Below are 72,089 nucleotides of genomic sequence, written 5' to 3'. Positions count from 1 at the left end.
TTTCATGTCATCATATAGATCATATTCCATGAGGTCTTTGATTCCTATCATTGTTAATAAAAATAGGAGAGCATACAATGGATTATCCTATCAATTACTATGCATGGACAGTGAAATCACTCCCTCTGTCTTACCAAGCTCTTACAATAATCTTACCAACGCAATGCAAAGGACGATACAACCGGTGGCTAGTTCTTACTTTGAGAGAGTGGTACACGATTGCAAAGCTCCAGAACAGAATTAATATGTGGAGCTTGGGAAGGCAAAAATATATATGTATGTGGCACAAAAATTTAGCAATAGAAAGTAATGCTGAATAAATGTCCAAAGCACCTACCTAGTTGATGGTCTAAACTTATTCCTAGGATGAACTAGTTGTTGCAGAAGTGAAAAAAAAAGAAGGCAACACTGACACTGGCAACAGAACTGATGTGAACCCGCTAGGGTTTGTTCCTGATTTTTTGATGATGAGAGAAGGGAGATAACTCGATTGGTGGATGGAGATGATGTTCACGCCCCAACTACAACCATCCAGGGATGCTGCGACTTAGCAACCGATACACCACCTCCAATGGCTGCCGTGATCTTGTGGAGCGCAACACCCGACTACTAGGGCACTCATCCTGCAAGTAATCGAAGAATAAGCAAGAATTTGTAGAACAAGCAACTCAATTATAAATATGGAGAAAAAACCAATCTGAACTAAAAAAATAGGATTTTGAATCGAGTAGAACGGATGGTCTAGCCGACACCCGTGTCTGTAAGGATGTAGCAATGGCTAATACTTTCAACAAAATAAAACCCAATATGTTTGTGGCGGCTATAGAGGTATATGAGAGGGTAGAGGATGACCAGAATATGATGGATGTCGTCCCTAAACCCTAAGACGCGCTCCTATTGGGCCCCTCTTGATACATGGCCCATCAGGCCAAAATCAGGTGACGTCGCACCGTGGATAGAAAAGGTCTATGTAGTAAATTAACAATTGCGGCCGCCTCGGAGAAGATATGGATATGAGTCCAGATCCATATGAAAGTAGACTTGATAAGTTTTTCATCAAGATTTGAAATTCCAAAACAAACTCCGTACGAAGTCGTGGCAGCTGTCAGAAGTTGACGCTTTCCTGCAGTCCGAATCCAGCTCTTCCAAAACGTGTTAGATTCAATCTCTTTCTTTCTTTGGGCCAAAGTGTCATTGTGGCTTGGTGGAGGACATTGGGAATACATGGAATATGTCCCCAATCAACTTCTTTGGTCCTCCATGCCTTCCATGAGTGTTTAATACTCCTTTTGATCCATGTATGTATTTCTAAAAATGACAATGAACACACATCATGGCGAAACATCAATTCATCAAATGTATCAAATACAATCATGATAAGGAACGGTTTCACCTTAGAATCCAAAGTTTCTAATGTGGTTGTATCGTAGCAGTTATTGTACTCATCATGCTGCCCTTCTTGGCTGCAAGTATCTAAAATGCATTTTGAAATCTTTCCAAGTTTGAAGAACATTGTTATACCTACAAATATGTTTTCATTGTAGCAAAGCATGTTCAGTTAAAACATTAGAGGCAATATAAATCTTTTGTTTCTGAGACGTTTCAACCAAATAAACATTTGAAATAGAGTTGTCATTTGAAAGAGCAATTTTACCCAAATCAATCACATCTCCTTTGCTATTGTCTCCAAAGACAATAGTTTCTTTAGGTATGTCATGTAGCTCTAGGGATGTGAACAGCTCCTTCTCCCCGGTTATATGATTTGAGCATCCACTATCAAGCAACCATGCGGTACTGCCCGAGGAGTAGACCTACAAAATAAGTTAAGTTTTGAATTTAGGTACCCAAAAAGATTTGGATCCTTGAGGGTTAGATGGATACACTTTTGGGACCCACACACTTCTAAGAATTGTCTTATTAGTGTATGCTCCAACATACATGACCACTATTTTACCATTGTGGTCCATCGTCACCGTATAATCCGTGGTGTAACTTGGTGACGGCTCATACTTAGTGACCTTAGCCTTGATGGGAGCTTCATCTTTCTTCTTGGCTTGAGAGGGAATGGTGGTCACACCATGTGCAATGTTCATAAAATCTTCAAGGTTTGATCCCTTGGTAAACATGACACATTCCTTACGTTTGACCACCTTCCGGTCATTTACCTTGCCTCCCTTGTAATGTCCAAGCCCATCCTTTTTGTTTGGATATCTTCCATCCTTGTAGTTTACCTTAGGCTCGGGCTTGGTATTACCTTCATATCTATTCTTTACTAACATATTCAATCTCTCAAGTTTAGCAGCCTTTGTTTGGATCAACTTTTGTAGCTTAGCCATGTTAGTAACACAATCTTGTACATCAACTTTATAACATTTAGAGCACGCTTCACTTGTGGAGATATTGGACTCAAGAGTTGCTGTAGAATTGGTTTTGGTGCTTTCCCAAAGGGCATTATAGCTAACTTCAAGACCTTTGTACTTGGTCGTTAAGTATAAGAAGCTTTCTTAAGTTCACTATGAGTGGCCTTTAGAGAATCTAGATATTCATTTATCAAAGTGGTCTCCTTTGACAGCCTCTCTTTTGAATCATTAGCTAGAGATAAATCAATAGCTAATTTTTCAACCTTCACCTTTTCTTCAGCAAGAGCTTTCTCTAAGGCAAGGTTTCTCTCCTTCTCAACGATGAGCAAGTCCTCTTGCCTATCGAGACACTCCTTTTTCTCCAATTTCTCCATAAGCTTTTTAATTTCTTTAAAACATTTCTTTCCAAATTCTTTTATCATGAAAGCTTTATGTTGCTCTTCCTCATCATCAAAATCAATTTGTGTACTACTAGATGAGGTGGAAGGATGAGAGGAAGAGGTGGATGATTCTTGTACCTTGATGTTTATTGCCATGAGGCAAAAAGAGTGTCATCTTCGTCATCGGAGATGTTGTTGAAGAGCTTCCTTGATGACTTGGATATGGCTAGAGTTGTCATACCTTCATAATCGAAGTCTTCATGACTAGACTCCCATTCTTCACCAATATGAGTATGACCTTGATATTTCTAATCCTTGCTCTTTTCTTTGTACCTCTTCTCCTCCTTTTCCTTATTCTTCAATTGTGGGCAATCGGTAATGTAATAGCCTACTTCTTTGCACTCATAGCATCTTCTTTGTGATGGCTTCTTATTATCATCACCACCTTTGCACTCATAGCATCTTCTTTGTGATGGCTTCTTCTTATCATCACCACCTTTCTTGTAGTACTTCTTCATGAACTTCTTGAAGTTTCTCAACACCAAAGCCATCTCTTCATCGGTGGAGCCTTCATCACTTGAATCTTCCTTCCTTAACTTTAGAGCCTTAGGGTTTGACTCAACCTTGTCACTTGAGCTAGCATTGAGTGCTACATTTTTATTCAGTTTGTGGCTAAGTGACTTAGCTACATCCCTCTCAACCAACTCTTGATGAAGAATTTCACCAAGAAGTTGATTAGGTATCTTGATCTTGAGTTTGAGATCTCTTCTGATCATTGTTGCAAGAGTAGAGTTCCTTGGTGTGAACGTCCTAAGCAACTTCTTTGTCACCTTGTGATCTTCCCACTTCGTGCTTCCAAGAGATCTAATGTCCGATACAAGGACCATTAGCCTATCATACATTTGCCTCACGGTTTCTTCATCATGCATGATAAAGTGCTCTAGCTCTCCTTACAACAAATCCATCTTGCCTTCTCTAACTTTATCGGTCCCTTTATGAGCTACTCCCAATATGTCCCAAATTTTCTTGGCTACTTTAACATTGCAGACCTTGTTGAATTTTTGGGCACAAAGGAAACTTGTGATGAACCTCACGGCTTGTGCATTGCGGAAGTAGTCTTGAGCTTGTTCGGCCGTGGGCACACCGTTCGTAGTAGGAGTCACACCTACAACCACAACTTCCCAAATAGAGGGGTGAAGCCCGTAGAGATGCATTTTCATATCATAAGAACACTTGGAATAATCCGTCCCATCAAAGAAAGGAGGTTTTCCCAAGTGGACCGATTGAAATTGAGAAGTAGGATATTGAGATGATGCATAGTTATGAGGAACTTGATGTAACCCGAAGAAAGGATACTTCTCGCTTTCTTTCTTGATTCACTTTCTCATCAACTTCTCGGCCTTCTTCTCAATTTTGGCTTTCATCTTCTCTTTTCTCCTTCTTCTTGCTTCCGATGTCTCATCCTCGCTTTCAGCACTTGAACTTGAGTCGGCATTATGAATGGAGGGTGGATGGCTTGTTTGCCCAAAGTGATTTCCGGCACCATCAAACTTGGTACTGGTATCGATTTGAGCAACGGTGTTGGCACCATCCCTAACTATAGACATCTTGATATCCCTTAGCGTTTAAGCCTTAATCAAGAGATTAGGCTCTGATATCAATTGAAAGGATCTTGGTGATATTGGGCAACATATCAGGTGCAAACCAGGGTGCCCGTGCAAACTCCGTGCAAACTAACTAACAAAAGTCGCAAAAAATTCTTAAAAAAATTATGTATATACTTCATAGACAACTCTACCACTGTATAAAATTTCAAGTTCAAATTCATCATATGTTAAGATATACCAAAAAGAGAAAATTCTAAGAGATAAATAAAAGAGAAAACTCTTAAAACTTTCTCTTTTTTGTATCTCTTAACATATGATGAATTTGAACTTGAAATTTTATACAGTGGTAGAGTAGTCTATGAAATATATACATAATTTTTTTGAGAATTTTTTGCGACTTTTGTTAGTTGGTTTGCACGGGTTTGCACGGACACTCTGGTTTGCACCTGATCCACCACCTACTTAGAGAGGAGGTGAATAGGCGTATCGGAAAAACCTGAAAAATTCTTCGCAGCAATTAAATCTGTTAGAACTTTCGACACTATGTAGAAAGTTTCGATAGGTCGGAACTTCCGACATTGGACCGAAACTTCCGACAATAGTAAAGTTATTATACAAAATTCAAAATTAAACTTGAAACTACACAACCTAGTTGAATCATAAGTTGCGAAATGATACTCGGAGACTTCTGCAGGTGATCTTTGCAATCACAACAACTCAAGTACGTAGATCGGCACAAAACAAACTCTAGGTCAATAAAAAATAAATAAATGCAATAAGCACAAGACACAAGAGATTTGTTCCCGAAATTCACTCCCACTAAGGAAGCTACATCTCTGTTGAGGAGCTCACAAAGAGCCGGATCTTCCGCTAACCCTTTACCTCACTCAATCAACCACAAAGGAGGATTGAGTCACTTACTATGAAATCCACAAAGGATGGGTAATACAAACTTTCCGGAGCGCACACACCCAAGAGTACCCTCAACCGAGCGACACCAAAACCGTCTACAAGTAAGCTTCAAGAGTAACAAATGTGAATTGATGGATGAAGATGCTTCAAGTGCTCTTGAGATGAATGTGGCTGCCTTCTCACTTAAAAGCTCAAGTAAATAAAGATCTTCTTTTGAGCTCCATCACCGTCTATCAAATAAATTGGCATCTTTTCGCGCAAATATTTTATTTCATTGAATTTTAACCTGTCCATAGCTCGATAAACATATTAGCTCCTTAATTATGCATTTCATCAACAGCAAAACCCACTTAGGGAGCCAAATGCACTTTAGTCATGCTCATCAAATTCATTATCTACTTTTAACTCCCAATCAATGTATGCTTTAGGATCAAACTCACCAGCGTATGAAGGCAAGTGTTAAATGGTATCCTGAATATGAGGGTGTAGTTTCATTAGCTCAAAAATCACCATATCACTTGCCATGATTAGTAGAAATCAAGAAACACAAAAATAATATGTATCCTCCTGTCAACTACTAGGATGTGTCGGTTGTAGTTCTCTCAAATTCAACTTGTTTAAAATAAGCTTTTAGAAGTTCTTACCAAGCCAAAATAGGAGGTGATGGCAACCAACAAGTCTGCAGCCATGGAATGAAGTGTATCGATGCCGCAGCAATAAAAACCTGTCAAGTTGTAGTCGAATATGTGGAGCTGTAGGTGGGCTGAAGCAAGGAAAAAGACTAGCACCACGTTAGTCACAAAAGCAAGTTGAGCAATCGTTCAACAGCGGTACTATTCTGGTCCTAGGCTAAAATATGCTAGAGATGCGAGCCTGGACATAAACGAAGTCACTGAAGTGGAGCAAAGACGGACCAAAAGGAGAGGAATAGCACCAAAAGAAAACTTCTTCTCTTCTACTTTCTCTTTCTTTTCTTTCTTTCCTTTGCTTTCCTTTTCTTTTCTATTTTTTATTTCATGTAGCACAAAGCTGAAGTTTTACAACAAGAGATAACAAGCTACTTACAGCAACTAAAATATTCCCTTGGAAAGGGTGATTCAGCAGAAAAGTCGAAACAAGTGGCTGTTTTGCAAAACCAGCAAATGTGCAAATCTCTAGGGTGATTGTGAAGTGCTCAGAAGGAATTTTGGGATCCGTTGAAAAGCCCATGAAAAATCCTTTCCAGATTGTATTTAAACTGCCAATTTGGATTCCACACCAAGGAAATATGGTTGTTTTCTTTTTAGGTAGAAATTTGACTCTGAATCAAATTCTGTTTGGAACTTGGTTGGTTTTCTTTTTGTAATGGAAGGATGGATGTGGATGAAACATCAAAGGACGTGGTTAGCGTTATGGTGGCAAACAAAATAAAGGGGAAATACTCTGATTCGTGGAGAGAAACCAAGAAACCCTAATCTGCAATGTTGACACAAACATGACTAGAACTCGAAACTCTAAACGACTAGACGCCAAGTCCAGCAACTTGACACAAACCGATGCAACCGAAAATTGAACAAGCCCTAACTAAGTAGTATTAGTAAAAGGATCAAAAGGTTTATAGGATTACAGGCAAACTAATCTACTAATTTTTTCAACTTTTTGGACTATAGGAAATTAAAAACAGCGAAGGATCGGAAGTCTCTCATTGAACAACTTTGCTCTGATTACCAACTGATGTGAACCCACTAGGGTTTGTTCCCGATCTTTCAATGAGAGAAAGAAGATAACTCGGTTGGTGGATGGAGACGATGTTCACGGGCTGACTAAAACCATCCAGTGATGATGTGCCTTAGCAACCGATACAGCTCCTTTAATGGCTGCCACTATCTTGTGGAGCGCAACACCCGGCTACTAACGCACCCATCCTACAAGCAATCGAATAATAAGAAAGAACAAGTAGAACAAGCAACTCAATTGCAAATATGGAGATAAAAACCAATCCGAACTCAAAAAGATGGGGTTTTGAATCGAGTAGAACAGATGGTCTAGCCGACACAAGCGTCTACAAGGATGTAGCAATGGCTAATACTTTCAACAAAATAAAACCCAATCTGTTTGTGGCAGCTATGGAGGTATATAAGAGGGTGGAGGATGACCAGAATATGATGGAGGTCGTCCCTAACCCTAGGACGTGCTCCTATTGGGCCCCACTTGATACACGACCCATCAGGCCAGAATCAGGTGACGCCACACCGTGGACAGAAAAGGTCTCTGTAGTAAATCGATGATTGTGGCCGCCTCGGAGAAGATATGGACATGAGTCCAGATCGATATGAAAGTAGACTTGATAAGTTTTTCATCAAGATTTGAAAGTCCAAAACAAACTCCGTATGAAGTCGTGGCAGCCATCAGAAGTTGACACTTTCCTGCAGATCCAACTCTTCCAAAACGTGTTAGATTCAGTCTCTTTCTTTCTTTGGGCCAAAGTGTCGTGGTGGCTTGGTGGAGGACGTTGGGAATACATGAAATTGGTCCTCAATCAACTTCTTTGGTCCTCCATGCCTTTCATGTATGTTTAATACTTTTTTTTTGATCCAGGTATGTATTGCTGAAAATGACAATGAATACACATCATGGCGCATCATCAATTCATCAAATGTATCAAATACAATCATGATAATGAATGGTTTCACCTTAGAATCAAAAGTTTCTAATGTGGTTGTATCCAAGCAAGTGATGTCCTCATCATTCTTCCCTTCTTGGCTGCAAGTTGTACTTGACTTGCTCCAATGGCATTCAAAGGTGCCTGCTTTGATGTTGGAACACGGAGCGACGACCATGCTATACGGCCACAACCAGCAAAGCTCCCGTTCTTTGGGCTGACCCTGAATGGCATCATGGTATGAATTCGGCTCAGAAAGAACAATACCAGCAAAACCAAGCCGATCTGGAGGCCGAATCAACTGTCGATCACGAAGAGCATGTCATGGAGAACACACATCAGAAGTTGGCTTATCAAGAGGAGAAGGTGCATTATAAGAAGATGGCTCATCAAGAGGAGAAGGCGCATCAGAAGATGGCTCCGCAACCCGCCGAGTGCGTGTGTAGACACGTGTGACAAATGGTTTACTGTCATAAGCATTACCCATAGGAACCTATGAATGGCCTCCAAAATAGAAGGGACCACAGGTGAAGGGGCCATAGAAGAAGGCTCCACGGGTGAAGGGACTACAGGCAACTCAACAGGAGCCTCAGAAAAAGGCACTAGGTGTGGAGAAAACATAGGGGAACTAGGAATATCAGGAAATAGCAGGAAAGAAAGTGGCTCAATGACAGATGCATGAGAAGCATCAGAAGAAGAACGAGGATAGAAAGGACGAGACTCATTAAAAGTAACATCCTATGAAATCCTCATCCAACAGCCAACAGGATCCCAACAACGATATCCCTTATGCTCAGCACTATATCCCAGGAAAACGCACTCAACAGATTGAGCAGTCAGCTTAGTGCGCTCACGAGGTGCAAGAAGCACATAGCACAAACATCCAAAGAGGCGAAGGCTAGAATAGTCAGGTAGCTTGCCACAAAGACGCTCAGACGGAATCCCACCCTGAAGAGAGGATGAGGGCTGAATATTAATCAGATAAGTGGCAGTAGAATAGCTTTAGCCCAAAAATATGATGGAATAGAAGAAGCAATCATAAGAGCACGAGCAGCTTCAAGCAAATGACGATGCTTACGCTCAGCGACACCATTCTGAGCATGAGCACCAGGACAAGAGAGTTGGGCAAGGGTGTCTTGCTCAGTACGGATCATGGTGGAAAAGTTTTTATAGATAGACAAAGATTCACTATGATTTTTCATAAAATAAATCCATGTGTGGCAAGAAAAATTATCTATAAAAATAATATAATATCAATGGCTTCCTTTTGAAACGAAGGGAGCCGGACCCCATACATCAGAATGAACAAGATCAAAAGGATGCTTCGACACCGACTCACTAGAATAATAAGGAAGCTAGAGCTGTTTTCCTAGTCGACAACTCTAACACTGATTTAGAGATACATCACTAGATACTGACCCTAAAAGACCACGATGAACTAGCGTAGACAGGCGTGAGCCACATAGATGCCCACTGAGCAAAAGATGATGTGGATGACGTAGACGCAGCAGAACCCACAAGACTGGTAGAAGCAGCGGAAGGAAGATGAAGCCAGTCAAGCTCCCAAAGACACTGAGAATCAAGTCGACGAGGGCCAGTATCAATCAGAAGACCCGTAATGCGATCCTGGATACAACAAGAGTTAGAATCGAGGATCACACGACAACCATGATCAGCTGAGATAAGCTACATGGTTAGCTTGGGAACATAAGAAACAACATGAACATGAAAAGAGGGAGACAAAAGAGTTCCCTGCCCTGCAACAGAGAGAGATGATCCATCTGCAGTTTGAACAGTGATAGGAATAGGTGGTGGACTAATGGAAGAAAGACTGGTTCGATCAGGAGTCATATGGAAAGAAGCACCAGAATCTAGAATCCATGAAAAAGTACTTGAAGAAGAAGATTGAGAAGCAGCAGCAACACCTGACTATGCAGAGGCCTGAGTCTGGAGGTGTAGAGGCAGCTAGGTGATGAAGCAACATGAGCATCTCCTGTGTCTCAGAACCAGCAGAACTTCGCTGAGAGCCTCCAGTATCAGAACCACCAGCAACACCTATACCCTGTGAAGGACGACCACTGCCACCTCGACGAGACTGAGCCTTCTTCTTCTTGTAGCAATATGCCTCTACATGAGTCTTCTTACCACAATAGTCACAATGAAGATGACCACCCCCTCCTCCCTCAGAAGAAGGCGCTGCTGAAAGAGGTGCCACATGTGGAGGGGTGAGAGCTGCAAACGAAGAAGAATGAGCAGCCAATATGGAAGAAGAAGAAGCAGACTGCAATAGGCCAGCATTATAAAGACATAACTCCTTATTACGAACAGTAGCAAGAGCCTTCATCAGAGAAACACAGGGCTCACAAGAAACTAGCTGAGCTCGAAGCTGCTCAAACTCATCATGAAAATGGGTCAACAAGTCGTGAGTACGCCTAGTCTCCAGAGCAACCTTATGAGCCTTACACGAGTCACAAGTGCTGGGTGATAATGGAGGACCAATGGAATCAATCTGACACCATACTGCAGATATCTCAGCATAGAAATCCTCAACTGTAGAATCACCCTGGCGCAATAACTTTCTGACGTAGAGCGGCAATATAGGTAGACTAACTGGTGGGCTCATAACGCTCACGGAGAAAAGCCCACATCTGATATGCATGGTCAAAATTAACAATATCTGCAGAAAGACGCTCCTCCATACTAGCAATAAGAACAACACCAGCATGAGCATCCTCATCCAACCATGTCCTGTATGCAGCAAACTGATACGCATAGGACTTCATACATACTAGCATCATACTCATCGTCTTCACATCATCAGCAGCTTTATCAGGAATAGTAGGTCTGACCGGAGCAACAGGAGGAGGTGGGTAGGGTATATCACCGGTAACAAATTTCCAAAGACGAAGCCCACGGATGTGCCAGTGTAAATTGAGGAACCCTATTGCGATAGTTAGTGCCATTGAAAGCACCGGACATCGTGTAATCTGCACACCACCGGATGACGGAATAGAAGGAGACGCCATCCCAAACAGCAACAGTCGACGGTGAGAGCGCAAAGGAAAAGCGGCGGTCGACGGCGAGAGCGCAAAAGAAAAGCGGCAGCTGCAACAATATTTTTTTACCCTTGTGTGCTCCTGGTACTCGACAGCCTACCCGACCGCCGCTGCTCTAAGGCAACGAGAGCACAAAGCAGCAGTTTTTTTTACACACGAGGCTTACCTCCTGTGTAGGCTTGATTGAAATCAATCAAGCAAAACAGAGGGCCACGGCCAATGGGAGAGCCGCAGAACCATGCGGACAATGGGGACCGACGGCGGTGTCCCACGGCGGTAGCGCTTTCAGAGGCGACGGCATCCCACGGTGGCAGTGCGTCCAGAGGCGGCGGCTTGAGGTGGGGCCGCGGCTTGAGACGGCGGCGCGGCCCGAGGCGGTGGGCGGCGGGATGACAAAGACCGGCGGCAGGGCAAAAGGAGCACCGTGAATCGAAGATCCATCGATGACCAGGTAAGTTGCTCGATCAAGAGGAAGAATCTGAGATTGGAAAAAAAATTGATAGGCGCAAGTGCAACGCCAGGAACTCGGCTAGAGAGAAAACTAACCCTAAATTTTGACTCTGATACCATATTATGAATAGCACTTGTATTCAATATGAGGGCTCTAGGCCCAAATATGTATATGTACATGTATTAGCAAATATGTACAAAATCTCTTATAAAATGGAGAAACTACAAAAGGTACATATACATCTAACATATATTACCCTTTTTTAGTTACCATGCACTAATAAAGAGACTAATAATTGATTTTCTATTTAGCTTGTGTCGGTATTTTACCGCCACGCCCACCGAGGTATACCCCCGATGTGGTGAGTTTGTAGGTAGGGTGTCGCCGAGATTAGGAACTCGAAGGTGCAAAGGAACGCAAGGTTTTAGACAGGTTCAGACCGCTGAGAGCGTAATACCCTACGTCCTATGTGGTTTGTATTGCCTTTGATGACGATAATTGTCCCTGAGGGGGTCCCTGTCCGGCTTTATATAGTCTGAGGGGACAAGTTTACATGGAAGTTCTGGTCAAGTAGAAGCCCAGGAGTCCAACTCGAGTACTTCTCGGGTAGTTCCCTACCATGTCGGACTAGTTTAACTACTGTACGAGCAATCCTACTGCATTATGAGTAGTTACAACAGATGTAGGAAGTGGACCATGTCCCATCCCGTATCCTATGAGAAGTGTACCACGTGGACAATCCCGTGTGCTCGGGTCTGACAGCTTGCATGCATATCTGCATGCCATAATTAATTTGCATGCAAAGAGGGGTATTTTAGACCTCTAATACAAAAAATCCACTTGGGAACTTAAAAGTAGCTATATTATGAGATAAAATTTGAATGATAGAAGTAGCTATATTATAAGACGGAGGGAGTAAATAACAATTCAAAAGTAGTGTTTTAACAAAAGAGTATAATTTATGCAACACGTACGACTATGTTTAAACAAAAGTGTTGCGTAACTTCACTCTGAACCAAAAGAGCTTAAAGTAGGCTACGCAACAAGTCCAACTCCTACAGTTAGTTTAGAGTAGCATGTTGAATACGCAGAAAGAGAGGCCCTTTCACTCTCAACATCATATATAGAAAGTTACTAACTACACAAGAGGCTATTGTACCTTTCACAAGAAACAAGTCCCCATACAGGTTCCATCTTAACAAGAGGAGATCCCTTTTCACTGTCTACAAAAGGAGATAATAGAACTTGTATTAGTATTATGAAGAATAATCTACTGTCGATTTGATAGCTCAAGCAAAGATATCTGAATTACGAAAGAAACATGGGATTGCACCATTATTTCAACAGACACAAGCATCCAATACATGTTCCAAAATGAAAAGGTCATTGTTCCTAATTGGTATATGCTAACTAGCCCTGTTTATGCTACAGGTCATCCTAAATTCTAAATCCAGAGTTACTGCATAATGCATTCTAGTTAAAAGGTCTAAGTTTCGAGAGCAAAGAAATATACTTCAAGACTAGTCAAATTTCAGATAAGCATATGCTAACTAGTACATGTGTGTAGTCACTTATAAAAAGAAATGACATGCATCTCAACTGCTACTAATTTACCACTTGAGTTTCGCAAAAGTGTTATGTGAACACCACTGATAGAAATCATAAATACGTACCTACAGAACAAATAGTATATGTATGCTAGAGTTTCTGTTAATTGGTTGCTCAGTTTTAGAGATTTGCCAAGTATTTTGTGTATTATCCTAAAGTTTCATGCCTACGCAACATATTGATGGTATTCGATTGAATACCTAAGTTTTTATGGATGCCAAACGCAAAGGACATATACCAGTATAGATTCTATGAATAATTGTAAGAATATAGAATTAACTGGTATTAGGTGAATTATCAAAGAAGCGTACAAAGCAACCTTTAGTATGTAACCAAAGTTTCAAGCTCAACTTCTGCTGCTCTTCGTTCAACCCTTCCAAGTTAGTTCAGCTATCTTTTTTTTCAGTTTCCTAAACAAACTTGTCCTCTCGGGTATTATAAATACAAGCAACTAATCAAGTTCGTTGAGGCAATACTGTACTTTCATAGTTTGCATCAACCAATACTCTGTTATCTAATAGTATCCAGAAAGTTAACCCGGTTAGACTGTGCTTATCCGTTGACCCGGGGGCATCATGGGAAACAGGCGTGTATGCGTGGTGGTTTGCGAGTGGGCGCAAAGCATGTGAAGGCGTATAAATGGCATGTTTTAGGTAGAGCAAAATCGTATGGTAGGGTTCGAAATAGTCGAACATATATATAGATGTCCAAACTTTGGAAATTGTAAGAGCAACTCCATCAAAATTCCTACTAGAATCCCTACTCAATAAATAAGGATTGGGGTTAAAAAAATATACTCCACCAGGATCCCTATAGTAGGGAGGACCCCAAATCCATCCCTCGAGCCCCTTTCCCCACGTGTGGCTATGGACGCCCTATTTTTTCTACTATTTCCCTCCCTCGGGGGCGCCCCAGAGCGCGAGCACCGCCACCGCTCCCTGAGCCGTAGCACCCCCGAGCTCGAGCACCCCCGCTGCCGCTGCCCCTAAGCTCAAGCATCATGCCCTCCCCCAAGCCGCAGCACCCTGGCCGCCGCCACTCCAGAGCGCGAGCACCACCGCTGCCACCTCCTAGCCACGGCAACCCCGCCACCACCGCCGAGCCACGGCACCCTCGCCACCCCCTCCCCCAATATGCAGCACCTGCTGGACTCGAGCTCGCACACCTGCGCTGCCGCCACCTCTGAGCCTCGGCACCCCCGCCACCGCCACCCCCAAGCTGCATCACCCCGCTGCCCTCGAGCTCACGCACCCGCGCCACCACTTTCGAGCTCATGCACACATGCCACCCATAGCTCAGATATGCCCCTCGCAGGGATTCACCGCGGGGAGGTGGGCAGGTGGGCTGAGCTTGGGAGAGAGAGGATTGCAGGGGAGGAAGAGAGAGCACGAGAGAGAGAGAGAGTACGGGAAGTGAGAGAGGAGTGGGAGAGAGAAGAGAGAGAGTACGGGAAGGGAGAGGAGAGTGGGAGAGAGAAGGGTGGGTGAGGGGAATAAAAATAAAAAGTTAAATAAGAAATTAATCCATTGACACGTGGGTCCCACATATTATATGGAAGTAGGGGCTGTGGAGTAAGGCCATTGTTGGAGTTATGGATTAAATTTAGATTCCCATAAAGTTGAGGCAGCCAATACTCAGTAAGTAGGGACCCTAAAGTAGAGGCTATGGCTAGAGTTGCTCTAATGGCACCAATCTAATTAACCGATTAAGTTCTCTCACTGGTAGCTCTAGTTATATGCTCGCATGACTAGGATTAGATTATATTGTTCCTACACTTGCGTCATTCTTATGAGATGCGATATGGATTCTTGTGGCATTCTTTCTACGTGTCTTGGGTATATGGTTGGGATACGGAGGGTGGGAATGAGCAATCAGGGCTTTATCTTCGGATACAGTTGCTAGGGGAGAGGGACCTGGGTGCTCCGTGTTGCTGTACCTGTTGTGGGTACTTCAGAATGGCCGTATGGACTTGTGGAGGAGTACAGTGGTGGACAACTGTGATGGCTATGCTTTTGTACTATGGTACATGGTGCTTCGGCACATTGTTCAATAGATGTTCGCTCTAGCCCATTAACCTTGTCTTTATCAAAGATGCACGCACATGCCTCGTATGAGGCGGGGCTCAACCCAAGACTGGTTTGGGGCTGACAACAAGCTTTGTAGGAGTTATGCCGCCGTTAGAGAGGCATGGGGTTCACGTCCATCCCTTATGGCCCCCACTTCACTGTAAATCACAGGTTTGAGAAACCAGGATGGTACATCACAACCGTAGCATCCGGAGACTATAACATAAGTAAAAAAGAACAATATTGTAGTCCTTCGAGAAATTGTTGTTCGTTTCAAAGTCTAATCCAAACAAGCTTAAAGATGTAGGGACAAGAATAGAAAATCCTTTGGAATATGTGGCCACTTGTTTCCCTCGTTGTCCACTCTAGGATAGGAAGCCAATGCAAGCGATTCAAAAAGATGTGAAATGAGGATATGTCAGAATAGTTATTTTGATCCAGTAGAGACAGAGTTATTTGCACCGTGTTGGGCAAATCAAATAATTTTGACAACTTCACAGAAAATAATACTATGACATTCCATGAACTCGTGAATGCATACAAATCAAAGTATTCTTAAAAACAGAAAAACTTTGGGTTAGTTTCTTACAAGATTTGAAAAAAGATATATTGATATAGTCCAATATCTACTGGAAGTAACCGTTGTTAGTGGCTTACAGATATATAGATTTGTCAGGATCTTGTGATGCTTGCATATCTGGTATGTCTACATTATTTAACCATTTTTATTATTTTATAATTAGTAATTGTTGAATAAGTAAGTCATATCCCACCTAGATATGCAATGTGGCTATTGGCGTATAGCAATATTTCATACACCCTAGGTGTAGCTACACCTAACTAATTACTGGATAAATTTTCAATAACGACTACTACGCACGATTATTGATAGCCTTTTACTGAATGTGATTCACTAATGCGGTAACTCGATTCAGTAATTTCTGGTTGATTTGTTTAGTAATTTGATTGCTGGGTGTAGAATAAACGCTAAACCTAAGATATATCTAAGGATGATTGTTGGGAAATGGGTTTTGAGAATGCGCTGAGTGTGGATACCAAAATAGATTTGATGGGTTTTGAATGTGAGGTAGTTGCTTTATCGGATACCAGTGTCTCTTGTATGGCATCCATGGGTTCTTCTTCTAGAAGTTCGTCATAGGTTTCAGCGTAGGGGGTATTTTTTGGATTTTATCCTGTACTAACCTCCCTTCACCGGGTGTCAAATGAGAAAAAGATTCTCCTGCAGAAGTTTCCAAGAAAATGGCATATTCTGGATTTAGACAAGTTTTTAGAATGATGGTTCTAATAATTTGAGGTCAGATCCAAGGCCAACATACTGTTAAATTGAGCCAAGGATTTCGACTCGGAGATTGACAACCTTAGGTAGTTGGGAAGAATGTCAAACAAAATTTGTTCTTTGCGCTCCCCAACTTCCTTCTACACTTTTTACGGAGAGAGAATACCATTGCTTGGCTGTTCCCATTAGAAAAAAATAGGAAGATGTTCCATTTCAACGTTTGTTAGTTCATACATGCTACGTTCCAATGAACGATTGCTCTCGAACCATGGCTATGAAGCCGGGACACAGCACTATTTGAACGGGCTGCTTATTCAGACCATAATGGCCAGGGGCATGTGGGGGGAGGGGGGGTGTAGGAAAGGACACCGGCTAGAGGGGGGTGAGTAGACGGTTTTAACTAAAAATAAAGCACTTAGAAGAAATTTAATTAGTACAACAAGAGATTTAAATTTCTAGCCTAAGTCGAGCTAAGTTGGGTTTGCAACCTAGGGTGATCAAGCAAAGCTAGAATTTAGGAATGTAAACTTGCACAAGAGTAGATGCGATAAAGAATTGCAAGGTAAGAACCAATTCTCAAGACACAAGAATTTATACCGTGGTGTCGATTACTTGCCGGTCACCCCTAATCCACGTTGAGGTGGATTTAATGAATTCGATTGCTCCTCTACCAAGTCTTCACTTAGTCTTTGAGCCAATCGATCAAAGAACCTCTCCAAACCTCGGTTCCACTAGGATGCTCTTCACCGCTCCGGCGAGGCGAGCTCAACCTCTTACAAACTCGGCCACGGCACCTTCACAATCTCCTTTTAAGTGCTTGGTGGCCCACACGATCTCCAAGCCGTCTAGGAGGCGGTAACCTCCAAGAGTAACAAGCCAACGATGCTTGCTTGGAATCCCACTAGTGCCTCAATGATCAACCTCTTTGATGCAATGCACTAAACACTCTCTAACTCACAAGAATGCAATCACTAAGCAATGGTGAGTGAGAGATGAGTGAATGAGAGCTCAAGGATGTTCTATTATCTTTCTCAAGTGCCAAGAGGGCTCTCATGCAGTCAAGGGGTGAGTATATATAGCCTACCAACACAAACTAGCCATTTGGAGGAGTTGGTGGGTTTTCTGCGACATTTGCGGACAATCCGCCAGCTACTGGCGGACAGTCCGCCAGCTCCCCCAACGGTCAACTGTTGAAAAAAATGGCGTGGTCAGAACTAGCCGTTACAGCCTAACCGAACAGTCCACCATACAGGACTGGACAGTCCGGTTGGACGAAACTCTCTGTCTCAGAAGCTGGAGATAAACCGGACTGTCCGACGTAAGAAACCGGACTGTCCGGGGATGCCGGACTTCCGGACTAACGAACATCGACCCTCTTAATAGTACGGCTATTTAGCCTAAAAACCCGGTCGAGTTCTTCTCTACTCTTCTTTGGACCAGCAAAAATAAAATCCCTATGTTATACCTTTGCCTTGAGCTGTCCATTTTGAGTCTTTTCTTAGATCGTTGCGCCATTTGCTTCTTTTCAACTATTCATATATGGACCATCCTACTCTCATAAATCTCAATGAAGCAGTTAGTCCACTTATAGTTGTCATTAATTACCAAAACATAATTTAGGGGCCTAGATGCTTTCAATCTCCCCTTTTTGGTAATTGATGACAACTAAGCAAAGGAGTGATATATTTGAGTTTTTCAAGCCTATTTCATACACTAGGTATTAGATAGACTTGAGAAAGAATTTTGAAAGACTTACTCATATTCAATTTGAGTATTGTAAGATAGAGTAAGACTTCTTCAAAATTCTAAGAGTAGAAGAAAAACTCCCCCTACATATGTGCATATAATTTTTTATTGAATTCCACACATATGTCTTGATATAAAAATTTTGGCGGAATTTTCCCTACAAAATGGAAGTGAGGCAAGAGAATATACATATCCAATATGCAAAATTTGTTAGCCTCATCAACCACATCCAAAGATAGATAAGTAAATAAATATTAAGCACAACTAGTTCATCACAACCGATTTTAAAGAGGTTCAAGCACACACATAAGTATTACAAGCCCAAATAGCAAATAGTTCATAGTTCATGCATGCAAATGCAAGAGGGGAAAGAGGGTCTTCATCTTCACCAAGAGCAAGATCCCCTAAGACCATCCACTCCTTTCTCTTCTTCTCCCCCTTTGGCATCAAATACCAAAAAGAGAGGCCTTCACCAATGTAGCCAAATCAATCGTCTTGTGGTGGAGGCGGTGGAGGAAAATATGGATGAAAAGGATAGAATGATGGCGGAGGAGTCGGAGCCGGGAATATGGAATAGAAATAATCTGAGAAACCCGTGAGACTTGCATTGATGTTGTGAATGTCTTCTTCGATGCGCTGCTGCCGAGCCTCAATATCGGAGTAACTAGAGGAAGAACCACCATGAGGTCCACTGTGACTGCCACTCACATTTATATCACCAAACCGAGCATCAAGATCCTCAATGTCATTGTGTAACCCAGTGTGCACCTGCTCAAGTCTCGTCATGATTGGGTTATACATAGTGTCGTGAATGTGTTGGCCAAAAGTATTCAGGTGATTGTCTACATAGCCATAGAAGTTTTGCTCCATAGTGTTAAGCCTTTGATTAACTTGTTCCCCATAACTCTCAAAATGAGAAGAGAAACTAGCATTGATATTGTTTTGAAGAGTAGTGAAGTAAGGATCAAAGTACCCTGTAGGAGGCTCCCATAATTGCTGACCAGGTTGAGGAGGAGGAGGCACGTCTGGAGCAGCTTCTTGAGCAGAAGCTTGTTGACCGGCATGAGGATTAAATGGAGCATGGGGATCATCAACCTCATTAATGGGAGTGAGAGCTCTCTGACGAAAATCTCTGTCATTAGAGAATGTCTTGTAGGGTGTGTGCTTTTCTGGCCTTGGACCATCATAATTTGTCTCCTGAATAATGAAAGACATGATATAGGGAGCAAAATAGATGTTGACCTCATGATTTTTCTTCTTATGTTGAATTTGATGCATGAGTGTCCTCACAACATCCATCTTCTCACCCCTGAGCACATGATCTACAAAGTTTCTTGAATATCCAAGAAAGTTTTCTCGATATCCGCTCTTAGGAACTAGTGTGCACCTAGAAATTTTGTTCAAGACTGCAGGCCAATGCTTAAGACTTGTGATGCGCCCATAGATACGGTCAATTCCTGTTCTATTTGGCTCATAGTAGCTTGTAATGTCATCATCTCTCATTTCAGGGTCGTCTTGTAGGCTGATAATGTTAGGACCTGTGGTGAACTGATAGTTGATTTTGATGGCTCTGGCGAAATCAGCAAAAGAAGCTTCATACTTGATCTTTCCAGTCATCCATTCAATTCACTCATTAGCAAAATCAAGTTCAACAGTGGTATAGAACTGTCGGATGATGGTATTGTTCCAATCACACCTGTGAGTAAGAAACTCTCTTAATCCAATGTGTTGAAGCATCGGGATCAAGTCACGCATGACGGGTTGAGAAGACATATAATGAAGATCAATGGTCTGATGTGCAAAGACTGTCTTGTTCACAAGATGACCAAAGAAAGCCTCTTTTTGCACTTTTGTGTGGAAATAAAGATTGTTAGTGTTTCACTCAAGACCATATTGATACGGGCGTCTTTCTGATGAATAAGCTACAGCAGTCCAAACTCTAGGAGCAGTGTTAGCTTTCTCATTGATCAGGACATCATCCTCACCCTCATCTTCATAGTCTTCATAAGGATCATCCACAGGAGTATTGCTAGGAGGAACATATTCCTCATCATCAGACTCGGAGGAAGAAGAAGGATCACGAACGCGTTGCCTCTTGGGAGCATTGTCCTTTTTTGTTGCACTTTTCTTGACCCTTCCACTACAGTCACAAAATGAGTTTTCACAAATTAGAGATCATAGATAACAAGTATGAGCAGCCATAACCTTATGATTCACCATTTAGGGTTCTTCAAATCACTTAGCCCGATCTCTAAATTTAACCGTGAGAAAATCCTTAAATCATAAGCAAACAATCCTCTCAACATAACTAACAAGTGCCCCAAAGCATACATCCAAATGTTTGATAGAATGAGAGATCCCCCAACTCAAACCCTAGGCAAAAAGAGAGAAATCCGAAAGAAATAGAGGGAGATTTGATTCAATACCGAGAGGACATGACGAGGGGATACCGAGAAGACATGAGAGGATTGCGGAGTGTCCGGGGATTGAAGCGGAGGGTCCATGAATCCGGCCAAAAATCGACTTTTGGAGGAGGGGATCTTGTGGTGTGAGGTGAGGAAAAGAGAGAGGAGAGGTTATTTTGGGCGGATGGGAACAAATGAAGAGGTGAGGAGGTATTATGTGCCTGGCGCTAGGGTTACAGGGCAAAAAATGGCCCGACCGGAGAGTCCGGTTACTACCGGCGGACAGTCCGGTTTGAAGAAAGTTTCTGTGTGAAAAGTTCCAATTTCACGGACAGTCCGGTCAACAACAGGCGGACAGTCCGCCACAGGCGGACAGTCCGGTTTACCAATGGCGGACAGTCCGGTTTGAAGAAGGTTTCTGTGTGAAAACTCCAATCTCGTAGACAGTCCGGTTTACCACAGGCGGACAGTCCGGTTTGAGTAGTCAGAGTCCAAATTCCTTGTCCAACTTGCTGATGTTAATCCAAAATCTTCCAATACCATAAAATTCAAAGTTCATGATGAATCCATGATATCCAATAATCAATTTTTTGAAGATTTGGCCATAAGGAGATTGCTTGAACTTGAGAATTTTGAGACCTCATGCATGGAATATGGGACATGTATGAAATGAATTAAGATGAGTTTACTCATAAAGGTAAAAAGCATAAATGTGAAATATGTATCATGTCTCAAGCCATATTGGAGAAGTCAATGACATTGAGTTCATTGCGAAGCTTGCAAAAGCGTGATTCATCCAACGGCTTGGTAAAGATATCGGCCAATTGATCATTAGTGCCAATTCCGTCAATCTTGATATCTCCCTTGCTAACATGATCCCTAAGAAAATGATGCCGAATATCAATATGCTTGGTTCTTGAGTGTTGTACAGGATTGTTGGCAATCTTGATAGCACTTTCATTATCACATAATAAAAGAATATCCTTAAAATCAATGCCATAGTCAAGAAGAGTTTGTTTCATCCATAATAATTGAGCGCAACAGCTCCCCGCTGAAATATATTCCGCTTCGGCGGTAGAGAGGGCCACGGAGTTTTGTTTCTTAGAAGACCATGAAACAAGAGAACAACCAAGAAGTTGGCATCCACCAGAAGTGCTCTTTCTATCAACCTTGCAACCGGCATAATCGGAATTCGAGTAACCAACCAATTCAAATTGAGCTCCCTTCGGATACGAAAGACCAATATTCAGAGTATACTTCAAGTATCTCATAATTCTCTTTACGGCTGTCAAGTGACATTCTTTAGGTGCGGCTTGAAACTGTGCACACATGCAAACACTAAACATAATGTCGGGCCTAGATGCGGTAAGGTAAAGCAAACTACCGATTATTAATCTATAGAGTTTGAGATCTACCGGTTTACCTCCCTCATCAAGATCAAGATGACCATTCGTTGCCATAGGTGTTTTAATTAGTTTAGCCTCTTCCATACCAAATTTTTTCAATATATCCTTGACATATTTAGATTGGCAAACAAATGTGCCTTCTTTCAATTGTTTGATTTGAAGACCAAGGAAGAAGCTCAATTCACCAATCATTGACATTTCAAACTCGCTAGACATCGTCTTTCCAAATTCTTCACAAAAACTTTCATTAGTAGAACCAAAGATAATGTCATCAACATATATTTGACAAATAAAGATATCATATCCAATCTTCTTAGTAAATAAGGTCGTATCAACTTTCCCAATTTTGAAGCCCCTAGAAGTGAGAAAATCTCTAAACCTCTCGTACCAAGCACGAGGTGCTTGTTTCAACCCATAGAGAGCCTTAGAAAGTTTAAACACATGGTTCGGCTTCATAGAATCCTCAAAACCGGGAGGTTGTTCTACAAAAACTAGCTCATTTATTTTACCATTTAAGAAAGCACTTTTGACATCCATTTGATATAGTTTAATGTTATGAGAACAAGCATAAGCAAGTAAGATTCTAATAGCTTCTAATCTAGCTACGGGAGCAAAAGTTTCACCGAAATCCAAACCTTCGACTTGAGTATAGCCTTGAGCCACTAGTCTTGCCTTGTTCCTTACAACAATTCCATCTTCATTTTGCTTGTTACGAAAGGCCCATTTGGTACCAATAACATTGTAGTTCTTGGGCCTCTCAACCAATTCCCAAACCTTATTGCGGGTAAATTTATTTAGTTCTTCATGCATAGCATTCACCCAATCCGGATATTGTAATGCTTCATCTATACGGTTAGGTTCAATAGAAGAAACAAAAGAATAATGTTGACAAAAGGAAGCAATGCGAGATCGAGTTTGAACACCCTTACTAATATCACACATAATTTGATCAATGGGGTGATCTTTTGCAACATTATGATGAATCCTAGGTTGTGCACTTGATCCTTGGGTTGATGAAGATGGAGGGGATGGTGACAATAGTTGAGAGTCATCTTGAGGAACATTTTCTTGAACGATATCATTAGAGGGTTGATATTGATCATTATTATTCGTTGAAGAGGGTGGATTCCCCCTTAGAGAGCACGATGCACCAACATCTTCATCTTCTTCTTATCTTGGTCTAATATCTCCAATCGACATAGTCTTCATGGCATTAGCCAAGCCTTCATCTCTAACATCTTCAAGATTATCTTTTTCATCTTGAGAGCCATTCGTTTCGCCAAACTCAATATCATAAGCTTCTTCAACAATCCCCTTAGTCTTGTTATATACTCTATAAGCTTTGCTACAAGATGAGTACCCAAGAAGAAATCATTCATCACACTTGCCTTGAAATTTTGATAACCGGATACCTTTCCTTAATATATAACACTTGCAACCGAAAATCCGAAAATAAGAAATATTGGGTTTTCTTCCAATAAGAAGCTCATAGGGAGTCTTGTTGAAGAACCTATGACAATAGAGTCTATCTGAAGCATGACAAGCGGTATTGATTGCCTCGACCCAAAAAGAATGAGATACATCATATTCCGAGAGCATTGATCTTGCCATATCAATTAGAGTCCTATTTTTCCTCTCAACCAATCCATTTTGCTCCGGTGTATATGTGGTTGAAAATTCATGTTTAATACCCTTCTCATCACAAAAGTTTTCAATTCTTGAATTCTTAAATTCACTTCCATTGTCACTTCTCACTTTCTTCAATTTGTTCTCAAATTCATTTTCCGCCCTTGTGACAAATCTCTCGAAAATATCACCAACATCGGCCTTGTCATGAAGAAAGAATACCCAAGTATAATTAGAATAGTCATCCACTACCACAAGACAATAACTATTTCCACTAATGCTTCTATAAGTAGTAGGTCCAAATAAGTCCATATGAAGCAACTCAAGAGGTTTTGTGGTTGACATGCTACTCTTGGATGGATGTGAATTTGAAACTTGTTTGCCGGCTTAACAAGCGCTACATAATTTATCGTTATCGAACTTGACATCTTTCAACCCAACAACAAGATCATGCTTGATAAACCTATTTAATTATTTCATGCAACATGTCCTAGTCTTCTATGCCATAACCAACCTATAGATGACTTAGAAAACAAACATGTGGTTACCCTTGCTTTCTTAGAAGCAAAATCAACAAGATATAAGCTTTCATGCCTAAAACCTTTAAAGATGTTGGTTTTACCATCTAGAGAAGTAACCTCAAATTCATTACTAGTAAAAGAACATCTATATCCATTATCACATAATTGAGCAATTGAAAGTAGGTTGAAATTAAGAGAATCAACAAGTAGCACATTAGAAAGAGTGAGATCATTAGAGAGAGCTATGTTACCCAAACCTTTTACCTCTCCCTTGCTATCATCTCCAAAGGTGATGTTGTCAAAACCAGAAATACCATAGTCGATATAAGAGAACATTTTCTTGTCACCAGTCATGTGATTAGTGCAACCACTATCAAACACCCAATGTCATCCACCGGCTTTATAATCCACCGACAAAGATGAATTACTTTTATTTAGGTACCCAAACTTGCTTGGGTCCTTGAATGTTAGTTACCAAAGCTTTGGGCACCTAAATTGATTTTCTTTTAGTGCCACTAATAGGTAGACCAACAAATTTAGCACAGACATTCCCATTAGCATCCTTTCTAAGAACATAGGATGCATCAAAGGATATGGTCTTCTTGTTCTTGCACATGTGATGGGCTTCCACCTTTTTCTTGCAAATAAAGCAAGTCTTCATCTTGTCTTCCTCATTATATTTGACTTGAGATTTCTCAAAGATGGTTTTCTTAGGGATGAAAGCCGATTTCCCTTTCTTGGGCTCATAATCAATATCATTGTGGTTAAGAGTGAATTTTTGACTTGTCCAACAATTGTTGAATTTGGCATGGCTACCAAACTATTTAGCTAGATCCTTGGACAAACAATCAACTTCCTTCTTCAAAGATTCATTCTCCAAGATAAGAGATGCATCACTTGTGCAAGAACTAATACTTGTGGTACAAGAGAAGTTAGATGTACTAGGACAACATGAAGCATATTTTAATTCATCACATTTTGCACAAGAAACTACTTTTTCCTTGACGGTCTCATGCGCAACTAGAGTGACATGAGCTTCCTTAAGCTTCTCATTACTTTTCTTAAGAAACTCATTCGAAGCTTGGAGCTCCTCATGTGACTTCTTAAGGTTTTCATGAGAAGTCTTTAGCTCCTCATACGAATCTAGAAGAGAGGAGTATTTTCTCTTCCATTCCACAATTTTGTCACTCTTTTTGTGCAAGACATCGTCGGACTCACTAATCATCCTTACAAGATCATCATAAGAAAGTGAGTCTTCTTCATCATCACTAGCTTCATCATTAGTTACCTTAGATTCACCTTTGGCCATGAGGCAATGATGTTTGGAGAAGAGAGATGGAGCTTCTTTGATAGCAATCCCGGCAAGAGCACTTGATGGCTTGCCATCTTTATCATCGGAGCTCTCATCGGAATCCCATTCCACAAAATAGGCTTGTCTATTCTTCTCTTTCTTGAAGTATTTCTTCTTTTTGTCCTCAATCTTCTTCTTACCATAATTTTTGTTTTTCTTGCTTGGGCAATTAATTGCAATGTGCCCGGGTTCTCTATACTCATAGCACTTTCTATCTTCAAAGGGATTTTTCTTTGAAGATTGGCCCTTCTTGTTGAATTTTCTCTTTGACATCATTCTTCTAAACCTCCTTACAAAGAGTGCCATCTCTTCATCCGATTCTTCATCATCTTCATCATCACTTTCTTCCTTTGAAGCTTTGGCTTTTAGTGCAATGCTTTTCTTATCCAGTTCATTGGCTTGAGCTTCAACTTGAGACTTCTTGAATAAGTCAAGAGTGATCACTTCCCCAAGTATTTGTGTGGGTGTCATGGTCTTCAATCTGGATCTCACAAGCAATGTGACGATTGTGTCATACTTCTCCGGGAGAGATCTTAGGAATTTTTGAGAAAATTCTTCATCCGGAACAATGAACCCAAGGCACTTGAGCTCATTCACGGTATCATTTAACCGGTTGAACATTGTAGGCACATCTTCATCTTTATTCATAGCAAACTCACTAAACTTCCCCTTAAAGATGTACAATTTTGCCTCTTTGACGGTGTTTGAGCCTTCATGAATTTCCTTGAGTTTCTCCCATATCCCATGAGCACTTTCAAGTCCTTTGACTCGGTTAAATTCCCCAATATCAAGAGCACCGTACAACACATTTACAGCTTGATCATTTAATAGCTCATTCTCCTCATCTTGCCTAGTCATGTTCTTATCATCTAAGATCACATAACCTTCAATCACAATTTTCCATATTTTCCTTCCCATTGCCTTAAGATGAGCCGTCATCCTAGTCTTCCAATAATCATAATTGTTCCCATCAAAGAATGGAGGTTTCCCCACATGATTATTTCCCTCTAGAGCCATTTGTCCTACTCCGGGATGATTAAATCCTTATAAATTGGAGTCCACGGCTCTGATACCACTTATAGGATCAAGGACACCGGCTAGAGGTGGGGTGAATAGACGGTTTTAACTAAAATAAAGCACTTAGAAGAAATTTAATTAGTACAACAAGATATTTAAATTTCTAGCCTAAGTCGAGCTAAGTTGGGTTTGCAACCTAGGGTGATCAAGCAAAGCTAGAATCTAGGAATGTAAACTTGCATAAGAGTAGATGCGATAAAGAATTGCAAGGTAAGAACCAATTCTCAAGACACAAGAATTTATCCCGTGGTGTCGATGACTTGCCAGTCACCCCTAATCCACGTTGAGGTGGATTCAATGAATTCGATTGCTCCTCTACCAAGTCTTCACTTAGTCCTTGAGCCAATCGATCAAAGAACCTCTTGAAACCTTGGTTCCACTAGGATGCTCTTCACCGCTCCGGCGAGGTGAGCTCAACCTCTCACAAACTCGGCCACGGCACCTTCATAATCTCCTTTTAAGTGCTCGGTGGCCCACACGATCTCCAAGCCGTCTAGGAGGTGGCAACCTCCAAGAGTAACAAGCCAACGACGCTTGCTTGGAATCCCACTAGTGCCTCAATGATCAACCTCTTTGATGCAATGCACTAAACACTCTCTAACTCACAAGAATGCAATCACTAAGCAATGGTGAGTGAGAGATGAGTGAATGAGAGCTCAAGGATGTTCTAGTATCTTTCTCAAGTGCCAAGAGGGCTCTCATGCAGTCAAAGGGTGAGTATATATAGCCTACCAACACAAACTAGCCGTTTGGAGGAGTTGGTGGGTTTTCTGCGACATTTGCGGAAAGTCCGCCAGCTACTGGCGGACAGTCCGCCAGCTCCCCCAACGGTCAACTGTTGCAAAAACGGCGTGGTCAGAACTAGCCGTTACAGCCTAACCTGACAGTCCGCCATACAGGACCGGACAGTCCGGTTGGACGAAACTCTCTGTCTCAGAAGCTGGAGATAAACCGGACTGTCTGACGTAAGAAACCGTAACATCGACCCCTGTTAATAGTACGGCTATTTAGCCTAAAAACCCGGTCGAGTTTTTGTCTACTCTTCTTTGGACCGGCAAAAATAAAATCCCTATGTTATGCTTTTGCCTTGAGCTGTCCATTTTGAGTCTTTTCTTAGATCGTTGCGCCATTTGCTTCTTTTCAACTATTCATATATGGACCATCCTACTCTCATAAATCTCAATGAAGCAGTTAGTCCACTTATAGTTATCATTAATTACTAAAACACAATTTAGAGGCCTAGATGCTTTCGGGGGGGGGGGGGGGGGCGTGTGCCAGTGGCACCACAGCCAATTCCTGTCGGTGTCTAGAGTCTAGCCTTAGCCCATCATGTTCTTATGTCCCAGTTCAGGGTCAGCAGGGTGTGCAGGTCCGCCAGTGGTACGACAGCCGAGAAGTCCTCTTTGGTGTCCGGGCACGTTCACACCAGCCTGGCCGCACCTAGGTAGGGTACTTGCCCTTAGTTGGCTCAATCTCCAACCCCGTCAGGATAAAGGTTGGGCCAGTGTGGCTTCCCGTGTAAGCTGACCTCCGACCAAGGTGGGGTTTGGTGGGGGATGTTGTGTACGGGTCATGCGATTGACCAAGGTCGGACTTGTTCGGAAACGCGGTTTTCAACCTAGGACTCGCTCTGACCCGGGTCGGGCGTGGATCTAGCAATGCCGAAAAGGTCGTTCGGTCCTTCCGGTAAGATGGTACCCTTGTTTTTTGTTAAGTCGTTGTGTTCCTTATTGCTCTTTGGATTTTCTATTAGATTTTGGATTTTCTATTCGGTCATAGTTCTATACCCTTGGTACAGATCATCGACACATTTCATGAACTTATATATGCATACAAATCAAGTATTCTTAAAATTCGGAAAGATATATTGATATAGTCCAATTATATCAACAGGAAGTGACCATTGTTAGCAGCTCATAGATATATAGATTTGTCAGGATCTTGTGATGCGGACATACATGGTCTGTCTACGTTATTTAACCATTTTTAGTAGTTTAGAGTTAGTAGGCAATAATTAATGTGTACATATCATCCTTTGCTGGTCATATCCCACCCAGATATGCAATGCGGGTATAGACATATAGGACAATTTCACACCAATATGATTATATATATATTTAACCATATTTATTTATATTCCTAATAAAGTCTCCGTATTAATTATGATGATTTGTGAATCCTCTTTCTCTCCTCTATATGAGAAGACTATAAATGGAAGGAAGTTATTTGTACAACAGGAAACTACTAGCTTGGGAAGCAATTAATTTCATGCCAATTCATAGCTAGCTAACCATGGCTGGATTCACATCTATCCCAGCAAAAGTTTGAAAACCATGGTTTCCTCCATCTAGCATTGCATATAAATCTTGCACCAGCGTTATTTTCTCAGCATAACAATTCCGCTTCCTCTCATTCCGAAACCAAGAACAGCCCACAGAGAGAAATGGAGAGAACCCCCTCATCAGGTCCTCACTACTACTGCTCCCCAAATCCAAGTGATAGTTCAGAGGATAGTAAGAAAACAGTGAGTCCAAATCTTATGATCCCAAATATTAGTTACCACGAGCAACAGGAAGTGGATTCTGGTAGGGTTGTTTTTCCTGTAGTAGGGGAAGATGGAACCTCTGATAGTGAAAGAACTGTTAGTTTGGGGGGAATTCCATGTGATGGGCATGGTGATGTCATGGAGGTAGATTCAGGACATTGCAATGCAGGAGATCCAGATACAAGATCCAACGCAGTGGTCAGTATGTTACTAGTTCTCATTTTTTTTAAGTAATACTGTCGCTGTCCCCTTGAATGTTTTTTAGTATTTTTACTTCAAACTCTATGTTATTCTGCAAGGAACTAGTACATATATATGTTTCTTTAGTTTCTGCAGAAAAATGAAAAACACACATGGCTGAAAACTGACCAGGGCAAATCAGTTGACCCTGGTCATCGCCAGCAAGTTACAATAATAAAAGGGAAAGGAGGCCTTTTAAAGATGATGCTACCAGTGAACAAGAGACTCAGGGGTACTACTGGTGATAGGAGCATTCTGCCAAAGAACGTTGAGATGGATGGGGAGACTGGTGATGGCAAGATTCCGCTGACAGACACAAAGGTGCAGAGATAATCTCATGTTAATGTAATTAGGTGCCACGCTTACATATTGGCTGTTCATGAGATACCTTGAATCATGCATGACTAGACTTTTCCTTTCGTAATGCATATTGGCTGTCCATTTGCTTTATTTTATTTAGTTTTATTTTTATCAAGTGATTTAGGCACCTGGTATGCACATTTCATTTCTCCATTGATGAATTATCCAAGCGTACTTTGACCACAACTTGATATTTTGCATTCTACATAGATGGTGGTATATGTACCCCGGGTGCAAAAGCTAAAGGAACAGTTACCTCTCCCCCAGTGGCTGAAGGATTACAAATCGGATATTGCCGACTCAGATGGGTGGCAGGTTGAGCAAGTAGCTCGAGCAGATTCTTATGGGAGGAAAGACAAGGTCAGTATGCTATTACTGTTGTTGTGTGTTAAAAATAAGCTAATCATGTTCCAGTTCCCTTTAACTTTATATAACCAGATGGTAATTTTTCAATGCATATATAACACAGTAAGTTACATTCAAGAAGCAGTAGTTATTGCATATTTCAAAGAGTTCAATTTAGATGATGGAGTTACTGTCGTATTAAACGATGTAGTTTGTTCATTTCCCTTAGGTTGACAAATTAATAATAATGTATAATCCACCTTATTTCAGCAGTTATTTCTTTGTGTAGTTAGTCCCATTTTCTTTTTGCGAGTAGTTCAATTTATGGTTACAAAAGTATACCTAATAATAGAAGAATCACTTTTATTACTAATATGTGTGTCATCATAACTGTTTTCACATAGGTTAAATTAATTAAGGCCTTTGATGAAGAAATATATCGCAGGAGGGTGTCATACCATTTCTGCTATCATTTCTTCAGTACATTAGAAGAAAACTTATGGTTGGGCTCTTTCTGGAAACAATGAGATATCACACAGGGCAAAAAGGATGTATACAAAACTAATAAAATTGTCCTGCACTCCGCTCATACATAGCCAATGTACGAGGCATCATCATACATGATTGATAATTGGTATAAGTATTAATAAATATAGTTGCATGAAATTGTTGTAGTACATTAAAGGGCCATGGTTTTCTATTTTAAATAAAACATCTTTTCTGATGATTTCTTTGACCTTCCATTGCTTGATTGCTCATCCATGTCCATTAACTAGTATGCTCAATTTAATTAAATGCTTAATGAGATGCCTTGCATGGGCTATTCTACACGATCTTAAGCTGCTGCAGTGAAGAATTACTTTTCTGAAGATATTCTTCAAATCTGGTTGACATTATTCGTGTAACTGAATGTTAATTTTGTTTCAATGCTTTGTTTTATTATATACATTTAGCTGGGTACTTTAAGGGCTTCATGATTCTTGTGTCCCATGGTTTTCCTTCGGATCCACGATTGCTAAGCAGCTTCTTTCAGAGGTCATAACCATAGTTTTGATATCACTTTTGTATATTAATTGCATAGTCTGTTCCTCTTTCCAGTACTACACTCACAGGGATTATGACCATATCTTCCGCTCCACAGTTGAAGTTAAAAAGTTTCTTGACACCGGAGAAGTTAAAGGCAAATGTCTTCTGCAGAAGGTGCCTATATGCATTATAAACCTTTTTAAATCATTTACCTAGATTAGTATATTTATATTATTATATATCTTTTATTATGTAATTACTTCACGAGTTTCATATTCTCATATTTATGTTGTCTCTTGATGCAGAAATCAAGTGATCCTGATGGACAGAGTTCTGGTAATTTCGAATCCTTGGCTCCATTATCTGCACCAAAAATGTTAATTGTGATTTGATTTATTTGAACATTGTGCCCATGTCCCAAATGCATACCAAACCAATGTGTGTGCGTATGTGTGTTGTAGGATTGGGGGGTGGGGGGGGGGGTTGAAGGCTACTCTGTAACTATCTGGTTCATCAAATGTTTAAATATGATGCAATCTTGTATACAATAGTAGTAAAGTCAATGAACACAATTTTTTGTAAAAGTTTACAAGGCAGCGATGAGTTAATTGGACTTGTTTATAGTAGAAAGATTTTGCTGAATCTTCCTACAACCTCTGCAGGTTCTAGGCGTCGTTCAACAAAAAGAAGGATGGTACTGCCTACAAGTGATGCTATTGGAAATCCGCAAGGTTTGTTTTCAGACTATTCCTTGATGATTGAATTCCTCGTTATAAATTAGTCTCTTGTTTTCCACCAGTGTTCGACCATGTATCTCAGATCAAATTGTAGGTGTCCACTAACAAGAACGCCTACTTGAAATCACCCTTTGGCATCATGTATTGAATATTTTTGTGGGAAGCATCCATCCTTTGACAGTATTAAGAAAAACAGATAGGAGGGAAAACAATGATCAAGATGATAGTCCCAGAATACCCACATCTAATATGTGCAGACATAGCCTTCTAGGCAATATTCCTTGTACCGCAAAAGGAAAGATACACAAGCAAAAGGTGGTGTAAAACACCGCATCAAATGTTTTTGACTAGTTGTTTCACATAAGTTTTATGTCTGCAATTTCATGTTCAGTTGGGAAAACAAAAATTCATAACTATTGTAACTATTTTTATTATTTGCTAAGGATAATTTACTTCTGACTTGTATTCTATTATAAGAAAAGGAATTTCAAAAGCAATTCAGTCATCGTTAGTAGGAATATCAGAGAGCCTCCTGATGAGCAAGTTTATGAAATTTATAGTAACTTTTCTCTTACTGAATTCATTTATAACATATGCAGGTTATGGCTGCTCCACTAGTGGAGACACGGCCCCAATTTCAAGGAACTTTCCAGATGGATTTGTGTAACCTGATCTGGAAGTGATGCATCGATCAATAACTTGTTCAAACAAGGCACCATAGTTGGATTACATATGTCAGCTGTGTGAGTTAATGCAACTGCATCAAGAACTAGTTCTATATGTCTCCTTTTCGGACAATCTTGCTTTTGCCATGTGCGATTTTATGATGAAATGTAATACAATTCAAGCTGTTATGTTTTTAATGATGGATATGTTTTGTTTTTGTTATGATGTATGATAACTAACTAAACTTGTTGCATTTTGATGGAAATAGCATCGATTGGATGTTCATCTATATAAGGTTGACATATATAAGTTTGAACTTGAAAATCTGGTCACCTATTTTAGCGGTACATCTACAAAAATGTGAAGGGAAAGAACTAATAGGCAAGAATAGGCAACGTTGGCAGCATATTTTAGACAGTTATTGAACTAGCTCCTTCTAGAATGCTGATAAACCTGCCGAAGAAAAACACAAACAACAAGTGATTATCAGAAATGTGGGCCGGTGATATGCCAATGAATCTGGGGACGCACCCATCGCTAGCCTCTGTCCTAGGGTGAAAGCGTATGCAAGAAGCACGAAGTGGAGCTAGCTGTGTATCTTCAGGTTCAAACCTCTTGAAGGATAAAACCCCTATGTCCTGGCTTGGATTGAAAAGATTGCTTATAAACTCCCTGGATGGAAGGCTTCTCTAATGAGCTTGGCTGGTCGTGCTGTTTTGGTAAGATTTGTTCTTACTGCCATTCCCATTAATCTGTTGGTCACCATCAAAGTTCCTAAATGGTTCATTCAGGCAGTAGACAAAATCAGGAGGAGTTTCTTGTGGAAGGAAGGAAGGATGTCAATGGTGGCAGCTGCTTAGTAGCATGGGAAAAAGTCATGAGACCTATTGATCTTGGGGGCCTGGGAGTTCATAATCTTGAAATCATGGGTTGGGCTCTGCAAATGCGCTGGCTCTGGATCGAGAAACCTAAGCCAGATCGTCCATGGGCTGGTATGGAAATACCAGTGCACTCCAACACCTCTACTATGTTTGCCTTATTAGTTGTGACCACGGTTGGTAATGGGAGGAACACTTTCTTCTGAACTGATCGTTGGCTACATGGCTGCAGTATTGAGGATCTGACACCTAATGTTCTCAAGATTGTGCCACCAAGTGTGAGGAAATCAAGAACTGTGGGTGAGGCTCTGCATGAGCAGACCTGGGTATCGCATATAAGAGGGACACTTGGTTGGCAAGGCCTTACTGAATACTTGAAACTTTGGGAAGAACTAGCTGGCACTTGGGTAAATGACACAGAGGACATACATCACTGGAAGTTTGAAGCTTGAGGAACATTCTCTACTAGATCCACATACAGAGCTTTCTTTGCTTGCTCCAAGGGCTTTGAACCTTGGAAGTGGCTCTGGAAATCTTGGGCCCCTCTAGCAAATGCAAAACCTTTGTATGGCTAGCTATTCGTAACCGTTGTTGGACTGCTGATCGCCTGCAGAGAAGAGGACTCTCTCACCCTGATCGTTGCCCGCTCTGCGACCAAGAAGAGGAGACAATCCAACACTTACTCAGTACTTGTATGTTTGCACGGCAGTTCTGGTTCAGCGTTCTACAGCCCTTGAACCTATCCCGTCTGACGCCTCCTGGCCGTACATCCAGTTCATATGCAGATTGGTGGAGGAAATCTTGGAAGAGACTGCAGAAACAACTACGAAAGGGATTCAATTCACTAGTAATTCTTGCAGCCTGGATTCTTTGAAAACATAGGAATGCCTGTGTCTTCCATGGAGCTGCACCGAATTTACAGGGAGCTCTTCAAGCCTTTAAGGATGAATCCCACTTATGGCAAACTTTTGGTGCCAAGGGTCTTACTGCCCTAGGCCTATATAGAGTTGTCGTGCCTGGTTAGAGGTGGTCTTGTGGTGATCAGGTCCCTGGTTTTTATTTTTTGCATGTAATAGTTCTCCTAAAACACTTACATCCCTCATTCTAGTCCAAGGTGAGGTGATGGGATTTTTCTAATTGGACTATTTTTCTCTCTTAATATAAACCCACTCAGCTCTCCAGTTTGTCTGAGAAAAAAAACCTACGTCCTGCGGGTGTGAGTCATTCAATATATGGTCGGGGTGTTACACCATGGTGACCGAAGATGGTCTTCTCTCCTAAGTTCAGGCAGTCCCCAAGTTATTTGGAGATTAGTTTAAGCCAACAAAGACTTAAAACTTCTTCCAGGCGTACCAGCTCCTTTATGGAAGTAGGGGGCAAGCTGCATGTGTGGTATATTAGAGGAGATAGGAAACAAATGGGATTCTCTAGGTGTGGCTGGGGATGAAGTGAAAAGTCACTTCTGCCCTCATCCCTCTGGTCTTCTTCTGGTCAAAATAGAAAGAGCAAGCCCCTGGTCCTTTCCTCTCATCCCAGACGAACCACCTGTTCAAAATGGGTGGTGTGTTGGTCGCTACACAGGCCATCGCGCTGGCTGCCGGCGGTTTGCTTAGCATGCAATCCTGTTTGCTGCACCCGGAGAAGTGATCATGAGGTTGGCACTGTCCTACGTAGCAACGTAGGAAATCTATTGATCTTCCTTATGTCTCAGAACAATTTATATTAATTCTATGAGCACATATAATATTATTACTGTATGTCATCAGGGAGTATTCCAAGACATTATTATTTTTCTCAGGGAAGCACCGTGATTAAAGAGTATAAAAGGCAGGATGATGTGGATCTGTACGGCATGGATGAAGGTTGAGTTTTGGAGGCTCGCCGGAAGGCGAGACGGTGAGGATTCAAGACTTGCTGCTGTTGATTGTACGGCCGTGGAGATTATCAAGGTCGTGGGGCACGTGGCTGCGATTCGCAAGATGGTTGTTAGTACTTAGTTAAGTGGCTCGGCTAATAAACGTTGTAGTAGTAGGTATGATATGTATGGATAAATATGTGGTTACTAATCTTATCAATCTTTCACTATTAACTAGAATCCCCCTAGGTAGCGCAGCCTCACATTTTTTCATGTACTACTAAATCCATCATTAAAGCTTAGTTAATATCTTATAGACATCCTAGACTTGCTTGCTAAGACTGACTCCAATCTAGGAGCCAAAAGGCGAGGCAAATGCATATTGCCTTCCGTCACGCACTGTAGCCTACAGCCATCCAACTCCAACCGAGCATGCATACCGGTCATGCAAAATGACTCCGAGGAGAGAGAAAGTGCAAAATGCATGGTCCCCACCGCGATGCAAATCACTCCTGTACAAACGGTCAGTCCACGGGAGAGTTGGGCGTCCCCACCGCGATGCAGGCGCCAAGAACTTTGGGTGGGCCAGCAAAAGGCAAATTGCCTGCGCGCGTTGGAGAACAGCCCATGCAAGCTGGGCCGCCAAAATGCCGGAGCCATGCATTTCGCTGGTTGCCTCGCAGATATGCATCACGCCGATTGGAGTTAGTCTAATCCTAATCTCCGCATTCTATCACATTGAGCTTATAAATAAAGGGATGAGTGTTTACAGACTCTAGAAAATGGAATATAAGAGCATGTCAATCCACCTGTGCTCGAGGTCTAAGGTCGACTCCAATATTGTCTTGCGGATCCCTATTCAACCCACTAAGAGTCTGTCTGGATCCATCCAGATGTTCCTTTCTTGTTCTTCTTTTGTGACCTTCGTTGTAAAATTTATTTGTGTTTGGACATGAGGAACGAGCTCAATGTAGATCATGACCTAGGATTCTAAAATTTGCAGTTGAAGTTCAGAATGTTTCTTGTCGTTACAACCACACCAAGAAGTTGCCTTTGACATGTTCCTTGATTGTGTGGTTGTAATGATAAGTAATGCCTAGAGCTTCAACTACAATTTTGGGTTTCTGGATCATGGTCATCGCTTGTATTGTTAGTGTTTTACTGTCACGCCCACCGAGAGATACCTCCGAGGTGGTGAGTTTGTAGGTAGGGTGTTGCCGAGATCAAGAACTCGAAGGTGAACATAAGGTTTAGACAGGTTCGGCCGCCGAGAGCGTAATACCCTACCTCCTGTGTGGTTTGTATTTTCTTATGTGGTGATCGGGTGATCTCCTGGCATGAGGCACGAGTTGTCCCTCATGCTCCCTGCTTGAGGAGAGTCCCTGTCCGCTCTTATACAGTCTTAGGGGGCAGGGTTACATGGAAGTCCTAGTCGGATACGAACCCCGGAGTTCTACCCGAGTACTTTTCTAGTAGTTTTCTACTGTATCCGACTAGTTTTACTACTGTACAAGTAGTTTTACTATTCTGCAAGTAGCTATAACCAATATAGGACGTGGGCCATATCTCATCCCTTATCCTGTAAGTCCTGTAAGATATAGGTCATATGCGCAGTCCGGTATGCCCGGGTGTGACACGTACCCCCATGAGAAAAAAAAAGGAATCTTACAAGGAAAGCGTAAGAGAAGAAGGAAAATAGGACCAGGACATTTGGACGGAACCATACGAGCGTTTAGCAAGTTAAAATGGGTCCCCATACAATACTGGAATCATACTTTTATCATGTGAATGAGTGGTTAGTTCATTCTTGCATCCTGAAATGGCATGCACTAACTTCAATTGTTTACAAAACTTGAGCCGATGACTTCAAAATCCGGATGCGGTAGAATGCAAAAATTAGGATTATCAAGCAAGTCCACGATGTCTCTAAGACTTTTAATTTTACTTTGTTGTTGGATTTTGTAATATGCGAAGAAGGAGCGGGGTAATTCCTATCTAGAGGGGCTTAGGACATACTCCCTCCGTCCTGGAATGTGGGGCGTGTTTTTTGGACAGATTATGGAGGTAGTCAAATGACGCATGTACCCCTCATTAGTGCTGTTCAGTTAATCAGTTGCCACATTCTCGGCCGGCTGTTCAGCTGCCGCACCAAAACCAAGGAGATTAGCATCCCTTTTTAACTCCCCCGGCCCACCGAAAACTGGCACACACACCAGGGTACTCCCGCGTAAAAAAAATTGACGCCTAAACATTGCCTAAAGACTGCGTCTTAACACATTTAATAAACCTATACCTAAACAAACAGAGGACCAGCCCCAAAACAAAAGAGGGCCAGCGCCTAAAAATTCTTAAACAAAAATTTTGGAGCAAAAAATTCAGCAGAAGCCCGCACCCCCCTACTATAAATTCAGCATCTCCTCCAGGAGCCGTCCTCCATCATCCCAAAAAGCTACGGCACCAGCAGAATCTCCAACAGAAGCCATGCCTCCATAGTTCCAATAGAACCTGTTGCAGCCATCATTCCAAATCATCAACTTTTGAAACCAGAGATCAATTACCATGCCAATTGATCTAAACTCCAAGCCAAGTGCAGAAGAAGATGGAGTACTACCTGATCTAAACCAGCTGCCGGTAATCCATGACGAAGAAGTTGATCCCGCTTTAGGAGAAAATCATGGAGGTAAGTTCCATTGTTTTGCATATGTAATCTTGCAATATTGATTCAACTACTCTTACCTTCTCATGGATTTATGTGAAAACATTGATCTAGGAAATGATAACCATGCTGCATTTGAGGAGGAGCAGAACCACAGTCTGCAAGGACCAAATCATGAAGGTAACTTAGATTCTTTGCATCTGTAATGTTGCAATATTTATTCATCTACTCTTACCTTCTCATGGATTCATGTGAACATATTGATCTAGGGAATGAAAACCATGCAGCACCTGAGGACGAGCAGAACCAAAGTCTTCAAGGAGAAGATCAGGGGCTGCCCTTTGATTTGAATAATCTCTAGGTATTTATATTTAAAAAATCATAGATTCAGCAAACATGAAACAAAAGATCTCATTAGTGTTCTGATCCAGGAAATGATGCAAGGAGAAATTATTTGTCTAATGAATAACGCCAACAAGTATATGAAGCTCTTCTAGAGAGAAGTAAAAATGGAAAAATTTGTAAGGATAATACAACAGTTGTTGCTGATTTATCCGGTGTTAACAGGAGAGTTGTGCATAGGATATGGACTAATGTTAAGAGATGCAAAGCAGCAGGTTCTCAAGTTGACGCCAAATCAAAAAGAGCACTCAATTGTGGGCGCAAGAGGGTTCACATTGATTTGGAGCAGGTAAAACAGTTCCTCTGAATAAAAGGACTACCATTAGATCTCTTGCATCAGAATTGCACATTAGCAAAACAAAATTGCATAAGGTATTCAAAGAAGGCCTCATACGCCGGCACTCAAGCAGTCTGAAACCTTATTTGAAAGAAGAAAACAAAAAAGAACGGCTACGATATTGTGTTTCTATGATAGATCCAAATAGTGTCCACAGTCAACCAAGATTTATAGACATGCGAAACATTGTGCATATGGATGAGAAGTGGTATAATGGCACTAAGGAAAATAAGACCATGTACTTGCATCCTGATGAAGATGATCCTTTAAGGACAGTGCAGAATAAAAATAGCATACATAAATGCATGTTTTTATCCCTTCTTGCATTGCCAAGGTATGATGCTCAAGGGAACTACTATTTTGATGGAAAAATTGGAATATTTCCATTTGTTAGGAAGGTGAAGTCATCTGCTACTTTGCTGTCTTTTTATTTGTTATAAATTCTTCTACTTATTTGTGGTTTTTTTTTTGTTTCAGGACCCTCCCAAGAGGAAGAGCCCCAACAGGCCTAGAGGTACTTTGATCATAAGAACTATGAGTGTTAAGAGAGAAGCAAGTAAAGCTTTCTTGATATCAAAGGTTCTCTCCGCCATTGCACGTTGTTGGCCTAGAGAAGATGCTGGGGAAACCATATGGATATAACAAGACAATGCTCTCTCACATGTTAAGCTTGATGACCCAGACTTTGCGCTTGCAGTTGCGCAGACAGGCCTAGATATACGCCTAATGAACCAGCCCCCCAATTCTCCCGACATGAATATCCTTGATCTCGGTTTTTTCCTCGCTTCAGTCTAAAGCTTACCTTAGGAATTCTAAAAATATTGATGAGTTAGTGAGTAACGTTGTCAAAGAGTACAATGACTATGATCCAGACTTGGTGAGAAATGTTTTCCTAACCCTACAAGGTTGTTTAATTGAAGTCATGAAAATTGGTGGAGGCAATGGCTACAAGGTACCCCACATGATAAGCAAGGGCCGCTTGGAGAGGCTTGGTCTGCTTCCTAGTAGTCTAACTTGTGATCTGCAACTTTATAAGAGTGTTATGCAATCTTTGTCAGAGTGATGTTAGGTGTCATTGTATCAGCCTGAAACATGTTGGATAATTTTTTTCCATTGGTTTTTCTTAGAATTTGTACTACGGGGTTCGCAGTGATAATAGTTCCAATATGTTTCCAGTGATACCCAAATCTCATCATAATTCATATAATTGCAGCACAAATAAGACACAATTGTTCATTGCAAAATAAAGATTATAGTCTTCTCCATTTTATGACTAAGACGACACACTATTCTTTGCATAATTAAGTCTAGTCCTTATTATTTATGCACTTGCTAACCTGGTTATACACAGGAAGCATGGTAGCGATGACGTCGTCAATGTAGTACTCCAGTGATTCGTCGTCCTCAAGTGCCTCGAGGATGGCCACGCACATCAACGTCCTCATCATCAGTCTCTGCATCCTCGATGCTTGGCATCTCCCTCTTCTCCATGACAGCAAGCTGATTGCTTGGCTTGTCTTCGGCTAAATCTTCACACTATCAACCTGCTCACCCTCCAATAGACGCAGCCATTCACGCATCATCCTCCTGCAATAGATTTGAAAGGAACTGTCGTGCCACAAATCCACTACTACTCACTGCAATCGAAAACAACAATGAAAAACTCATTGTAATGGACGCTGTTCTTGCACAAAAACTGCTTGCTGTGACTCTGAGCCACGAACGATTTTCGCCATCATCGAAAAAAGCTTCAGCCTCAACAGAGTCGGGGACCGAATCAACAACGAAATAGACGGGGACCCCAGGCCACCAGCGACTGCCGCCGTAAGGTCGTCTCTGAGAGCACGCCGCGGGGACTCCAGGCCCCCAGTGTCCACCGCTGTGAGGGCGCGCCGAGGCGATCCCGCTCCCCTAGTGTCTGCCGCCGTGAGGGCGCGCCGAGGGGATCCTGCTTCCCCAGCGTCCGCCGATGTGAGGGCGCGTAGAGGGGACCCCATGACACCAGCATCCGCCATCGTGTGGGCACACCGAGGGGATCCCACTCCCTCCTCCTTGGGGGACAAGCCCAGAGCTACGGCCACCGCTGCCTTGGAGCTTCCAATCGGACGCAGGCGGGGTTTGAGAGGGAGGGGATTAGGGGTGCGGGGAGCGACGGGCCTGCTCATCTCACTGGGATTGAGATGGAGGGGAGCAGCAGAACGGCGGAGAGGAATATTGGGGGAGACGGAGGGCGGCGGCCGGTGGGCGGCGCTCGCCCTGCGTCGGGAGAAAAAAAAGACGCTTCATGAGGGTGCTCGTGCGGCGGGAACTAAAGACCGAAGGGATAAGGCTGATCGTGAATCTTGTCCAAAGGACCCTACAACGACTTATATTCGAGTACAAATTTTAAACCCCAGGATACTTTACATTTCAGTACGGAGAGAGTAGGTAATAGGTAATAATAACAGCCCATTATATGTAATAGGCAAAGGACGTCGCCCGTTACCTAAAACTTAGTGCTCCCAACTGGTATCGCATCATTGGTAACAAGTTTCATTGATTCCCGTTTCATGTATGCTTCATACCCGTTATCTTAGATGGGCCACCTGTAACATATCTCTAGTAACGGGCGCGATACCCAATACTAATAGTTATCTACATCCATTATAAATATGAGAATTCTCATGTAGTGTTAGGTAAATTGCGGTAAGTTAGGACATGTATATATGGCATACACAAGGATATAGATGTGTAAAAGTTATAGAGAGAGCGAATATAAAGAAGTAGGATGCCGGAGTTTGACGTCTTCAAGTAGTGAGCATGAGCCACGTGCCCACGTATCATCATGTATCCTGTTTGTCATAGATAAGAAATTGGTGAGCTTGATTGACTTTTAAGACTCAGATGATTCAAGCTGTCTTTTCATGAAAAGCTAGCTTAATTAGGGACCCAACATGTAGCAAGCAATATTTCCTTCAACTATTATTATTTGGCCTACATCATTTCAGCAGGCATTGGCCCGGAATCCAACTTTACTATGGCTAGTGTCGTACAGCACCTCGAAGTTGCGCTGATTCACGTTGCCAAGGACACCAACGCTGCCGTCTCCTCCGGAGTCCTCGAAAGCGAGGCAGCCCTCCACCAGGATCCCGTTGGGCACGTCGAGGTTGATCGTGGCACCTCCACTGAACGTCAGCGCAACCTTCGGCACGGCGACGTTCTTGTGACCGGTCAAGTTGTAACAAGTGTCGAGGTGACCGTTCGGAACCAGCGGGTACGCCGCCATGGCCTTCCGGAACACCGCCCGCAGCACCCTGTACGCGGTCGACGGGAGCGCCGTGACGACCTTGCCGGAGTCTACGATCATGCCTCCCGCAAACGCCGACGGCCTGAGGCCGACGAGCTGTTTCCCTCCGACGGCGATGCTGGTCATGGTCACCACGTAGAACGGGGCCTGCAGTGGGCTGGTGCCCAGCGGCGTGAACACGAACCCCGTCGTGTCGCTCCTCCGCACGCCGAGGGCGAGGAACCCAGACCTACTGTTCACCTCTGGGAGGCAGTACGAGAAGGCGCCCCGGTACAGGGAAGACGCTTGCGACACGAGGGACATCGGCAAGCGGCCGAGAGCGAGCAGGCCGTCGTACTTGCCCGACGGGCGCTCGTCGTGGGCGCAGCCGAACAGGAAGTTGCTGACGGTGTCCACGGGCGTTAGCGTCAGCTTGTCGCTGCTGTACACACCTCCCGTGACGGTTCCGTCCTCGTACAGGATAGCGAACCGGCATTGGTCATCGGTGCCGTTCGTGCAGCCGTTGCCGTAGGCGCCGAGGTCCCTGCACGCGCCGGAGCTGCAGGGCACGGGACGGTACGTCGAGGAGCGGCTCGGATAGAACAAGGGGTCCTTCTGCGAGGAGCACTCGCCAGCGCTGCACGGCGCGCACTGGACCCACGACACGTCGCTGCCGGTGTCGACGAGGACGGCCTGCTGGACGGCGGGCGTGCCCAAGCCGACGGTGACGACGTACTCGAGCGAGTCCACGGCGTCGCCGATGTGGCTCGGGATGGCCACCTTCTCGTCGTCCCGCGCGCTTGCTGCGCCCCGCGATGCTGTGCTCATGATGGAGCTCGAGCGGGCGCGGTTCCTGCGGAGCATCTCCGGGAAGGATGGCCTGTCAGTAGACTGCCACGGCGCGCACGGACCGTGGCGGTGCACCAGTGGCACGGACACGGTACTGTGGTTCTGCTTCAGGTTCACTGAAAAATTGTACAATGTTATAGTAAGGTTAATCAGAAGCTTTTGGATGAAATGAAGAGCCAGCGACAAAAAATGTTGAGTTCCCGTACCTCTTGCTGTGGAGCACACTGTTTCTGGCTGAAAAGAGCTGGCTGGCACTACTACAAAGCCATTCTCGTCGTCGCCAGCCTAAACGATTGAGTAGCAGCAGCCCAAGAACAGGAACGAGAGCATGGGAGAAGCCATGGGAAAGTTGTGTGCGCTTGAGCTGTATGTACGGAGCAAAAGGATGCGTGCCGCCTTACAAATGCTGTTGGAAGCATAGTACTATTTGGCAAATTTTAATTATCCCAAAGGAGTATTGGCATATTTTAATTACGAAGTTAATTCTCTAAATCCTAGCTAAATCAGAAGATAAATAAAGGATGAAACCAAAGAGAAGCAATATTAAAGACTCCCTTAAACTGGATACAAATATGTTTTGTTACAATCAAATTACTCCGATCCATCCTTCGTCATGCTTAGCACTGCACAAGAGTGCTGTTTTTGATCGTCTAGCTTTGCATGAGAAGTTATTCACCCCCGTTTGTCCATCTACTGCTGAATGGTTCTTTGTCAAAGACGGCTACTGTCAGGCACTAAGTATGTTACAGCAAATCTGTTCTTTCCAAAACTTTCTGGTGTCTATATTTAGCTATTAGGAAATGGCGTGCTACAGTGCTAGTGGTCACCCTCGTATTGAGGAGATGTCAAGACTGATGAAAGAGAAATTTAAAAGTATTGGACAGATGTGCATGGTCTTATAGCAGTTGCTGTTGTTCTAGATCCTAGGTTCAAACTTCACATGCTGAAAGCTTCTTTCGCATCTGTTTATGGGATAGAACAAGCAACATCTGAGGCAGACGAAGTTAGAAACTTTCTGTACCAACTTGTGCTTGACTATCAGAAAGCTGCAGAAGATGTTGCAACATTAGCCGGTGGAACTAGTACTAGTGAAGCAGTGGAGAAGATGATGAGTTGTTCAGCATTTTGATCGGTATATGTCTTCACAACCTGCTGTTACATCCTCTCGTGCGCACAGAGTTAGACCTTTATTTGGATGAGCCGCCGCTTCCTAGAGGCTAGAACACAAGATCTAGATGTCATCAATAGGTTGAAGTATATGGAGGGATCACGTATCCTACAATACATTGCAGGCAATTGCTAGGGATATTGTGACGCCCTGAAAATTTACCAAATTAAATTACGCGCTAAGATATTTTTGTTTAAAGCTTTGTCGTCGTCGAAGCTCGTTCAACCCTAAAACCCTAATACTTTCCCGGAGACGCCGCTGTTCAGACGCCCGACTCCAGCTGTCTGCCCAGCCCTTTTTAATATCTGTGCCCTCTTTTACCACGTCGCCGTCCTATTCCGCACCGCCCGGCGGTTTGTCGACCACGCGCGACCGCCTACCCGCGATCCGCGCCGACGCGATTTCCCCTCCCTCTTTTCTCCTCGCGCAGCGTGCGAATGTCGCGCGCGCGTGGCCGACCAGCCGCGGGCGCCGCCGCGAATATCGCCGGCGCGCGTCGCCTTTCTTTCTCTCTTTCTCTTTTTCCTTCTACCATTTCTTCTTTTCTTTTCCTCCTCTTTTCTATTTTCCTCCTATTTTCTTTTTTCCTCTTCTTTTCCTTTTCCTCCCTTTTCCTTTCTTCCCTTTTTCCTTTCTTTTCTTTCTTCTCCCCTCCCTCCCTTCTCTCTCTCTCCTTCCTTTCCCCCTTGCCGCGCGCCCGAGCGCCGCCCTGGCCACACCTACCGCGCGCGAACCCCTGCCCTGGCCTCCCTCTGCGACGCGCACGCGCAACGCGTGACCGCGCGCCGCGCCGTGCTGGCCGCCGCTCGCACCCCCGCCCTGGCCCGCGCCTCGCCGCGCCGCTCGCCGCTGGCGCTCCGCCCCCGCCGCGCGCGCCGCCACTTCCCTGCCACTGTGCCGGCACAGCTCTCCCCCACGTGCGACGCCTCGGCGCCCTCGCCACCACGCCACGACGGCCGCGAGCGGCCAAACGCCATTAATGGCCGCCCGCGGAGCCGCCGGCCGAACCAGCCCCCCTCCACCGCCTTCCCCGGCCTATAAATAGGGCCTTCGCGCAGCCCCCGACCACGACCACCGCCCTCGCCACCGCGCGCCCCCTCCCCAAGCTCGCAGCACTGCCGCCGCCCGCTGCCCGCCGTGGGCACGCCCCCTCGCTCCACCTCGGTCCAAGGTGAGTCCGGGGATGGAATCCCCTTGCCCCCCTCTCCCTCATCCCCCTGCCCTGGGCCGCCCTTGGGCCCTGGCCGGCCGATGTGGCTGCCGTCGCCGCCCCTTTCCCCCTTCCTCTGTTTCGATCACGGGGGGAGAGGAGGAAGAAGGGGCATTTTGCCCAAGGACCCCCCCCTTCCCTCTATTTCTTATAAACCCCCCCCTATGCGTCACAATGCATGAAAGCCCTTCCACCCCTATTTATTCAAGTAACTAGCCTCCACCATGTAAACTTAATATCAAATAGACCCCTACCTCTCTCTAATATACCCCAAATATTTCTAGAAATTATAACCAAGTCCTTTCTATTTCATAACTGTTTACGAATGAGCCCCTGAACCCCTGTTTAACCCCCGAACCTTCTTTAACTCGTCATTTTATGCGCCAAACGATCTCCGATCGACCCGAAACTTTACCACACCCTTTCTAGTATAGTTTTAACCATGCCACTAAGAAAGCACCCAAAAATATTATCCCTACCTCCATAACTAAATCATTTACGATTCAAGCCCAACGATAAAAGCTTTTAGTTCTTTCGCTTGATTGTGTGCCTGTTTGTTTGCGTCGTAGGACACGGAGTGAACGAGGAAGGTCCCGACTGTGATCAAGCGAACGAGGACCAGTTCTGCGACCCCGAACCCGAGGGACAACGCTTCGATCAGGACCTCCCGCAAGGATTTGATGATGGCAAGTTCAATCCCACCCTTTGATGCATGTTTCTATCCTAGTTTTTATAAACACAACCCAGTGGCCTGTTTTATAAAATTGCATGGTTTTTCTTGCTGAAAACATGGTAGGATAGCCACCCTTGTTTGTGATAACCATACCTTGACCACCTGGTTTTATAAAGAAAATGTGTGTGTGTGGGAAGGGATAAAATGTGGTTTTGAAAGATGAGTCAGACGGGATGGATGGCATTTCTGCGTGAATTGCCGTTGGTGTGCTTGTACCTGTGTGGTTGAGCGAGGAAGGGAGATATCCATCTTGTCACCCCTAAGGACCGAGTTGATGTGTCATCTCACCTAGCTTCCTGTCGTGCAAACCATTTGACCGTTGTATGGGCAACGGCTTAGCATAAATCCCACTAGTTAGTCTGATAGCCATCAGGAGAGCTGAGAGCAACGGGTGATTAAGGAGAAGGGATAAGCTCTGTGTGACTTATGCCCTGGTTAAACCTCGGAGATAGGTCGAATGACCCCTTGATGGATCCCGTGGTGGCTAGTCAGGTCTAGCTAAGGTGGGTAATGGCTTCGCTGGGATCTGCACCGACACTAAGGTGATCGTGCTGTGGTACCCCACCTATGGGTAAAGTTGCACACCTCTGCAGAGTTAAAATCTATTCGAATAGCCGTGCCCACGGTATTGGGCAAGTTATGGTGTGGTCACATAACTAGTGTTTCTCTCTGGGAATGATTGGACTGGTGTGGGTTGTTTGCAAAGTGTCCGGCAGTTGTGCCGTGTTCTACGGCGGACGGGGAGTCCGGTAGCAGCTAAAAACTTGGATCCTGTGTGGATCAACACCATGTGCTCCTTGATACTTAAAAACTTGTTTTGGAAATTGTTTTAAATGAACCTTTGCATATAACCGAGTTTTCCGCAAATGAACCCTGACCTTATCCTTGGACTGTCCTGTGCATTGATTTCTGTTATAACCCCCCCCCCCCCCCGTGGGTGTGATTGGACTTGCTGAGTACGTTTGTACTCACCCCATTCTTATTTCTTACAGCAGAAGATCCAGACTACCTCCCTGGAGACGTCGAGTAGGGTTTCATCCTGCACCCAGTCTTGCCTGGGGTTAGGGCCACCGCTGGAGTTCCGCATGGCGCAAGACTCTGATGACTCTCTTTTCGTAGCTAGTGTAGTAGTGTGGGTTCTAGTTGTAATCCTCGCGATAGTAGCGCTTCACTGCCCATTACCGCGTAGAGTTGTACGGTGATGTACCATCTGATGTAATAAAAGTGTTATCAGCCTCCTGGGACTGATAAACATCACTTTTAAGTCTTCCGTGATGGGGGCGCTTCAGGTGGTATCAGAGCCGTAGGCTGGCCATAGGACGTGACCCTAGACACGAGACCCTTGTCCAGGCCCTAGGACATGTTCTAACTTAGTTCTTTACCTGCACAAACACTCACCACTGGTTTTTGCCCTGTTCCAGATGGCTGACAATGGATGGGTTGACGGAATCTGCCACGCAGAGCCCGGCCTTCCTAAGCTATTAATACTCAGTCTGGAACGCATCGGAGTTATAGAACTACCAGAGTATGCCTACCGAGAATACACCTCCAAGGGCACCCTTCGGTGCGACATGATGGTCTTTGTAGGAAAAAGCACCCGCTACCCTGACGTGGACCCCTGGTTTATCTCCACCTCTGGCTTTCGCTTCCCTGACACCTACCGAAAGGCCGCTCGTAAAGCCCTGCGACGACTGCGTGCGATCTACAAGCACCACCTTCAGCGGACTCCTATGGGATTTTTCCCACCTACTGAAGGAAGAGGACGCACTTGGATTGCCCGGATGAGAGGACTCGGAAGAGAAGAAGAAGACTTAGAAGATACGGTCTCCCACCTATCCATCTACCTTACCGGTTTGGATGAACTCTACCGCGAACAGGCGGCACAACTGAAGCAGCTAATCCATAGGGCAGAAAAAGCAACCCAGGAACTGGAAGAACAACAGTTAAGAGCCGCACGCGCCGAGTATTCCTTAGCCGCCCTCCAAGCCCAGATGCAAGAGTACGAAAACCGCAGAGGAATAGGTGGATGGATAGAGGAAGAAGAGGAACCCGAGGAAATCCATTGGGATAAAGGTACTCAGACCGAAGATGAGGTGATGGATCGGTGCCTCCCAATAAAGAAGCGCCCTATCAGAATCGGGGAAGAATCCCCATGATAGGAGTAGCACTCCAAGCTAGAACCCTACCCTAATAACCACGTATCCATGGAAACTGTACCCCCATGTTGCGATAATAAATGTTATCTACTTCCTTTTGTACCTGTGCTAGATTGTTTACCCTATCCTTGTTTCAGATGGCTGAGGAAGGATGGACCCAGGGCGATTGCCAAGCAGCACCTGGCTTTCCCAGCCTTTTGATCAACGCCCTGGAAAGCCTTGGCGTTACGGAACGCCCAAGGTACTACAGCAGAGAGTACGAACACCATGGTACCCTCCGCTGCAGGGTGATCCTGGTCATCGCCAGGAGCAACCGCTACCCCGACATCCAGCCGTGGCGAGTGACTACCACAGGGTTTAGGCACCAGGACACCTACCCCTTGACCGTCAGAAAAGCGCTCCGTTATTTATGCCGGATTTTTGAAGGACACCTCGCTGCCACACCAGTGAGGTTCTTCCCGCCGGCCATCAGAACCCCAGTTTGGGAAGCACGCATGAGAAGTCTGGAACGACGCCGCCATGAAGAAGGCCCTCTGTACCAAGTGGCTACTTATCTAGCCGCCTTGGACCAACTCTTCGATGAGCAAGACAACCTCCTGAGGGAGCAGACCCATCGAGCCGAGCAAGCAGAGCTCGCAGTGAGACTGCAGTAGATCCGAGCCACCCAAGCCGAGGCAAGGGCCGCAGCCGCGGTCAGCAGCGAAGCAGTCACCCAAGAGAGCCTCAGGCAGGCCCGAGACCGGCGTATGCAAGAATGGACCCAAAGTGGAACACCAGTCCCCGCTATTGGAGAAGACCATGTTTTACTCGGGACACCCGTCATAGGATGGGGACCTCTCTTTGGAAACACACAAGCCCCACCCGAGAGCCCTGAAAGTTCTGCTGCCGCAGTTGAAAGGAATGCTGCAGCACAACCCTTGACAGATGGGAATCCAGAGAACGGCGAGCAAGGATTACTCACACTCCCCGCCCCAGAAGAAGGCACGCCCCGCGAGTAAAATAACCGACGCCACCCTAGTGATGTGTCCCCAACCGCTTTTGCTTAAGTCGTGCCCTTAGGCCTGACCCCGGACGAGTAGTACGAGACCTAGTCTTACCCCCAAGCTGTACCCCCTTGCAGTAATGAAGTTGTTTGTGCTTGTTGTTTGTGATGTTGTGTGCTGGCTTGTTGTGTGCTGCTTGTTTATGTGACTACTGGCAGAAGGTAGATTCTGCCTTATATATGAATTAAACAACTTAAACATCACATAATCGTAACCCCACTCTACCCAATCAACAGATGGCTCCCCGGAGCGTCGCGAGGGCCTCCCGTAGCCGGAACCCCGCAGCCGCTGGTGCCGAAGCGCAGCCTGTTGGACAAAATCTTCCTCAGGGAGAACAGGAAGTAAGCCAGAACCAAGGAGAAAATCAAGGAGGAGATCAACTACCACCACCCCCACCCCTCGGAGACCTGGCACAGATAATCCACAACCAGACCCTCATACTGGAAACACTGGCCAATGCCCTCGTTAGCCGGCAACCACGAGGACAGAACATGAATGATAAGTTGACAGCCTTTCTGAGGACCAAGCCGCCCACCTTTGCCGGATCCTGCAACCCTTTGGATGCAGACGACTGGTTACGAGTAATTCAGAGGAAACTCGAACCGTTTGAATGCCAGGACCGAGACAAAGTCCTTCTGGCAGCCCACCAACTCACCGGAACAACATTAGCCTGGTGGGAAAATTATTGTGCCGCAGCCGAAGATGCCTCTACCATCACTTGGGAGGAATTCGTGAAGGATTTCCGCCGTTATCACATCCCTTCGGCCACCATGAAGCGCAAGGCGGATGAATTCCGCGCACTGCAGCAAGGAAGCATGACAGTGGAAGAGTACACTCACCGGTTCATAGAGTTGGCCCGATATGCGCCGGAGGAAGTGAACGACGATGATAAGAAACAAGACATGTTCAAGAAGGGACTAAACCCAGAACTCCGGACCTTGCTTACCCCTCAGATCTATCCTGACTTCAATACCCTGATGAACAAGGCTATCCTTACGGAAAGGGCCAAAACCGAAGAGAGGAAGGATAACAAACGCAAATTCCTGGAAAGTAAGGCCCGCCAACAGGACCGTTTCCAAAAGCCGAGGAACTTCAGCTACACTACACCAAGATCTCAGGCCCCAATGCAGTATAGGACTCAGTCTCAAGTGACAGGACCACGGGCCCCTAACACACAGCTTGGGAGCCAGAATACCATGAGGGCCCCGCAGAGCAATGCAAGCCTGGTCGCCTCCGACAACAACAATGTTAGGGCCTCTTTCAACAGCCGTGAGACAGGGCATTTCATTACCAATTGCCCTTATGCCAAGAATAAGCCGGCTACATCAGCCTTCTCCAACACGGTGAATGGACCCAGACCAGCCCTGACCGGTGCCAACCGAGTACCCATTCACAACAATGACAACAGTCAGCAGACGAAGCAGCCCCAGCAATCATTTGGACGAGCTCGCGTCAATCACATCGATGCGCAGGAGGCTCAAGGAGCTCAGGGCGTAGTGCTCGGTGAGTACCTAGTCCACTCAGCTTTGGCAACAGTATTATTTGATTCTGGAGCATCGCACTCGTTCATATCCTCAAGTTTTGTGGAACAACACAGAATACCTACAGTACTACTAAAAATACCCCTATTAACCCGGACGCCTGGAGGCGACATCAAATGCCAACTAGGTTGTCCACGGGTAAGGATCAATCTAAGTGGGGTAGAATTTCTAGCAGACTTGGTAGTACTTAAGTCTAGGGGAATAGACGTGATCCTTGGAATGGATTGGTTAAGCCAACACCATGGCCTCATCGGCTGTACTGACAGAGTGGTACGCCTAACAAACCCCGAAGGAGTACAAGTAATCTGCCATACCCGGGAAAGTGAGTTTAACCCAATGGTGTTTAGCATGGAAGCCAAGCCCTTAGAAAGAGTCCCGGTAGTAAACGAATACCCATATATCTTCCCCGAAGAACTTCCCGGCATGCCACCAGACAGGGATATAGAGTTCGTCATTGACCTTATCCTTGGGACCTCCCCTATAGCCAAGAGACCCTATAGGATGGCGGCCTCTGAGTTGATGGAGTTAAAGAAGCAACTAGAAGAACTGCAACGGATTGGCTTCATCAGACCAAGCTCGTCGCCAACGGGAGCCCCAGTTCTGTTTGTCAAGAAGAAAGATGGGAGTATGAGGTTGTGTGTAGATTACCGGGCCCTGAATGAGGTTACCATTAAGAATAAGTACCCCCTTCCCAGGATCGATGACCTTTTCGATCAGCTAAAAGGAGCCAAATACTTTTCCAAGATTGATCTAAGGTCAGGATATTTTCAGCTCAAGATTAGAGAAAGTGATATCCCTAAGACAGCTTTTGTCACCCGTTACGGGCAGTTTGAGTTCACCGTAATGTCCTTCGGACTAACCAATGCCCCTGCCTATTTTATGAACCTCATGAATAAAGTGTTCATGGACGAGCTGGATAAGTTTGTCGTAGTATTCATCGACGACATACTCGTCTACTCCAAGAGTATTCGGGTACATGAGCAACATCTACGGGTGGTATTGGAAAAGCTGAGAATACATAGGCTATATGCCAAGTTTAGCAAGTGTGAATTCTGGCTGGAGAGAGTAGCTTTCCTTGGTCACATTCTGACCGCGGAAGGCGTAGCAGTGGACCCAGAGAAGGTCGAAGCGGTTTCCAACTGGCAGCGACCGACTAATGTTAGTGAAATCAGGAGTTTTCTTGGATTAGCTGGGTCCTATCGGAGATTTATTGAGGGATTCTCCAAGATAGCCCGACCTATGACGGAACTTCTTAAGAAGGAAAAGAAGTTCGCCTGGACGGAAAATTGTGAAAGAAGCTTTCAAGAATTGAAGCAAAGGCTGACAACCGCCCCAGTGTTGACCCTGCCGGACATTCATCGGGATTTTGTCATCTATTGTGACGCATCCCGACAAGGATTAGGGTGTGTGCTGATGCAAGATGGGAAAGTCATTGCATATGCTTCCCGCCAACTCAGGACTCATGAGCAGAACTATCCGACCCATGATTTGGAATTTGCAGCCGTAGTGCATGCCCTTAAGATTTGGAGACATTACTTGATTGGAAATAAGTGTGAGATTTACACCGACCATAAGAGTCTGAAGTATATCTTCACCCAGCCAGATTTGAACTTAAGGCAGAGAAGATGGTTGGAGTTGGTGAAGGACTACAATTTGGAAATCCATTATCACCCCGGGAAAGCAAACATGGTAGCCGATGCCTTAAGCCGGAAGTCCTATGGACCCAAAGATGACCATCTGCGTGAGGAAATGGCACGATTAAATGTGCACATTGTTCCTCGAGGTTCCAGCCATATGCTGAACATCCAATCAACACTAGAGGATAGAATTAGAGAGGCTCAAAGCTCGAATCAGGAGTTAATAAAGATCTGCAAACAAACTGGAGAAAATAAAGCACCGGGTTTTAGAGTGGACGATAAGGGAACGCTGTGGTACGAGAATAGGATTTGTGTACCCCAGAATGGAGACTTCCGGCGGATAATCATGGACGAAGCCCATAACTCGGCCTAATCCATCCACCCAGGATCCACCAAAATGTATATGGACATAAGGCAAAAATATTGGTGGAATGGAATGAAGGCGGATATCGCACGATTTGTGGCCCATTGTGACACTTGTCAAAGGATCAAGGCCGAACATCAAAAGCCAGCAGGATTACTGCAACCCCTACCCATTCCGGTTTGGAAATGGGATGAGATAGGAATGGACTTTGTAGTGGGCCTACCTAGAACACAGAAGGGACACGATTCTATATGGGTAATAGTAGACCGACTCACTAAATCGGCTCATTTCATACCCGTACGAACTAATTACGGTGGAGAAAAGCTGGCAAAGCTTTATGTGGAAAACATAGTAAAGCTACATGGAGTGCCTAGCAGAATTGTCTCAGATAGAGGAACCCAATTCACCTCTAGGTTTTGGAAAAGCTTGCATCAAGCCATGGGCACCAAGTTAGATTTCAGCTCCGCATATCACCCACGGACGGATGGTCAAACCGAAAGGGTGAACCTGATTATGGAAGATATGCTGAGAGCTTGCGTCCTGACCTATGGAAAGGACTGGGAGCAGAGTCTGCCTTATGCAGAATTCTCGTACAACAATAGCTACCAAGCCAGCTTGGGCATGTCGCCATTCGAAGCTCTCTATGGAAGGAAGTGCAAAACTCTCCTGATGTGGTCAGAAGTTGGAGAACGTGCACTAGTAGGACCCGCACTTATAAAGGAAGCAGAAGAAAAAGTAGCGGAGATCCGCGAGAAGTTGAAAGCGGCTCAATCCTGACAGAAGAACTATGCAAACAAGAAAAGATGAGAAATAAGTTTCAACTCAGGAGATTTTGTTTATCTCAAGGTCTCACCTATTCGAGGAACGCGAAGATTTCAGGTACAAGGAAAATTGGCCCCTCGATACGTTGGACCGTATCGAGTTCTGAAGAGAGTCGGAGCAGTCGCATACCGACTGGAGTTACCAGAGGAAATGTCAGATATACACCCCGTGTTTCATGTCTCGCAATTAAGGAGGTGTTTGAGAGTACCCGAGGAAGAACACGTGCCGGTGGAAACAATAGATCTTCAGCTGGACCTGCGATACCAGGAAGTACCGGTCAGAATTCTGGACACTGTCACTAGGAGGACAAGAAACTCCGAAGAACGGATATGCAGGGTTCAATGGAGCAGACGCGGAATAGAAGAAGCGACATGGGAACGCGAAGAGGCCCTAAAGAAGGAGTTTCCCCATCTGTTTAGGAGCCAGCCGAATCTCGAGGACGAGATTCATTTTAAGTGGGGTAGGTTTGTGACGCCCTGAAAATTTACCAAATTAAATTACGCGCTAAGATGTTTTTGTTCAAAGCTTTGTCTTCGTCGAAGCTTGTTCAACCCTAAAACCCTAATCCTTTCCCGGAGATGCCACTGTTCAGACGCCCGACTCCAGCTGTCTGCCCAGCCCTTTTTAATATCTGTGCCCTCTTTTACCATGTCGCCGTCCCATTCCGCACCACCCGGCGGTCTGTCGACCACGCGCGACCGCCTACCCGCGATCCGCGCCGACGTGATTTCCCCTCCCTCTTTTCTCCTCGCGCAGCGTGCGAATGTCGCGCGCGCGTGGCCGACCAGCCACGGGCGCCGCCGCGAATATCGCCGGCGCGCGTCGCCTTTCTTTCTCTCTTTCTCTTTTTCCTTCTACCATTTCTTCTTTTCTTTTCCTCCTCTTTTCTATTTTCCTCCTATTTTCTTTTTTTCCTCTTCTTGTCCTTTTCCTCCCTTTTCCTTTCTTCCCTTTTTCCTTTCTTTTCTTTCTTCTCCCCTCCCTCCCTTCTCTCTCTCCTTCCTTTCCCCCTTGCCGCGCGCCCGAGCGCCGCCCTGGCCACGCCTGCCGCGCGCGAACCCCTGCCCCGGCCTCCCTCCGTGACGCGCACGCGCAACGTGTGACCGCGCACCGCGCCGTTCTGGCCGCCGCTCGCACCCCCGCCCTGGCCCGCGCCTCGCCGCGCCGTGCGCGCACGCGCGCGCCCTTTCCCGCGCGTGCCGCGCCGCCCGCCGCTGGCGCTCCGCCCCCGCCGCGCGCGCCGCCACTTCCCTCCCACTGTGCCGGCACAGCTCTCCCCCACGTGCGACGCCTCGGCGCCCTTGCCACCACGCCACGACGGCCGCGAGCGGCCAAACGCCATTAATGGCCGCCCGCGGAGCCGCCGGCCGAACCACCCCCTCCCTCCACCGCCTTCCCCGGCCTATAAATAGGGCCTTCGCGCAGCCCCCGACCACGACCACCGCCCTCGCCACCACGCGCCCCCTCCCCAAGCTCGCAGCACTGCCGCCGCCCGCGGCTCTGCCGCCGCCCGCTGCCCGCCGTGGGCACGCCCCCTCGCTCCACCTCGGTCCAAGGTGAGACCGGGGATGGAATCCCCTTGCCCCCCTCTCCCTCATCTGTGGCAGAACCAACCTGAATTATACCGGCTCAAGTACGCGAGTCCACTCCCGAGGGCTCCAACGTGCTTCAAACGGTATAATCCCTTGGCCTGTCGGGTAACATCCCGATAAACCACCGATACACAGGATCAAATAAGGTTACCTCACACGAAGGTGAGTCCAGAGATACAGTCACCATCATATTTTACATTACAGGAAATTACAATATAAGAGTTTCTTAAAGCAGTACGAAGTTCTAAATTTAGAGAGGACATTACAAACTGTAAAGCTATGGTTTTTAACAGCGGAAAACATACGCGATGATTTACAGCACGTCATCAAGACGGATGTCATGCTAAGCCCGGGCACGACATCACTCGATATCACCAGTGTTGGCCAAGGACGGATCCCATTCCATGGACCAATCTTCAGGAAGAGCACAGGGCCATGACAGGGAAAGAGTAGGGTCTTCAATGGCTTTACCTGAAAAATATAAAACTAGCAAGGCTGAGTATACTAATACTCAGCAAGGCTTACCCGGGATTGGGTATACTTTAGCCCATAACTAGACTCATGAAGGCATTGTAAGGGCTCTGGGTTTATTTTTAGCTGAAAAGCAACAAAGAGTATAACCTATTTTCAAGTTTTAGCTTTCAGATTCTAGCTTGATTAGCCATTCTAGGTAAGCAACTATACTAAACAAGCAAGATAGATATTATCATCCATCAAAATTATTCCATCAGTAATTACACTTTTTACTCGATGTGGCAGAAGGGATAAGCAATCTCAATCCTCGTGAGAGGCGGATGATTCTGAATCGAATTTTTAACCTTGCAAGGTAAACCTAACACACACGCTTGGAACATCCAACGATAGTTCCGAAGCAACCGTTTACCTTTCATTCCGGGTCGTGGACAGGCCACCACAAGCGACTGCAGGACCGTACGCACACCCAATGTGTACAGGACATACGTCTGTAGCGCGACTACAAAACCCGTATTCCTGTCTTCCTTGCAGAACGTACTCCCACACGTCGGTGCGTGTGAACATAAAACAAAGATCGAGTGGTGGGAGGTATGTCCACTTGCCGGGCCGATTGGTTACTAGGCTTACCGCTTACCATATTTCCCGGCGTGTGGCTAGTACTTTCAAATGCTTAGCCACCACTACCACACATTTTGACCTTAAAGCTTTTATCAAAACAGACAGGGTAAACTTCCAGGTCATGATACAGCACATGACCCTGTCCGTCATCCTTATAGTGATTGCAGAATTGTAAACAAGCAACTCCTATATCGCGCGAGTGATCGGAAATCACCCGACTTTTACCGGTCCTATTTAGCAGAGCATCTAAGCGATAAGGACTCGGGTTCAATACATTGGATTCCTAAGAGATCATGCAACTAGGGTTTCATCTCAACTCCTAGACTTAATGCATAAGTATAGATAAATAGACATAGATTGCAGTGTAAATAAAGTAGTGGGATATGTCCGGGGCTTGCCTTTACTGGTGGGACTGAAGTCAGAAATGTCAATATCTTCCGAACTTTGGTTCGGGGCTTCAGTTAATTCCTTGGTGACGTTCATTTGGTCTTTAGGAACATCCTCCGTAGACTCCGGGGAGATCTCATAGATACCGTTGCCGAAGTAATCGTATCTACATGCAATGCAACATTTCATTCAAAGTGTGCACATAAAACTACCTTATGTTACAATTCAGTTGCAATCTAGCACTCATATAACATACTACTTACATATCAACCAGAAAGATCTGAACTAAACTTAGATAGAGCTTAAGGTGGACAACTAATTAGAATCGGCTACTCGTTGAAGATTACAACAGAGCCGATTGGAAACAATGGGGGTTTAGCTGATTGATGAGTGCATCGGGTTCCTAGATGATCGATGAAAGCATCGATTACCTTAGCAGAAGGAGGATTCCTAAAGCAGTTGTGTCTTAACTGAGATGTGCTGAAGTGTTATTCTAGGTAACTAGGTGAGGTTGTATTGGCTTAATTACGTCAGCACAACTATTGAGTGACGTACAGCCGATTGGAGTGTGGTTAAGGGTATGTGACCGATAAGTATAAAGCCGACCTCTCAGTCGATAAATCGACTGATAGAAGTGTGTGGATATGGATGGGAAACTAAAGATTGATCGGCCTTGTTTGATCGATATGGAAAAGCAACCAAAAATCGGTTTGGGTAGGTCGATGGCAAGAACCCTAAGATTGTGTGTGCATCTCCGATACATCGACTCTGTGCAGTCGATGTAGGACAGAACAAAAGGACTGTATCGGCAGTAGCCGATACTAGAAAGGTAACAACCGTATCAGCTAACCAGCCGATGGTAAAAGTATCGACTGACAGCTGTTACACAGAAACATCCTAGACTCAAGGAAAACGGATGCTTAGCGGTTGAACCAAAAGCTGATGTTGAAATGCAGCTGCAGAGATGTATAAGCTAAGCAACAGATGCACATGAATTAACAAAGATCTTTATATGAAGAGAATTTTACGGAAACGGCAATCAAGACAAGGGTTATGTCTTGACGGCAAGGATATAAGCACCAGGGTGCTAGGATTAACTAGATATCACACCTTTCTATTTAAGACATATATTCTATGGCTTACTTTTTAGTTATAGTACAAGCATACAATATAAAGCACAACAAAACATTCATTCCCTAATACTTGACCTAGACCACACATCAAGATTTTCAATTCAAGATCACCACATAAACTTGTAGATTTTGATCTAGGGTTTCAAACCAAACTGTTTTTACATTTTTATGAACTTCCTTCGAAAATCTATGAAATGTAGAAGTTCATCGATTTGAAATATAGCAAGCTTTGGAAATTTTACAAAGAACACCCTAGAACTTTTTAAAACATAGCAATCAAGTCCCTGGTCCGGGAAAGCAGATAACAGGAAAAAGAACGACGATATTCCGGCAAAGGAATCGCCGGCATTAAGAAGATTCAGAGAATCAGGGCAAACCTTGGTTGTGGAGAAGAACAGACGGAAAGTGATTTCCCGTGGTGAATAGGATCGGTGAAGAGAAAAGCTCGACGATAAAGAGATTCCGTGGTTGACAAAGAAGTTTGCCGGGCAGGGTTGCCGTGTTTGATTGCATCGAGGCTCCTCCGAGCTCGTCACGCCTAACTGCCGCCTTCGCTCCACAACTCCTCCTTCCGACTCGCCTCGCCAAACTCATAGCCGCATCACTAACTGTGGCCTCCGCCGCCCAACGCTGAGCACTTGACGTGGTCAAACCCTGGGAGGAAACCCTGGACGCCATGCTGTTTGCGGATCAGCAGCTGTCAAATCCGCGCTGCTATTTCCACCTCGACCACCTCGTGTTGCTGCCCTTCTTCCTCCTCATCTGCTAGACCCGCGTTGCCTCGGCCTTGTCGCGCTGCATCTGCACACCGTTGCTCTGCATACCGTTGCAACATCCGCCCGACGGCGTCTTGCACCCTTGATGCCTCGCCCAACAGCAGGGCTCTCGTGTTCTCCAGCACCACGCGTATCGGCATTTCGTCGAACACCTGAGCTCTGTCCTTGATACGGCCATCGCATTCCTACATCTCGCGCAACAGCTTTCCACCGCAACTCCTCTTGCGCGTGCCGTTGCTCGGCATGTCGTACTCCAGCATCGCCCGCTCATGCCCATGGGTCCGCTCTGCTCCGGCCGTCCAACACCTGTACACATCGCCAGCTTTCGTACGTTACCGCGCGCACGCTCGCGCGACCCGCTCGGCGTCGCTCACGTTCGCTCCTGCACCGTCCGCGAACCGCTCCAGCGCCGCTTGGCTCACGTGCCACTCACGCGTCAGCGTTACGCCTCCCGCGCGAGCCGCGTCCATACCCGTGCCTGCGCGTTCCTGCTCACGCCACGTCTGTTCTAGTCCTGTTCCCGAGCCGCGCACGTTCGCTCACCCAGTGCACTAGCGCCGCGCTGCTCTGCCGCCCGGGACCTCGCCCGAACGCTTGCACCACAAGCCACCCTCGCTGCGTCACACACTACCCGCTGGCTCCGCTTCTGCGCGCGCCACGCCAGTGCGCTGCCTGCGTCTGCCTGCGCGCCGTGCTCCCGCGCGAGTCTGCTCGCACACCACGCCGCTCCGGCTTGCCTCCGTTCGTCCTAACGCCCGCCAGCCGCGCGCCTCCTGCACCCCGCTCGAGCCGTGGCCAGCCCGCGCCTGTGCGCCCAGCCGCCCTGCCGCCGCCACCAACCGCTCGCCACGCTCCTGCCCGGTGCCGCCCGTGCGCTGCCCCAGCCGCTGCCAGCGCCCGCCTGTGCTCACCCGGGCCCTCCGCTCCGCGCGCTGCCGCAGCTCACGCGCGCTCACCCGCGCGCCACCGGCTCCCGCGGCCCGCGCTCGCCGAGCCGCCGCGCAGCCGCGCCGCGCGCGCCCCGCGTGGGGCCGCCCACTCACTCTGGCGCCAGCACGCCCGCGCCTGGGAGCCGCCCGCCGCCCTGGCTGGCCCCGCGTGCTGCGCCGCCTGGGGCCGCGTGCTCCCGCGCGCCCCCGAGCTCCGGCCGTCGCCCGTCCGGCCCCAAGAGCCCCCATGCCGCCGGTGCTAGCTTGGTTGGAGGAGAGAGGGAGGGGAAAATGGAATTGAACAGAGCTGCTGCTGTGGGGAATGAGATAAGGGCACCAGAGATAAGGAAATAGAGAAGAAAGGGGATTGGTTTTCCCCAAGGGCTTATACGCAATATGGAAAAACTGCAGGGACCTGTTTGTAAAACTAAAATTTCCCGTTGATTTAAAACTTAATGAAGAAATGCCCAAAACAAAAGTTGGAGAGTTTTTCAAACTCTACAACATTGCTTTAGGGCTCAAGTTCAAAAACTCAAAGTTCATATTTTTACATGCGAAGTTTTGAACAAAAATTGGATTTAAATTGCTTTTGTCCTGAAGAGTAAAATTTTATAATACTCAGGACTTAAATGCAAGCATTTATGACACGTCATAATGACTTGCACTTTTACACTTTAGTCCTGAGTAATTTTGAAAGTTACTTTTGTAAATCAGAAACTTGCATAAAAGGACTTGTACTTTTATAAAATTACATAAACACCCTTACTTTTACCATTTTACCCCAAACTTTTTACACACTTCACCACACACATTTCAAATTAAACTTTTGAATAAATATATATTTTTTACAAGACATAAAGTAAGAAAAACATATTTCACTTATTTTGAAATTACCCTAATCCAAATACATTTTGCAAAAACAACCCTAGGTTTTTCTGTAATTGCAAAAATACCCTTTTTACTTGCACTTTAGATTTTTAAAAGTTTCACATAAGCATACACAAGCTTTACACTTACAAACACATACTTCACACTAACAAAATATATTCCTAGCATTACAAATACATGAACTGTCACATCATCCCCCTGCCCCGGGCCGCCCTTGGGCCCTGGCCGGCCGATGTGGCTGCCGCCGCTGCCCCTTTCCCCCTTCCTCTGTTTCGGTCACGGGGGGAGAGGAGGAAGAAGCGGCATTTTGCCCAAGAACCCCCCCTTCCCTCTATTTCTTATAAACCCCCCCTATGCGTCACAATGCATGAAAGCCCTTCCACCCCTATTTATTCAAGTAACTAGCCTCCACCATGTAAACTTAATATCAAATAGACCTCTACCTCTCTCTAATATACCCCAAATATTTCTAGAAATTATAACCAAGTCCTTTCTATTTCATAACTGTTTACGAATGAGCCCCTGAACCCCTGTTTAACCCCCGAACCTTCTTTAACTCATCATTTTATGCGCCAAACGATCTCCGATCGACCCGAAACTTTACCACACCCTTTCTAGTATAGTTTTAACCATGCCATTAAGAAAGCACCCAAAAATATTACCCCTACCTCCATAGCTAAATTATTTACGATTCAAGCCCAACGATAAAAGCTTTTAGTTCTTTCGCTTGATTGTGTGCCTGTTTGTTTGCGTCGTAGGACACGGAGTGAACGAGGAAGGTCCCGACTGTGATCAAGCGAACGAGGACCAGTTCTGCGACCCCGAACCCGAGGGACAGCGCTTCGATCAGGACCTCCCGCAAGGATTTGATGATGGCAAGTTCAATCCCGCCCTTTGATGCATGTTTCTGTCCTAGTTTTTATAAACACAACCCAGTGGCCTGTTTTATAAAATTGCATGGTTTTGCTTGCTGAAAACATGGTAGGATAGCCACCCTTGTTTGTGATAACCATACCTTGACCACCTGGTTTTATAAAGAAAATGTGTGTGTGTGGGAAGGGATAAAATGTGGTTTTGAAAGATGAGTCAGACGGGATGGATGGCATTTCTGCGTGAATTGCCGTTGGTGTGCTCGTACCTGTGTGGTTGAGCGAGGAAGGGAGATATCCATCTTGTCACCCCTAAGGACCGAGTTGATGTGTCATCTCACCTAGCTTCCTGTCGTGCAAACCACTTGACCGTTGTATGGGCAACGGCTTAGCATAAATCTCACTAGTTAGTCTGATAGCCATCAGGAGAGCTGAGAGCAACGGGTGATCAAGGAGAAGGGATAAGCTCTGTGTGACTTATGCCCCGGTTAAACCTCGGAGATAGGTCGAATGACCCCTTGATGGATCCCGTGGTGGCTAGTCAGGTCTAGCTAAGGTGGGTAATGGCTTTGCTGGGATCTGCACCGACACTAAGATGATCGTGCTGTGGCACCCCACCTATGGGTAAAGTTGCACACCTCTGCAGAGTTAAAATCTATTCGAATAGCCGTGCCCACGGTATTGGGCAAGTTATGGTGTGGTCACATAACTAGTGTTTCTCTCTGGGAATGATTGGACTGGTGTGGGTTGTTTGCAAAGTGTCCGACAGTTGTGCCGTGTTCTACGGCGGACGGGGAGTCCGGTAGCAGCTAAAAACTTGGATCCTGTGTGGATCAACACCATGTGCTCCTTGATACTTAAAAACTTGTTTTGGAAATTGTTTTAAACGAACCTTTGCATATAACCGAGTTTTCCGCAAATGAACCCTGACCTTATCCTTGGACTGTCCTGTGCATTGATTTCTGTTATAACCCCCCCCCTCGTGGGTGTGATTGGACTTGCTGAGTACGTTTGTACTCACCCCATTCTTATTTGTTACAGCAGAAGATCCAGACTACCTCCCTGGAGACGTCGAGTAGGGTTTCGTCCTGCACCCAGTCTTGCCTGGGGTTAGGGCCACCGCTGGAGTTCCGCATGGCGCAAGACTCTGATGACTCTCTTTTCGTAGCTAGTGTAGTAGTGTGGGTTCTAGTTGTAATCCTCGCGATAGTGGCGCTTCACTGCCCATTACCGCGTAGAGTTGTACGGTGATGTACCATCTGATGTAATAAAAGTGTTATCAGCCTCCTGGGACTGATAAACATCACTTTTAAGTCTTCCCTGATGGGGGGGCGCTTCAGATATCTTGACCATTCTAGTGATAACGGTTGCATCCGAATCAGCTTTTAGTACAAGTGGGAGGGTAATCAATCCACATGGTAGTCAGCTTGCACCTAAAATGATAGAAGCCCTTATGGGCATTCAGGCTTGGTCTCATGCTGACATGTTAGGTAAATATGTGCATTCAAGCATTTTTTTTCTTTACTTAGTTATTCTCTCATGTAAATTCTGAACATTGATTTACTTTATTTGTTATTTACTGTTAGGTGAACCAAAATATGCTGTTTTGATGACTCGTAATGAGGAAAAGAAAGTAATGGTATGAATATTGTATCAGTTCACACATGTATATGTATATGTTGCTTACTGGTTGCTGCCATGTTTTCTTATCATCTCATGTAAATTTACTGCTTACTGCTTCCTGCCATTGCCATGTTTTCTTGTCATCTCCAGTAAATCTGTTGATTACTGCTTGCTGCTCATGTCATTTTTCTTGAAGGAGGAGAACGAGTCTACAATCATAGATTGAGAAGGGTATAAGACATGGCTGATGGCTCAAGTGGCCAACTGATCAAGCTCAAGTGTTGAACTGATGATGGTTGCTCCAGTCTATATGCTTCCTGCTGCTACTTTAACTTGATCTGGACTATTTGCTATCAGATATATTCAAACATTATTGTAATAGCTATTAATTTGGTACTTCATGCTTGCCTTGCGGGTTGTTGGTGTTTTACCGCCATGCTTGCCTTGCGGGTTGTTGGTGTTTTACCGCCAAACCCATCGAGAGATACCCTCGAGGTGATGAGTTGTAGGTGGTGTGTCGCCGAGATCAGGAACTCGACGGTGCAAGAAACACAAAGTTTAGACAAGTTCGGGTCACCGAGAGCGTAATACCCTACGTCCTGTGTGGTGGTTTGTATTGCCTTAGATTTTGATGTGGTTGGAGGGGGTCCCTGCCCGCCCTTATATAGTCTGGGGGATAGGGTTATATGGAAATCCTAGCCAGATACGAGCTCAGGAGTCCTACCCGAGTATTTTTCGGTAGTTTCCTTCTGTTCCGACTAGTTTTATTACAGTACGAGTAGTTCTACTACGGTACCGGTAATTACAACTGATGTAGGGCGTGGGCTATGTCCCATCCCTTATCCTAGAAAATATACACTATGTGCACAGTCCCGTAGCCCCGGGTCTGACAAGCTCCCGAGCTCTTCGTAGTCGAGTACTGCAGGCTTCCGAGTACTTCTGAAGGCGTCTTCGAGTTCTCTCGAACTCTATCTTGAAGGTGTCTTCCGAGTACTTCCTTAGCTGCATCGAGACTGTGAGGTGCTCATACCCGAATAGTTGTCAAGTCTTCTTTTATATGGGGTGTGGTTAAACTCACACTCCATATGGAGTAGTCTCCGAGCCTTAGGTTGAATCGAAGAATCAGACCGAGGGTTAAATTAGCCTTGAATTTTCTGTCCTTATCTTTCAAAAGATTTGAAAAATAAATCGCTGATGATACGTTTCCCGCAGCACTCGAGCCTTGAATCCATATCCCCAAGATTTGGAAAAAAGGATCCAAAGAATCGTGGCATGCAATATATGACGGTAAAGATTTGATGGTTAAGATGGGCAAATTGGTTCAAAAATTCAAAAACCATTTTTCGGAATGAATTCCATGAAAAAATTGTTAAACAAATAACTTCTCCAAAAAGCGCCCTAAATTACCGCTCAAATCCAATCTTTTTTCTTGATTTAATGGCTAGATGAGGCTGCTAGGTTAAAAATTTAAAAACCCCCTTATTTCAGAATAAAATCCCTAAAATAATAGTTGAACAATTATCTTCCCGAGAGGAATCCTCGAAAGGCCTCTTAAATCAGGTTCTTCTATGAATTTTTCGAGTAGTTTTGCAGCTTTTGTTGGATGCTAATGGCTGGATTGTGGATTTGTGGTCTCGTGGACTTGTTGGAATTTGGATTGCATGCAAACTATTCGCTATGTTATTCTGTTCCTTCGTTCTTATTTATAATTTTTTTATTCTATTACTTTTTGCATCTTGTAGAAATGTTTAGATATTAAATATGCACATTGAGATTATTATTTTGAGGACTTTTCTATAAAAAAACAGTCCCCATAGGGTCCCATCGGGGATCAGGGACCCATAGGAATTTGCCCCACCAATCAATTCGGGGTCTGGGCAGGGACTAAATTCCGTTGCCATCCTGAAGTGCTCCCCATGGCTTGCCCTTAGGATCCACCGCTCGGGCCACCCACCCATGAGACCACCCTTAGCATGCACTGCTCTTCGCTCTACCACTGGTTCGAGCCACGTGCAATCTTTCATCCATAGGTATATTAGGACTAAAAAAAGTTAAACTTTAAATTTTGATTCGAATTTATTAAAATTACATGCAAGTTTAGTGTATAAAGTGTATCAATGGATGAATGGTCTTTTTTTATAAAATATTAATATGGCTTCAATTAATAATATTGTCAGCATCATGGGACAAGGTCTGGGTGTCTTGGCCAGTGTACGTAATGACACTGGCCAAATCAAAGGTCCGTTCCTAGAGGGCGGATAACCTTGCTCCGAGAAATGTTCACATTTGCCAAGACCCTCGTGAAGGGCGGTGAAGGGATGCTTCCATAATGGATAACATGATCTGCATCTACAAGGTGCTCATTGCAGCGCCTGCATCCTTCAATAGGCCATGTGGTCATAAACTCCTTCGTGAACAAAATCTTACGAGAGGCTCGGATCAACCTCTACCAGATATATATCTAGAAAACTAGTTGTACTGGGAAAACACTAGATCTACTCCAGGGCAATCACGATCATGCGCTTGGAAGGCCGCCTGATTAGAGATGACAACATGTAAAATCCATGTGGATATATGCTTCAGATATCTGTATCTGCCGCGTCTGCACCCGCCACCCACCATGGCGAGGAAAACATGTTCATGCTCGCTATCCGCGGATAGCGCATGCCCAGGGCATGCTGTGTGCCCTCAAGAAGAGGAGCTGGGAGCAGTGGGCAGATGACAGATAGGGGGCGGTAGGGTGGCAACGGGTCCAAGGGGAGGTAGGCCGCCAGTGGGCCCGGGCAGATCCGGGTGCTCTGGTCCACGACCGTGGTCCACCACCAGGCGCTCTGGTCAAGAGGAAGGAGGGGTTAGGTGGGTGGACGGACAGGTAATGTGGACTGGCATCGAATCTAGAGGCTTGGCTGTGATGTTCAGGTAATTGGACAATATGGACACTAGGTTTTGGTATGATATTTGTATGCTTACCATGGTATATGTGGGTAGTACAAAAAGGCTAGGGGTATATCTGTAATTTCTACAAAATATAGGCTCTTAAGTGTTGTTTGGGTGAAATAGAAGGTAGCACTAGAACCTAAGAGAAAAATAATACCAAGTGCTAGAGTTGTATCTTTATAGGAGGGAAGGTGAAAAAGAGAGGTTAAATTTTAAGAACAATGGGTTGTGGTGTAAAGATAGGGACCTATGTGTAATTAAAACAAAAACTATAGGGCTTCTATGTAAAATAATTGATGTGTAAAAGTAATTTTTATGTTTACTTGAGGGCTAATATGTAAAAGTACAAGTCATCATGACCTTCCATGAACTTTTGCAAATGCGTTCAAAATTTGATCAACATCACTTTGGTAAGGACCAAGGTAATTCAAATGTTACTTTTATTCAAAACCTATCTTGTAAAGCTACAAACTTTGAGCTTTTGAACTTGAGCCCTAAAGCATTTTTGTAGAGTTTGAAAAACTCTACAACTTTGATTTTGGGCACTTTTTCATTTGAGCTTTAAATTAGCGGGGAATTTCACTTTACAGAGAGGTCCTTGGACCTTTTTAATTTTGCATATGAGTCCTTGGACGTTTTCCCCTCTCATCTCCTTCCTCTGAGCCCTCCTGTTCCCCTGCTCTGCTCCTGCGCCGCTGCAGCTCCTTCCGCCAGCCGCCGCCGTGCAGAGCGCCGCCCTCCACCTCCTGCTCGCCCTCTCCACGCGTCGCCCGGCCCTTCCTCCCGGTGCCTGCTTCCCCCTCGCTGGCCATCCCTCGTCTCTCCACGTCGGCAGATACACCCGCACGACCGCCACGTACCTCCGACGAGCCCCTGTCGCCGCCCTTCATCCCCTCTTCAATTACTTGTGCCCAGAGCTGTGTGAGGCCATCCACCCACCATCCCTTCACTTCCCAAGCCAACCTCGCTTCTACCCTCGCCGGATTTTGGCATTTTGCTTCGGTTCCGAGTGCCGCCGCCGACCGGCTCCGGTGGGCAGCCTTCTCCCGGCCCCGGGGGTCTGTTTTGGATAGCTTAGGGGGACAAGAGTGAAGGGTAGATCATAGTTGAGTTGGTGTAGTGCTTGTTCCATGTCTTGAACGGCCGGAACGCGCGCTGCCGCCATGGCCGAGCTGCGGCCATGGGGCGCCGCCGTCGAGCTGTGAGCTCCGGCCGTCTCGAGGTGTGGCTGCGGTTGGGGCTTGCTCAGGGGGCGTTGGTGATGCTCCCTAGCCATCCAATATGGAGACCCGTGGCCCTGGCGTCGCTGGCCACCATGGCCGAGCCTTGTCTCGCCGCCGGCCGTGGCGTTCTGGGTCAGCGGAGGAAATAGAAGGGGGGGGGGGGAGTGGAGATGCCCTGTGTGGGTCGGCGCGCAAGGTTACCGTGTAGCCGGGCTCCGCCCGTGGCCGTGAGCAGAAGGAGGGGGGGGAGAAGAAGCAGAGGTGGTCCCACCTGTAAGAGGAGATTAGGGAGGGAGGGGTAGATGTGTAAAGAAGAAAGGAGTCCTAAGGGGTTTTCTGCAAATAGCTGTAGCTAGTTTTATTTCCAAGGGCTGAAACATGTTTAATTCGGGTATAAATTGTAGAAAAATCCAAAATTTGCAAAACTAGTTTCATTGGAAACTAGATTTTAAACCCTACAACTTTTGTTAATAAAGTTTAGTATGAAACTAAATTATTTTGTATCTATTTTGAATCTTAAGTTGAGAGGTATTTTGTGTGTAACTTCTACACCTTAACTTTGTTGCTTATGATTTTTGGTATGTAATTACTATGAGTCCTACGTGATCTTATGTTGAAGTTTTACACTTAACTTGGTTTTGTAATATAAGTTCTTTAGAGTTTGGACAATCCAAATTTTGAAATAATTTAAATTAGTTAAGCCTGTTCCCTGGGCTTAGTTAATTAAATCTTTTTATAATACCCTAAGGTGTTAATAGTCAGTATGTAATTAAACTTTCAAAACTTTATAATCCTGTTTACCTAAGTTGTGAATTTAAACTTCGGATTTAAATTCAAATGCAAATGTTATGATTCCAGTTTGCAATAAATTCAGTACTATGATCATGACTCCATTATAAATAGTAATTCAAGTCTAAACCCCTTTATTTCATGAATTCATGCGTGTTGACTTGGTTGAATTGCAACTGTGTTGTGACATAAACTCTTAAATTCAAATCTTGTCTTACTTAAATTGTTACATACCATATAGAATCAACGACGCTCGACGACGGAGATTACGAGCTGGTCTTAGGGCAAGACCAAGGGTTTTCTGAAGACTCAACACAAGTCATCGAAGAACTAACTGAAGCTCCGAACCAAAGTTCGGAAGCCTCTGACACTCCTACCCCCAATCCCACTCAGGAAGGCAAGCCCCGATGCATACCCCCGTAATTCAATGTATTACAATTCCATTATTCTACTATATATCTTGCATTACGTCTAGGAGTTGGAGTAAAACCCTAGTTGCATAAAATCTTAAGAATCCAATGTATTGTACCCGAGTCCTTATCGCATAGATGCTCTGCTAAATAGGACCGGTAAAAGTCGGGTGATTTCCTGTCACTCGTGCGATATAGGAGTTGCTTGTTTACAATTCTGCAACCACTATAAGGATGATGGATAGGGTCATGTGCTGTATCATGACCTAAAGTTTTACCCTGTCTATTTTGTTAAAAAGTGTTTAAGGTCGAAATGTGTGGTAGTGGTGGTTAAGCGTTTGAATGTACTAGCCACATGCCGCGAAATATGGTAAGCGGTAAGCCTAGTACTTGAATGGCCCGGCAAATGGACATGTCTCCACCACTCGACTTTTATTTTATGTTTACACGCACCAACGTGTGGGAGTACATTCTGCATGGCAGACAGGAATACGGGTTTTGTAGTCGCGCTACAGACGTATGTCCTGCACAATTGGTGTGCGTACGGTCCTGCAGTCGCTTGTGGTGGCCCTGATCCATAACCCGGAAAATGAGGGAAACGGTTGCTTTGGAACGACCTGTCGGTATTCTGAAGCGTCCCCCCATCAGGGAAGACATAAAAGTGTGAATTTATCAGTCCCAGGAGGCTGATAACACTTTTATTACAACAGATGGTACATCACCGTACAACTCTTCGCGGTAATGGGCAATGAAGCGCCACTATCGCGAGGATTACAACTAAAACCCACACTACTACACTAGTTACGAAAAGAGGATCATCAGAGTCTTGCGCCATGCGGAATCCAACGGTGGCCTCAACCACAGGCAAGACTGGGTGCAGGACGGAACCCTACTCGTTGTCTTCGGGGACGTAGTTTGGGTCTTCCACTGTAAAAGTAGGAAAGGGGTGAGTACAAACGTACTCAGCAAGTCCAACCACACCCGCGGAGGGGTTATAACAGAGTTAAATGCACAGGATAATCCAAGGATAAGGTTATGGTTCATTTGCGGAAAACTTGACTTTATGCAAAGGTTCGTTTAAAAACATTTTCAAAACAAGTCGTTAAGCATCAAGGAGCACACGGTGTTGATCCACACAGGATCCAGTTTAAAATTGCTACCGGACTCCCCGTCCGCCGTAGCACACGGCACAACTGCCGGACACTTTCCAAACAACACACACCAGCCCATCCATTTCCAGAGAGAAACACTAGTTATGTGACCACACCGTAACTTGCCCAATACCGTGGGCACGGCTACTCGAATAGATTTTAACTCTGCAGAGGTGTGCAACTTTACCCACAGGTGGGGTACCACAGCACGAACACCTTAGTGCCGGTGCAGATCCCATCGAAGCCATTACCCACCTTAGCTAGGGCTGACTAGCCACCACAGGATCCATCAAGGGGTCATTCGGCCTATCTTTGAGGTTTAACCGGGGCATAAGTCACACAGAGCTTATCCCTTCTCCTTGTTCACCCGTTGCTCTCAGCTCTCCTGATGGCTATCAGACTAACTAGTGGGGTTAGGCCAAGCCGTTGCCCATACAACGGTCAAGTGGTTTGCACGACAGGAAGCTAGGTGAGACGACACATCAACTCGGTCCTTAGGGGGGACAAGATGGATATCTCCCCTCCTCGCTCAACCACACAGGTACGAGCACACCAACGGCAATTCACACAGAAATGCCATCCATCCCGTCCGACTCGTTTCTCAAATCCACATTTTACCCCTTTCCTACACACACGCATTTTCTTTATAAAATCAGGTGGTCAAGGTATGGTTGTCACAACAAGGGTGGCTATCCTACCATGGTTACGGCACGCAAAACCATGCAATTTTATAAAACAGGCCATCGGGTTGTGTTTATAAAAACTAGGACAAAAACATGCATCAAAGGGCGGAATTGAACTTGCCATCGTCAAGTCCTTGCGGAAGGTCCTGATCGAAGCACTGTCCTTCGGGTTCGGGGTCGCAGAACTAGTCCTCGGTTGTTTGGTCACAGTCGGGAACTTCTTCGTTCACTCCGTGTCCTACGACGCAAACAAACAGACACACAATCAAGCGCAAGAACTAAAAGCTTTTATCGTTGAGCTTGAATCGGAAATAATTTAGTTACGGAGTTAGGGGTAATATTTTTGGGTGGTTTCTTAATGGCAGGGCTAGAACTATACTAGAAAGGGCGTGGTAAAGTTTCGGGTCGATCGGAGGTCGTTTGGCGCATAAAATGACGAGTTATAGAGGGTTCGGGTGGTTAAACAGGGTTCCAGGGGCTTATACGTAATCATCTGAAGGGGGTAAGGGCCTAATCGCGAATTTCTAGAAATACTCAGGACCTGCTAAAGGTGTCGGGTACATTTAGGTTTATGTAATGGAGGTGTTTGGTTTGGAATGCTGGAAAGGATAGGGTTTCTTTTGCAAAAAGATAGTAAAAGGAGGGGGGGGTCCTCATTTTAGGGGAAAAGGGAAAAAGGCCAGGGGCCTTGTGGCATTTTTGCCACCTTCTTCCTCTTCTCCCCGTACAGAACAGAGGAGGGGTTGGGGGGGGGGGGGCGCCGGCGGCCAAATTCCGGCCGGCCAGGGCCAAGGGCGGCTCGGGGGTATGGGGGATGAGGGAGAGGGGGGCACGGGGATCCCATCCCCGGCCTCACCTTGAGCCGAGGTGGAGCGAGGGGGCCGGACGACGGTGGCCTACGGGCGGCGGCAGGGCTGCAGGCGGCGGCGGCGCTGGAAGCGAGGGAGGCGGCGGGCGGTGGCAGTGGAGGCCGTGGGAAGGGTGGAGCGGGGTGGGGCTGCACTTATAGGCCGGCGGGGCGGTGAGGTAGGGGGGGTTGGCCGGCGGCTCCGCGGACGGCCTTTAATGGCGCTTGGCCGGGCGCGGACGTCGTGGGGCGGCGTGGTGGCGAGGGCGCCGAGGTGCCGTACATGGAGCTGTGCCGGCACAGGAGCGGGGAGTGATGGCGCGTGCGTTGGGGCGGGATGTGGCACGGCGGGCGGCGCAGCCTGTCGACGGGCGGCGCGGCGTGCCGTGCAGCCCCGGGGCCGTGTGCGCGAGCGCGTGGGCGCGAGCGTACGCGGGCCAGAGCACGCGTGCGCGGGGAATGCGGGGAGCAGGGACGCGCGGGAGCGTGCGCGGCGGCTCGGGCGGAGTGCGGCAGCGGCGGGCGGCGCGGCGCCGGGCGCGCGCGCGTGCGCGCACGGCACGCGTGGCGCGGGCCAGGGGCGAGGCGCGGCGCGGCGCGGCGCGCGGCTACGCGGCGCGTGCGCGCGTGCGGCACGGCCGGGCGGGGCCGGCGCACAGCAGCGCTCGGGCGCGCAGCAAGGGGAAGGGAAGGGGAGAAGGGAGGAAGGGGGAAAGAAGAAAGGAGGAAGGGAAGAAAGAAAGGAAAGAAAAAGGAGAAAAAGAGAGATTGGGGAAAAAAAGGAAAAGAAATGGGAGAGAGGAAAAAGGGAAAAGGAGAGGGAAAGGGAGAGAGGCGCGGCGGCGACCGCGGCCGGTCGGCCACGCGTGCGGCTTTCGCGCGCTGCGCGAGGAAGGAATCGCGCCGGCGCTGATCGCGGAAAGCGGTCGCGCGCGGTTGTCGTGACGCGGCCGGGCGCTGTGCGGCACAGGGCGGGGAATGTGACAGCGCGCGTGTGGCGGAGAGGGTCAGGGTTTTTCGACGGTTAAGTTTTTAGTCGGAACGCGTAGTTTAGATTTGAAATTTTCGGGGCGTTACAAACCTACCCCACTTAAATGAATCTCGTCCTCGAGATTCGGCTGGCTCCTAAACAGATGGGGAAATTCCTTCTTTAGGGCCTCTTCGCGTTCCCATGTCGCTTCTTCTACTCCGTGTCTACTCCACTGAACCCTGCATATCCGTACTTCGGAGTTTCTTGTCCTCCTAGTGACGGTGTCCAGAATTTTGACCGGTACTTCCTGGTATCGCAGATCCGGCTGTAGATCTATTGTTTCCACAGGCACATGTTCCCCCTCGGGTACTCTTAAACACCTTCTTAATTGCGAGACATGAAATACTGGGTGTATATCCGACATTTCTTCTGGTAATTCCAGTCG

The 72,089-nt window shown here is 45.4% G+C and overlaps 1 protein-coding gene, 1 long non-coding RNA gene and 1 pseudogene across 2 annotated transcripts; all 3 read right to left on the bottom strand.

Annotated features, from left to right (window-relative positions):
* Positions 1-24,902: 24,902 nt before the first annotated feature.
* LOC112890506 lies at positions 24,903-26,450 on the bottom strand. The gene has a single exon (XM_025957388.1). The coding sequence runs from the start codon at positions 26,448-26,450 to the stop codon at positions 24,903-24,905; it is 1,548 nt and encodes a 515-aa protein (XP_025813173.1).
* A 10,773-nt stretch (positions 26,451-37,223) lies between these two features.
* LOC112891114 lies at positions 37,224-40,866 on the bottom strand. The gene is made up of 5 exons (XR_003228411.1): positions 39,895-40,866; positions 38,054-38,175; positions 37,899-37,976; positions 37,774-37,821; positions 37,224-37,667 (listed from the first exon to the last, which is right to left on the bottom strand). It is a non-coding gene; the product is annotated as an uncharacterized LOC112891114 (long non-coding RNA).
* A 674-nt stretch (positions 40,867-41,540) lies between these two features.
* On the bottom strand, positions 41,541-43,013 carry LOC112888664 (annotated as a pseudogene).
* Between the last annotated feature and the right edge of the window lie 29,076 nt (positions 43,014-72,089).

This window comes from Panicum hallii, chromosome 4 (assembly GCF_002211085.1).
Source record: "Panicum hallii strain FIL2 chromosome 4, PHallii_v3.1, whole genome shotgun sequence".
Lineage (NCBI taxonomy): Eukaryota > Viridiplantae > Streptophyta > Magnoliopsida > Poales > Poaceae > Panicum > Panicum hallii.
Note: the sequence above shows the minus strand (reverse complement) of the source record. Positions and strands in the feature narration are given on the sequence as shown.

Bases quoted from the DNA above. Each gene is read 5' to 3' on its own strand.
- LOC112890506 (XM_025957388.1), bottom strand. From the start codon at position 26,450: ATGGCTCTAGAGGGAAATAATCATGTGGGGAAACCTCCATTCTTTGAT.